This window comes from Mesoplodon bidens, assembly GCF_964165515.1.
Source record: "Mesoplodon bidens genome assembly, chromosome: 7".
Lineage (NCBI taxonomy): Eukaryota > Metazoa > Chordata > Mammalia > Artiodactyla > Ziphiidae > Mesoplodon > Mesoplodon bidens.
Window position 1 is genome coordinate 17,492,652 of NC_138164.1, and position 72,089 is coordinate 17,564,740.

Sequence of the window (72,089 nt, forward strand, 5' to 3'; positions counted from 1 at the left end):
CTTCTATGTCTTGGCTATTGTAATATCTGTGTCACTTCAGAGTGGAAACTTTCAGAGCCAGTGAAACGTTAATTATGTCCTCTTTCTTGTGTCAGCAATGGTAGAGGCACAGAGATGGGGCTTCCCTTTGGCTGGAGTTCTTAAGTGAGGACATCACAGAGCAGAATATCTCTGCTGACTGATGATAGAAATATAGTGGGAGCAAGAAATAATCCTTTCATTTTTATAAACTACTGAGAGTTGGGGGTGTTTATTATTGCAGCATGACATAACCTATCTTGCCTGATACACACCATAATCCTCTCCAATAGCACCTTATTTGTGGAAATGTCATCTCCTTGATAAGTTGAGCATTGATTTATCTGTTGACGCATTTACTCATTTTTCGACTCAACCCACACTTACTTATAGAGCTCCCCATGTGTTAGGCACTGGCCTAGTTGCCTGAGATAGTACAATAAGCAAAGCATGGTGTCTGCCCTCAACAGGCTTTTGGTCTGGGCAGGAGGGTAGAGGAAGAATCAGACAGTGTCAGGGAAGTCTGATGCATATCATGGGGGAAATTCAAAATGCCATGAGAGCACAGAACTAGAGCACTTAAACTCTTAGAAGTTTGGGAGGTTCAGGAAAGGATTGCTGGAGAAATTACCGTGTAGGCTGGGACCTGAGAAACAAGTAGGAGTTGTTCAGGTGAAGGGGTGAAGGGAAGAGGAAAGAAGAGTAATCCAGGCAAAGGGGACGACACGTGTGAGTGCAAGATGGAAAGGAAGGAACAGAGGTGGTTCAGAGAACTGAACTGTGGAGTCTTCAGTGGATGGGATGGAGGCTGAGAGATGAGGCCAGCCAGGTAACCTGGGGTCAGATCTAGAAGAGCCCTGGACACCAAGTTAATGACTTGAATTTGGACTTTACCATAAAGACAATAGGGAGCCTTTGAAGGGGTTAAAAGTAAGTAAGTGACACAAATGAACTTATTTACAAAACAGAAGTAGAGTCACAGCCGTAGAAAGCAAACTTATGGTTCCCAGGGGATGGGGGGGCGGATAAATTGGGAGATTGGGACTGACATATACACACTACTGTATATAAAATAGATACCTAATAAGGACCTACTGTGTAGCACAGGGAACTCTACTCAATACTCTGTAATAGCCTATATGGGAAAAGAATCTTAAAAAAAAAAAGAGTGGATAGATGTATAGGTATAAGTGATTCACTTTGCTGTACACCTGAAACTAACACAACAATGTAAATCAACTATGCTCCAATGAAAATTTTAAAAATATATTTATTATAAGAAGAGAAAAATAACCACTGAAAAAGAAAAAAAGTAAGTGAGTGACATCATCATTCTGTGTTTTAGATTTTAAGGTCATCACGGTTACTGCAAGGAGAAGGGACTGGAGTGGGACACCGCCTTGAGGCCCCTGAGAGCAGAGTCTGCCTGATTCACCTTCGGTGGCCCCTCCTCTCACACCAAGCCCCCAGTACTGCATACACACTCCAGAAACGCTAATTGGAGGAAGAGCTGACAAGAGGACACATGTCCTCAGCCCTGCTGAGTCTCTGTCACTCCCAGGCTCTGAGAGGTGGGTCACTCTCCAACGGCAGCCACTTAGAGTCTGGAGGGTTTTTGATGCCAGGGTTCTCTCCTGTGCAAACCCTAGCAAGCTCCCACCTCTCAGTACCAGCAAGCCTGTGCTGGGCAGTGCGGGCCTGCCCCCCTCCCTGGGAGACAGAAGCATCTGGGCACTTCCAGAGGGAAACCAGCCAAGTCACTGATGATTGCAGAGGGTGGGGCGTCCCAAGTGCCCCACGCTGGGCTTGGCCTCATCACACCCCAAGCTGGCTGCAGGCTCTACAGGATCTGTGCTCCTCTCGGACCTCCCAACCTTGGAGGCAGGTGGGCCACATGGAGGCTCCAAAGGGTCACCACAGAGAAGAAGGTGCTATAACCCTTTGTAAGCCAGGGGTGGGGCGGGGAGGTGCCGCAGCCCCGCTATTTCAGGCAGGAGAGCTGTGTTTTTCCCTGGGAGCCGGGCTGTGGGCCCAGCCAGGTGCTGCCGAGCAGCAGAGCTGCTCACCCTCCAAGAGCCAGGCCGGCAATTCCAGAAGGCACAACTTCAGTGTATTCCAATTTTCCAAAATAGAAAGAATAAAACAAATCAGAGCAGATGTTCCAACATGTAATTATCAACTAATCAGTTTGGACTTTTTTTAAAAAAGGGAAATTTCAAAATAGCTCCCAGATTTCATCAACTGCAGCCCTGGTGGAGGGCTGGCTGGGTTGGAAAGGAGTTACTGCGGAAGGGCTGCAGGTGCCCAGGTTGGGGAGGGGAGGGGGAGCCATACGGGGGCAGGTGCTGCTGCCGTGTTGCTTCTGACGCTGAGACTGCCACTGCTTCTGGGCGCAGCCAGGGGGGAGCAGCGCCAGGCTGCAGGTGCCAGGTTGCGGCAGCTGGGCCTCAAGACAAGCACTTTCCCTCATAGGAACGTCGCAAGCTGGGATGAGTCAGCTCCTTGCCTCATCTTGCCCTAGATCTCTCTCGTCTCGGGCAGACTCATGAAATGGCTGGCCTGGGAGAACATAAGTTGACCACTTTACCCTCCAGCTTAAGGCCTTGGCCACCCCCTAATGCCCAGTCTTCCCTTTTAAGCCAATAAGATGCAGGAAAGAAACAGCACATGTTCTTGAATGAACAGCAATCCTTAAGCTGTGGGAGCCCTGGGCCCCTGAGTTGGAGTTGGGTCTGAAATCTGCAAAGTTGAAGTTTCCCTTTAAATGCTGTCGGGACCTTTGAGTGATTTCCCCAGCAGCAGCTAATAAGTGGGAGGCATCAGAGGAAAGGAAGGAAGGGAGAAAGGCGAAGGAAGAAAAGATTGTAGAGAGGAGAGGGAGGACAGCGGGAGAGAAGGACTGGGACCCCATGGTGGAATCTGTAATTTTATTAGATATTTACAAGAGAGTCTAAGACGTTGTTAGACTTTGTTTAGAAATGGACATAGTCTTTTTGCTGATCAATGCATATATATATGTAACTAGAGCTCTACAGATTATCTGCACCTTAAGCGTGTTTGGTTTGCTGGAATGAGCACTCTGCCTCTCTAGAAACCTTTAGGAACTAAGTGCTATTAACACACACACACACTTCACAGCTTCCTGCAGTAGGTGCTGAATCCCAGGTTTCCTAACCCAGTGGGCAGCCCACAGCCCTCCCCCACCCCATTGCTATAATTTACCTTCAACCTGGTTCCCAGGTGACAACATGGGCTGAGTCTCCCTCCTGAGTATCTGCTATCTGGAAACCAGTTTCCTAAGACCACACAGGTGGCACGATGGCACCGCAGTCTCGAGAGCGGCCCGTCCGGCTGGCTACAGAGGCGAGTCCCAGTCTCACCCCTCGCTAGCTGTGTCTTGTTGCTAAGCTGCTTAACCCTCCTGGCTTCCATCCCCTCACCTATAAAGTGAAGATAATGATAGTGCCTATTGCACAGGGTGGCTGTGAAGTTTACAGGAGGGAAGGCATGTGAAGCGTTGGCACACACTCTGTTAAATGCTGGCCCCTCTGAGCAGGATGCCTCCCGGCTTCCTGTTCACACAGGCTCTGGACCTGAAAAGGCCATCTGACTGCGAAGAAATGGAAAATGTTCTGTGGGGCAGGCTACTCCCTTCCAGGGGAAGTTCCCCACCCCTGCAACTTCCTTGAGATTCTACTTCTTTGGATTCTGAGCCTTTGCACGAGCATTCCTTCTACTGGGAATGCCATTTGATCTCCTCCCACCCTCGCATAGTCAAATGGAGTTGACCCCATGAGGCCCAGCTCAATGCTCACCTCCTCCAGGAAGACTTCCCGGGTGCTGCATCCCGAAGCCATCTCTTGTTCCCCTAAATTTTCTTAGCCCTGTGTCAGTATATCTCGTGGTATTACCTATGGTTCTCTAGCTTGTGGTGCAGTTATTTGCATACACATTTTAGCTCTCCTAAGGACTAGGAGATCCTTGAGGAAAGAGTCTCGGCTGGGTCCATCTTGATGAGGACCCAGTCCCCCGTGGAGACCACAGTGCCTGCCACAGGGTGTGTGCTCAAGCCAAGCTTTTCAGCACGTTCATGATGAAAACTCATACTCTGCACACAGGTTGAGTTGTCCACAGTGCAGTGGAGAAAGCATCCAGGGAGCAGCCTTCCAGCTGAACACCAGTGAGGACCTACCCTCTAGGGAGAGGCAGATGAGCAAGGAAGTGGCGGGGGAGCCATGAGATGTCCCCTCTGCTGCCATACTCACGGGGCTTTAACGTGCTGGAAAGAGAATGGTCTCTCCTTGGCCTTTTGTTGAGAAGAATTGCATGAACTTTGTTTACCTCCCTCTTACTTTGAGTGGTGGCTTAGCAGAGTGGTTAAAAATAAGCCCTTGGATCAGATTGCAGGGGTTTGTATTCCAGCTCCACCACCTACCTGCTGTGCAACCTTGTACAAGTTACTTGACTCCCTTTGCTTGTCCTCAGCTCCACAATGTGGATAATAATGGTACCTGCCTTTTCTGGTTGTTGTCAAGATGAAAAGAGATACCCTATGTAAAGTACTTAGGCAGTACTTGGTGCATGGTAAACACTGAGTGATAGTTATTACAGACCCACCGATCAAACCACAGAAACTGTCGGGCTAGGCTCTGAGGGCATAGATAAGACAGTCAAGAGGTCTAAGTTCAAATCCTAACCAGCCTACAAGTAAGTTCTAGAGGTACTTACCTTCCTTGTGCATTGGTGACTCAGTTTCATCTGTCAAATGAGAGTCAAATTTGTTCATTTCTAAAAGCTTCTTTGAAACTATTTGAATGTGTATATGAACATTTAGGAAGAGACAAGGCACAGGAAACAAAGGTTATATATACTCAAGCGCTAACCTTTTCTCACGCTCTTTATCTTATTTCTTTTTTTTAACTGTTTAAAATTTTTTTATTTATTTATTTATTTTTTACATCTTTATTGGAGTATAATTGCTTTACAATGGTGTGTTAGTTTCTGCTCTATAACAAAGTGAATCGGTTATACATATACATATGTTCCCATATCTCTTCCCTCTTGCGTCTCCCTCCCTCCCACCCTCCCTATCCCACCCCTCCAGGCGGTCACAAACCACCTAGCTGATCTCCCTGTGTTATGCAGCTACTTCCCACTAGCTATCTACCTTACGTTTGGTAGTGTATATATGTCCATGCCACTCTCTCACTTTGTCCCAGCTAACCCTTCCCCCTCCCCATATCCTCAAGTCCATTCTCTAGTAGGTCTGTGTCTTTATTCCCATCTTACCCCTAGGTTCTTCATGACATTTTTTTTCTTAAATTCCATATATATGTGTTAGCATACGGTATTTGTCTTTCTCTTTCTGACTTACTTCACTCTGTATGACAGACTCTAGGTCCATCCACCTCATTACAAATAGCTCAATTTCGTTTCTTTTTATGGCTGAGTAATATTCCATTGTAAATATATGTGCCACATCTTCTTTATCCATTCATCCGATGATGGACACTTAGGTTGTTTCCATGTCCTGGCTATTGTAAACAGAGCTGCAATGAACATTGTGGTACATGACTCTTTTTGAATTATGGTCTTCTCAGGGTATATGCCCAGTAGTGGGATTGCTGGGTCATATGGTAGTTCTATTTATAGTTTTTTAAGGAACCTCCATACTGTTCTCCATAGTGGCTGTATCAATTCACATTCACACCAGCAGTGCAAGAGTGTTCCTTTTTCTCCACACCCACTCCAGCATTTATTGTTTCTAGATTTTTTGATGATGGCCATTCTGACCGGTGTGAGATGATATCTCATTGTAGTTTTGATTTGCATTTCTCTAATGATTAAAGATGTTGAGCATTCTTTCCTGTGTTTGTTGGCAATCTGTATATCTTCTTTGGAGAAATGTCTACTTAGGTCTTCTGCCCATTTTTGGATTGGGTTGTTTGTTTTTTTGTTATTGAGCTAAGCAGTGCTCTGAATCCCCTCTCCTTGCGCACCAGGAAACAAAGAGGGAAGAAGAAGTCTCTTGCCTCTTTGGCAGGTCCAGACTTTTTCCCAGACTCCCTCCCGGCTAGCTGTGGTGCACTCTGTCTCATTTCTTATCGCCTCCTTTTCCCCTGCTCTTTTCCACCATTCCTTACATAACCTCTAATCTGTAATAGCTCTGTCTCTGTCCCTGTCTGTGTCTCTCTCTCTCTCATGCACCTACACACACTCATGCATGTTGCTACCTTTTCTTATTACCGCATTTAATCTTGTTCCATTTGGAACAGGGTTAAAGGGCCTGGGCAGGGTAGAGGCAGGTGGGTCTGGGCCCTCTGCTACACGGGTTCCTTTCAAGCTGAGGAGCCTGCAGGGGGATTAGGCTTTATTAGATATCAATGCCCTGGCTTCCCATGGGCTGAGCTTTCCATGGTGCATCAAGAATTGTGGGCTTGACAAGTAGTCAGGGTACCTGAGAAAAATGAAAAAGGATTTTTAAAAAATTTTAATAAATGTTAAAGAAGGAAGAGAGATGAATAAACTCCAGGCTCCTCCCCTGGCTCTTGTCTTGACCTGGTGCGGAGGTGGGGTGGGTGTGCACCCACGCAAAGGGGCCGCCCCATCCTGAGTGGTGGTCTCTGGGCCCCTCACCCAGCTGGCAGCCTGCCCTGGTCACAGACGCTTGGGGACACTGATTGGGCCTGCCTGTGGGGTTTTCCTTCTGCAGCAGATCTCTTCCTGTCTCTTTTCCTCCCTTGGCTGGGTCTCTCTCCATCTCTTTCTCAGTTGCTGACTCTTTTCTCTCTCCTCTCCCTCTCTCCACTGCCCCCCTCTCCCTTCCCTCCCAAACCTTCACGGAGAGGCTCCAATTAAAGCAGAAACGGCAGTTTGGCTCCTGAGCTGACATCCTCGTTGCTGCAGAAGCTCTCACAATTGACAGAAATCCTTGGCTCCCTTACCTCCTTATGTGCTACGTGAAAAAGAACAAAAATTATGCAGCACCACCAAACCCATCCTGTCCTCCTGCCGCCCTCCCTCCCTCTCCTCCCCAGCCTAGGCGCTCCCCCCATCCCTTCCCCTCCAAGCTCTTCCCCAAACCCAAGCAGAATGGTTCGGACAGGAGGGCATTTATCAGCTGTTCTGAACTCTGCGCTCAGCAATCGCCTCATCCCGGCTCCTCCACGGGGTGGAAGTGCCTTCCATGTCGCACTTCAGCTAGGGTTTGAAGGAAGCGACAGAGGCGCCCAGCCTGACCTTGGGAACCCCCTCGCCTGCCTGCCTGCTGCTCAGAAATGCCAGGTTTTGTAGTTCGGTGTTTCACAACACTGTTCACTAACGATTCCATTTGGTGAACATCACCCTGAAAGGATGGGCTGAGAGCCTGCGGTGTGTAAAGCCCTGCATCCCCTTCTAGTCCAGCATCCTCCACTGCATCCCTAGCCAGGGATGTAAGCACCACGCTCGGGGGGCCATACATCACTGCTCTCTGCAGCTTCGCCAACCCCATACCTCCCTCCCTCCCTCCCGAGCCTGGTTTCCAGCTGCCTGTCGCATGGTATCCCCAAAGATGTTCATCCCCCTACAATGCGGCCAAGGGCGAGCTCATAACCTGAGCCCCAACAGCACATCCGAACTCCCTCCACCACCTCCTCGTCCTCCTGCTAAGTGACAATCTCACCATGCTCTCCATCCCCAAGCCATCTTCACACTTGCCATCCTCACTTGCCTTCCTGAGCCCAGCAGTCCTACAGCCCTGAGGCTACAGCCTCTGGAGCACCTTCAAGTTCATCGGTCCCCACCCCTGCTTTCACGTTGTCTGTCTGTTTCTGCTGTCATGGCCTCTGCCAGTCCGCCTGCCCCAAATCCCATGCCACTTCAAGCCACTCTTCTCTCTGCTTCTAGGGTTTCTATTCCTAAACCCAGGCTGTTTCTTGTCTAGCCCATGCTCAAGAACTTGCAGTGGCTCCCTATTGCTTATGGATTGGAGTCCAAATCCCTTTTCAATCTCGCATTTCATTCCATCCACCCTAACTACCTTCCCACCATCCCCCGAACTCTTCATGCTCTTGTTTAGCTCCCCATCTGTCTCCAGGCTGTTTTCTCAGCCTGAAATTTCCTTCCCCCACAGCCTGTCATTGTGTCTTGTCTGGCAATTCATGCTAATAGGATATCTTGCCTGGAAAAGGCACATCACAAATATCTGTAGATTGATAGATTCAAATTTTAAAATTGAAAAGTCATTTATTTATTTAATAAATACTCCTTGAGTGGCTACTGTGGGTCTGCCTGGGCTAGACGCTGAGGGTACAAAAGTAAGGAAGAAATAGCCCCAGTTCCTACCTTTGATGTGCTCACAAAGGGTGGGCAGAAATGGAAGTGAAGGAATTACAGTGCAACATTAATTTGATAAATACATCATCATTTACTAAATGTCTATTCTGTCAGGAACTGCGATAGATACTGAAAATAGGCAAATGAACAAGGCACAAACTTTACTGTTGAGGAGTATTAATTCTAGTAGAAGAGATTGACAAGGAAGAGGGGAAATGGGGATAAGTGGTGGTTTATCCGTACCTGCTCTGGAATGTGTAGCGGGAAGCTTGATGCTGCCTCGGGCATTCAGGAGGTGATATCTCAGCTCAGGTACAGAGATGAGCAGGGATGGCCAGATGCAGGAATAGGAGAGGGATGAGGGAGCGGGGAGTGGGAGCCATACGTGAGCGAAGACCCAAGAGGAAGAAAGCAGTTCTGAGAAGAATGACCAGAGGGGGCAAGGCCGGAGGTGGGGAGCTGGGGCATGAGGACAGAGAGATTAGTAGTGAGAGGAGCAGCTTAAGACCTGAGCAGAGGAAGGATCAAGAAGGCCTCCGTTAAGGAGTGTGGGTTTTATCCCGAGCATCGAGGGGCTTAAGTAGCACAGAGTGAGGTAGTCAAATTTGTGCTTTAGAGCCATCACTCTACTGTGCTCCTTCATTCATCATGCATTCAGTCACTGCCTCGTTCAACACATATGGAGCGCCTACTGCATGCCCAGAGGGATGATGGGCCTTGTGGGCAGGATAAGATTAGAGCCTGGGGTTCAGTTCAGAAGCTGCCGCAGAAGTCAGGAGAGAGGAGACAGTGGCCTGAAATAAAATGATGGGAGCGGGCATGGAGCAGTTTCAGAGGTAGGAACTTTGGGGCTTGATGATAGCTTAAATGGACTATGTGGGGTGGCAACAAGAATTACAAACATTTATTGAGCTTTTCCTATGTGATAGGCACGATTCTAAGTACTTTATATGAATTAATTTTTTTGCTTCTCAACAACCATATGAGGTAGGTTCTATTATTATCCTCATTTTCTGAATTAGGCAACTGTGGCACAGAGAGGTTGAGTGATCTTTCCAAAGTCAAACAGCTAGTAAACTGCAGAGGTAGGACTTAAATATGGACAGAAGAAAACAAGAGGCACATTCCTAAGATGGAAACAGCCTGAGTAGCAGGGCAGGTGTAGAGGTGGACATGTCAGGTGGAAAAGACCAGAAGCATGCATGTATTTCATCAATCTTGACAACTTGAGAGAAATTAAATGCAAAGTGAGGTATTGAAGAACCTTTGAGATTTGTAATGAAGCCATGGAGGCTGCTTCCCCAAGGCAAGATTTCCAACAGTTTCAGGAGGATAAACTTGACCTGTGAAAATAGAGAGGCCCAGCCTGCTCAGAGGGCCAAATATTACCCTTGATCCAGGACCACCTAAAGCAGAAAGGCCCTTTTCTTTGTTAGGTTGGAACAGTCATCAGTCATAAGAAATGTTGTTTTGGATAATCTTTTTTTTTTTTCTGGATTGATTATTTTTGAATCCTTTCATTCCTTACCTCCTGTTCTACTCAACAACTCTGGGAAAACTCTTTAAGCATTGTATTCCATTGCATTTCAGTGTGTCCCTGGGTCACGCCGACAAGGCAACTGCATGTATGTTCTTGAAGTGTGTTTGTTATGTATCCATATATCCAGGACGAGCTACATAAGTTATGGGTCTCAGTCAAGATTAAAATGAAGGGCCCCTTGCTCAGAAGTTATTAAGAATTTCAAGACAGCAACAGCAGAGCCTGAAACCACACACGGGGCCCTTCTGAACACAAGGCCCTGTGCGACTACCCAAGCTGCTAAACCATGAAGCTGGCCCTGCATGGCTCACTCACCAAATTGCATTATAAATTTTTTTTTCGGGAAAGGACTATGATTTCTGTCCAAAAAACACTTTGGAGTGCAAAAAAGATTCATCGAATGTAGGGAAAACAGAATAGGAGAAGGAATCCTCATGTTACTATGCCCTGTAGTGGGTGGCTTTTTTAGGTGAGTAAACAAAGGTTCAGTGATTTGCCTAAGGTTAACTGCTGTTGATGGTGGACAATGTCTAGATGGGTGTGCACATTTTTCTGCTCCAAAGCCCATACATTTCACAGTATACCCCCCAGGAGCGGAATGATTCGTATGAAGGGGATTGAAGCCAGATCCCTTGAAACTTCTGTCTCCCTCATCAAACCATTAAGACCATTGAAATGCTCAGAAGGAGAGGAAGCTCGAGACAAGATTTGATTCTTGCTGAAGCCCCACTTGGATCTTACCTGGGTGACTTTCAGTGTTTACCAGAATCAGAAAATCTCAAGTTAGAGATGGCCCGGGGACCTGGGAGGGGCTGAGTCAGCAAGCATTGACTGGATACCTACTATGTGCCCGGTCCTGAGTTGTGGGGTAGGGACGGAGAACACATACAGGATAGAGCAAGATGCAGGAACGAGGTGAAGATCTCTCTGCACATTTTGCTTGTTAATTTTGCAAGCTGCAAGTTTCATTTTTCGATTAAGTTTCTAAAAGGTTCACAGCATAAAAATAGCCCCAATTATAAGGGCTTTGTGTGGACTTTTGTTTAGTAAAGCAGTGGTTCCTAGTGGCTCCTTTGAAATCTCATTGAAGCAGTTTTTCTTTGAGTTATCTGCTCATCAAGAAACTGTGATGACAAAAAGCCATCCTTGAAAATGCGTTTTATTCGTCACAACATTGGTAACATTTGACAAATAACTGCACATCTTGTATGCGGGAGCTACATTGTGAGTGAAGCCCAGGAACTGAGCTAGGTGCACGTAAGGATTCACTCACCCAAACATACCCTGACCCACACACGTGCAGGTGCCTACACGCACATGTACAGGAGAGAAACCCATGGTGCCAATGGAAAGAGGTCCAGAGCTTGGAGCCTTGGCTTGAGCTGCAGCTCGCAGATGTCAGCACATGATGAATCTGTTCCAAGGGGTGTGTGTTTGGAAATTCTTGAGTGTCTGTTTGCAAACCCAGTCTGGCCTGGTCCCTCCTCGGGCCTCCTGGGGGGATGGCAGAGAGATGAGCTGAGTTGCTGGGAGGAAGATGGGAACAACTACCTGGAGAGCGACCCAGGCAAACAGCTGGAGAAGGAGGAGATGCCAGAGGGCAGGTGTCCCGGCAGGTCCTGGGCGGAACCTGTGATTACACCTTTTTGATTCTAACCACTGGGTAGATACTGCAGCTTTGTCTAGTGTGTTTTTTCTTCCTGCAGCAGGCTTTCCTGTGATGTGTGCAGCAATTAGAGTTGCGGGGAGGATGGGTATAAATAGCTATCCAGATGCTCTGTAGTCCCGAGAGCTGGCATTAATAGGATGAGTTGAGGGAGCGTGGCCCCAGCCTCCAGGCCCCCAGCAGGAGACCTCCCTGCTGGCCCCTCTCCCCAGGGTACAGCCATAAGGCCAGGAGCTTGGCTATTTATAGTCAGACTCTGGTATCTCAGATGATTACCTTTCAGATCTCAAGTGTGAGGTCTACTTTATGGAAATAGCATGGTGCAAACTAATTGCGGGTTTCATGGTGCATCGATTTTTTCCTTTTTTTCCCTTCTCTTGCCACCTCTCCCCTCCCCCAAATTCCCAGCACCACCACTACCCCATTTTTTTGCAAAGGTCAGAAGCAGCTTACTGTTATTGGGAAGACAACAGCCCTGCAGAAGTGCCACCATTTCCAGGAACCCCTGGAAAGGGCGATTCTCTCAAGTGTGCCAAAATCTACCAGACTAGATTTAATTCCTGAAACTTTTCTGGCAATATCTTAGCTTCTTGTTCAAAAGCCAGCATAGGGCTTCCCTGGTGGCGCAGTTGTTGAGAGTCTGCCTGCCACTGCAGGGGACGCAGGTTTGGGCCCTGGTCCGGGAGGATCCCACGTGCTGTGGAGCGGCTGGGCCCGTGCACCACAACTACTGAGCCCGCATGCCACAACTACTGAAGCCCACATGCCTAGACCCCGTGCTCAGCAACAGGAGAAGCCACCACAGTGAGAAGCCTGTGCACCACGGCAAGGAGTGGCCCCCACTCGCCATGACTAGAGAAAAGCCCACGCGCAGCAACGAAGACCCAATGCAGCCAAAAAAAAAAAAAAAAAAAGCCAGCATAATTCCAACAGAGCATGGTCCCTTAGCAACTTCACCTTGGACAATACCTTGGAGGTCAGCTAATTCAACCTTCTAACCTGGGTTTCTCCTGTTAGAACATCTCTCTGTCCATCTGTTGTTTGATGAAAAGATGAGCTCATGCCTTTCCAATGCTGCCTCCCCGTATTTAAAATAATTCTAATTGTTAGAAAGTTCTTATTTTGAACTATAGTTTGTCTCTTTAGATATGCTCTTGGAGAAAAAGTGAGAATACACTTTCTCCCTTTTGCACGTGATATCCTGTTACCTACTCAAAGACAGCTAAGCTACCATCAGATTTGGCCTGGCTCCCAGCCTCTGCCATCCTCCTTCATCCACAGCTGGGGCCACTTGATCCTCACCTGTGGACTCAGATCTACTCTGGGGTGCTAGGACTAATCTTGGCCTTGGACAAGAGGGATTTAGGGGCTCAAACCAAACTGTGTGGGATTAAAAATCAATTTTCTTTCAATGTTAATCTGGATAATGTGGTCCTTGTATTGTGTTCTTTCTCCAATTAAACTGGCTTCTACTTATTTTTGTGATAATAATGCCTATCATTTTTTGAGTGTTTCCTATGTGCCCAGTACTGTGCTAAGCATGCTATACTTTATTTAATACTACCAGCAATTCTCTAAGGTTGTTATTGTTACCAAACTCAGGTTTGGCTGCTTGACACTTGAAAGCCAATACACGAGAAGCAAGTGCTTCTTTCTGTAGGAACGGAAAGCTTGCTTTACTCAGAAGGCCAGCAACCTGGGGAGAAGGTGGACTCATGTCCAAAAACTAACTCCGAAGATTCTGCTCAACCATAAAAGTTTTTGTTTTTTTTTTAACATCTTTATCTTTATTGGAGTATAATTGCTTTACAATGGTGTGTTAGTTTCTGCTTTATAGCAAAGTGAATCAGCTATACATATACATTTATCCCCATATCTCCTCCCTCTTGCATCTCCCTCCCACCCTCCCTATCCCACCCCTCTAGGTGGTCACAAAGCACTGAGCTGATCTCCCTTTGCTATGCAGCTTCTTCCCACTAGCTATCTATTTTACATTTGGTAGTATATATAAGTCCATGCCACTCTCTCACTTTGTCCCAGCTTACCCTTCCCCCTCCCCGTGTCCTCAAGTCCATTCTCTATGTCTGCGCCTTTATTCCTGTCCTGCCCCTAGGTTCTTCAGAACCATTATTTTTTTCAGATTCCATATATATGTGTTAGCATATGGTATTTATTTTTCTCTTTCTGACTTACTTCACTCTGTATGACAGTCTCTAGGTCTATCCACCTCACAACAAATAACTCAATTTTGTTTCATTTTATGGCTGAGTAAAATTCCATTGTATATATGTGCCACATCTTCTTTATCCATTCATATGTTAATGGACACTTAGGTTGCTTCCATGTCCTGGCTATTGTAAATAGTGCTGCAGTGAACATTGTGGTACATGTTTCTTTTTGAATTATGGTTTTCTCAGGGTATATGCCCAGTAGTGGGATTGCTGGGTCATATGGTAGTTCTATTTTTAGTTTTTTAAGGAACCTCCATACTCTTCCCCATAGTGGCTGTATCAATTTACATTCCCACCAACAGTGCAAGAGGGTTCCCTTTTCTCCATACCCTCTCCGGCATTTATTGTTTGTAGATTTTTTGATGATGGCCATTCTGACTGGTGTGAGGTGATACCTCATTGTAGTTTTGATTTGCATTTCTCTAATGATTAGTGATGTTGAGCATCCTTAACCATGAAGGTTGTTAAAGGGAGAATCATTTGGAGGGGGTCAGAGTCTTCCACTGTGTGCAGACTTTCTTCTGATTGGTTGGTGGTGAGGTAATGGGGCAGTGTTCCAGGATCTTGTGCTCAGTCTGAAGTTACCATCTTCTACCTGGGTGGGGCTTTAGTTCCTACAGAACAACTCAAAGAAATTGTTATGTATGTTCCTTGAGGAGGAACCAGGATGCTGTCCCGCAGCTGCGCTATTGTTTCTTGACTGCTCCTTCTTTGTTTCTGCATCTTCTCCCTTACCTGATAAGCACTTGTTTGAAGCTGCCTTGTGGAACTCAGGGGAGGTCAAGAAGGCTGAATGAGGCCTATTTCTTACAGACAAGAAATGGGGGACATGGAAAGAATTTGTACCTAAGAGGTCCCCACAGGGTCTTAATTACATTTCAATATTATTACCCTCAGTGTACAGATGAGGAAACTGAAGGCTAGGGAAGTATAGTGGTTTTCCCAAGGTCACAGAAGTGATGAGTGAAAGAGCTAAGGATACAACCGAGGCAGGCAGCCTTGTGGTTAAGCCACTCTAATGCAATGCCTTCTAGCCTGGCCTTTCTTGGTGCCTGTTGATCGCCTGTGTCCCTCTTGGCACCTCTAGGCAGAAGGTATATGCTTCTGAGTCCCCAGTGCCCAGACTGAAGTTCTATCTGAATCCTGGCCAGGGTAGGACCCAGCTATTTGTTAGAAACTTCCCTGCCACTGCCTGTTTGCTCCCTTAATCCCATCCACCTTGCATGCTTGGAACGTTTCTCACCATTCTCTCTCCCCATCCTTGTTGCACTATTTGGTGTCTACATATTTTCTCCTCTTCATGACCATAATAGTAAGGCTTTTGGAGAACAGGTCTCTCCTCCTCTTTTTTTTAAACTTCTGGTGGTCCCAAAAAGTAACCCAAGGATTCTTATTTGGCCCATGGGAGAGACCCCTGGGGATCACATTGAGAGGGGCTCATCTCATCTCATACCTAAGGAGAAGGCTTTGATTATACCTAATCCCACTACTTCTTCAGTAGCCAGGAGAGACATGTGTTACTTGGCCCCTCATTCCAAAGGGGAAGGAGGTAGAGATTTATTCTAGAGAGAAAACACCCCTTGAGAGTTTCTTAAGAGAAGTCATATTTTCAAATTCCTTTGGCATCCATGGTTCTAATCCATCAGGTCTGGAGACTGTGCTCTAAAGGATGAGGCATTGTCAAGGTCTGTGCTTCTCTCCAGGTGAAGTCTTTGTTCCGGAAGCCACGTCCCAGGGTCCAGAGCATTGTCCTACAAGGACACAACAATAACAAGCTCTTTGTTATGGAAGGAGGAAGAACCACATAGGAACTCACTCAGTAATTGCCTTGCTGACCCCAATCTGAGTTGCTTCCTATTCTTCATCTTGATTTTACTGTGTAGACAAAAATGAAGACTTCTTTCCCAGAGCACATGTTTTAAGAGGTAAATTGAAAGTGACAACCTAAATATTCTAACTAAAAACAAAAGAAAAGAAAGAACACCAAAAACCAAAACAAACAATAAAACCAAAAAATAGCCTCCAGGCTCATCCTAAACATGATTATGTTATGATGAACAGCCAGCCACAGGGAATGGCAAGTTAATTGGCCCTATTATTGTTGTTCTCTTCAGCCTCTTATGATGGAAAGGCTTTGTCTTGTGTTAAGACAGGGCTCCGAAACCTAGGATCTTGCTGGAGCTGATAACATGGCTGAATGAAGGTTATAAAGGGTCAAAACCACAGACCTTGGCAAATCCCAGAGCAAATCTCTTAACCTTGAAGCCAGACTCTCCAGACTAGATCATGTGGTGATGACATATAGGAAATGAAAGTAGTAAGAAATCTTCCCTGAAACTTAATGTTTCCTTTGGTTAGATACAAGAGGTCACTTAGGAGGTCCCTCTTAACAAGTTGACTGAGGACTCTTAGAGGTCGGAGACTGCAATGAGGTGCATTTCATGGATAACCTTTCGGATGTCCCTGAAATTGCCCTCTCTTATAGTAGCTATAAAGAGGGACTGAAATGTGCATCTTAAACAAGCCAATGAAGTGATGGTTATAGGATGTGCTATTCACATCATCTTTATTTGGTTAGCAAATTTGGGTTGTCACTTTTTCTTTGTTCCCTGAAGTGTGTGGGCTTAGAAATAAATTCTTCCACTTTTTTCCTGCACAGTGACTCAAAACAAAATTGGGAACAGGCCCAGACTAGAGTCAGAAAAATAATTACTGAGTGTGTTGCAAGGTAGCCAATCCAGAATAATTGGCATGGGCCAGCTGGCCCTTGCCTCTGGCTACAGCTCAGCCTATTACAGGAGGGAAAACCCTGAGTAGGCAGGGTGGCATAGAAGTGGTCATCTGATCTACCATGTGAGATGCTGGTCTACCATGTGAGATGCCTCTTCTGGACCAGAAGGCTCAGCTTCACCAGGACCTCTCTGTGAATACACCATACTTTGAATCAGACAGTTCAGTGTCTGGGGAAGTTTCCTGATCCTCTGGTTTTCTTTCCCTTTCTTTTTTTTCATGACCCACTTTACTTTCCAGTACAAATCTTGAGTACATCAATCTCAACTTTAGATAAGAGCAAATTTATTTATTTAAACTTGATTAGAGATATCAAACAAGAAGAAGAATTAAAACCCAGGCCATCATGTCATACTATATTTGGAGATATAGACAGACGCATCAAGTTTATAATTAGGAAACAGATCCAAATTGAAAAGTCTGCCTAACTCAGTGATTTCATTAGTAACCACAAATGTGCTACTCTTTTCTAAGAAAAAAGTCCATACATTTTTTTGAGGACTCCCGGAAGCACAGAACCAGGCTGGACCTGGTTGAGTTGAGTTACCCTGCTCTCCTGGCCTGGGATTGGTGCAACAGGTGGGCTTGTGACCCATGCCAGGCCAATCAGTGACCTTCCTTAGGATATTTTAAATGAGGTTGGGAGGAAGATTTCTCTTTTTCTCTTGCATTGTGAAGATGGAATTCAGATCTGTCTGTGGCTAGGTTTCCTTCATATAGAAAAAGTCTGTAATGAGGATTACATATGGAGTTGAAAGATTGAGGGAGGGAGCAAGAGAGGGAGAGAGAACCCAGAGTGGTGAAGACAGACAGAACCCTAATGGCATTAGGCCAGTCCCATTCTTTGCAAACTTGCTTGATTATCAAGCTAATAAATTCCTGGATCTCCCTCTTCTAATTGACTTGTAAATCTTGGCATCCCCAAGGTTCGGACTCAAACCATCTTCTCATCTTCAACTACATTCACTCCCTTGGTGATCTCATCTGGCTCCACGGCTTTGAGTACCATTTATGCTGACATTGTCATTTGTAACTCTAGCCCTGATCTCTACATTCATAGATAAGCTGCCTATTCAACACCATACTTCATTCATACTTCAACACCATACTTCATACATATTCAACGATGTCTATCGGTTTTCTGGTAGTCCTTTTGATCAGACACATCCAAAACAACACCCACCCCCTCCTCCAGCCATCCCATTAACAGCACCACCAATTGCATTTTTCAATCATTCAGATCAGAAACCTTAGCATCACCCTTGACTCCTCCCTATCTTGCACTTCCAACATCAAATCCATCACCAAATCCTGCTGGTTTTACATCTAAAATAAATTTTCTATCTGTCTACTTCTTTCTGTCTCCTTTTACCCAGCCTGATCCACCACAAAAGCCTCCTAAGTGGTTTCCTTGTTTTTACTCTTGATCACCTATAATATATTCTCCATCTCCACACAGCACACTGAGTACTCTTTTTAGAATTTGAATGATAAATCACTCCTGTGCTTAATTTCCTTGAGTTACTTCCACAATAACTAATAAAAACCAAACTTTTTATCATGGTCCACAAAACTCTATGATCTGGCCCCTTTCCATGTCTCCAACTCATCTTCTTAATTAAGTCTTCTTTCCTTGAAACTGTCAAATTTGTTCTCTGCCTCAGGGTCCTTGCATTTGCTCCTCTCTACAGAGAATGTCTGCATAACTGGTTTCTTTCCATCATTTGAATGCCTCAGAGAAGGCTTCTCTGTCCCCCAGATCTAAGTTATCTCTCCTCAGTAACACTTCATATGCTGTTATTTAAGTATTTTATCACACACTGGTATTCATTCTTTCTATTTTCTCTCTCTACTAGAATGTAAGCGTCATAAAGCCTGGGACTTTGCCTTTTCACTACTACAACCTGAGTATCTAAAACAGTTCCTGGCAAAGAGAAGTGCTCAATAAGTGTTTGTTGAATATACGAATAAAGGTTATTTAGCTGGGTTTCTCTCAATTGCAAGTAAGGGAGATTTCGAGAGCTACAAAGGATTTCCCCATAATTCCATCCAAAAATCAATGATAATAAGTTTGATAGTTATGGAACTTGATATGTTATAAAGCTCTATTGAACGTGAAAACCACAACTGCAGCAATAATGACACTTACTATTTATTGAGCATTTACTATATCCCAGACATAGAATTTTACATTAGTCTAAATTAATCCTCGCAGAAACCCTGTAAGATAGGTATCTTGATACTCTTTTCACAGTGTTAGAACTGAGACCCAGAGAGATTATATGACTTGTCCAAGATTACATAGGAAGTAAAACTTGTGGGTCTTGAACCTGAACTTGGAATTTCTGATTCCAAAGTCAGTATTTACCCACGACATCACATTGACTCTCTAAAGCAAATATAATAAAAGAGTACAAAAGATAAATATTTAACAATGTCAACTCCTCACTTCTTACTAGGTATGAGCTTTTTAGATACCTTGCTAAATTTCACTGCTGAAATGATAGAATAAAATATGAGACCAAGGCACTTCATGGGGGAACCTAAGAAAATTAGTTTAATAAACACATTGAACAATCAAAGAATGTCAAAAATCTAAAGTTCATTATCTGTCTCCCATCTTAACATAGTGTAGCTTTAGAATAGATAAAATAATATCTACACAAGCATCTCATAGTGATGTTGAGATAGTGTGAAAGTTATTGTGAAAGTATTTTGAGTGAGAATTGTGACAAGCATATGTGAAGTTTAACTACTTTTAAACTGACTAACACCTTAATCCCAGGGACAAATGTTTGCCCATCTGAGGAGCTTGTGGTTTAGGGGGTAAAGATGCTACTTACCAAGGGAATCTGTCGTTTTTCTTTAGAAACACTATGAGAGAGATGGAGATACAGAGAGAGAGGGAGACAGACAGACAGCTAGAAGAAAAGTGAAGGAAATAAGGAAAAAGAAGGAAGGAAGGAATGGGGAGGAGAAGAAAGAGAGAAAGAAAGAAGAAAAAAAGAAAGAAAAAAGGAAGGATGGAAGAATGGAATGGAGGGAGGGAGAGAGGGAGGAAGAAGGAAAGAAAGGGAGAGAGAGAGGGAGGAGGGAGAAAGGAGGGAAAAAAAGAGCTATTGACCTTGTCTGCCATGAGATAAACTTTCTGGGCTTATCAGTGCAGATCCCTCTGTCCTCTCAGTGTTTAGAGATGCTCCCTCTGGTTGCTGATGCCTTTGCTCCAGCTCTGGGACTCGCAGGCTTGCCTCACATCATCTTGTTGTTGTTCATTTGGGTGCAGCCTCTCTGATCCCTCTTCTGCCTCAGAGGTCTGGAGAATGATTGTAAACAGTGTACAGAATACACCGGCTAATTTCCTTCCCACCCAGGGAGAGCCATCATTGGACTGCTGTTCCGTCCTGATTTGGAATCTCACCGTTTTCTCCTTGGCTGTCTCTCCCCTCAAGGTGTCCATTAGTTTATAATGGTCACACTTCATCACCGTCTCATTTATTCATGGCCTGCCTCCTCAGGACCTCTCTGTCCTCTGATATATTTGATGAAACTCTTATTTTCCTTAACTCTTCTCCAAACTATTAACTCAGCCAGGATTTTTGCCAACCTTATCTTCTCCCAGCAGTCTTAACTGATGCAGCCAATTTTTTGCCCTCTTCCCTCTCATCTTCTCCATTTCTAGGACAGATGTTTCCTTCTCTTCTTATTAATTATCACAAATTCCCAAATAAAACCTAAATATAAACTAACTTATTTTCTCTTCTCTACCAAGAGGAATTAGTGTACTGCTCTCCGTTTCTTCCTGTTACTAAGAAAATCCCTGGGTAGAAAAATAAAAATAAAAACACTGAAATTACCCATTTATTTAATTACAAGGCGCTTGCTTTCACAAGCCACATTTTCACTGCTGAGAAGATTCTGATTTGGCAACAAAAGGCAAAAGCTATTTCTAGTGAGAGCGGCAAGGAGTCGGCGTTAGCAATGCGACAGTATGAAGCAAGCATGGGGAGCTGCTTTAATGGCTTTCTACCTTTGAGGGAGGGGCAGCCAGGATGTGAGGACAGGCATGGGAAGGCACAGACATGGAGAGGTGGATAAAGTAATGGCAGAAGATCAAGGGACGGAACAAAGTGTCAGAAAGGGATAGAGCAACACAAAGAAACTTAGAGACAAAATGGAGAGGCAAAGAAGAGATGTAGGAAGTAAACAATGCAAAGTAGTAAAGTGCAGAAAAAGTAAGAGACCTAGAAAGAGAAAGAGATGAAGGTTCCAAGGCAAGTTCATTAAAAATTGGTAACGTTTAACAAGGACCTACTGTATAGCACAAGGAACTCTGTTCAATATTATGTAACAACCTAAATGGGAAAAGAATTTGAAAAAGAATAGATACATGTATATGTATAACTGAATCACTTTGCTGTACATCTGAAACTAACACATTGTTTATCACTTATACTCCAATATAAAATAAAAAGTTTTTAAAAAGTGGTGACATTTTCCTGAGGACAGTGGATGCAATCCAGGTCATTGTCACCTGATGGTAAAGGCAATTTTAGGGTTTATCTGTTGCCATCTATCATTAAGAATCTCAGAGATAAGTACACAAAATTCAAGTACTTGTTTGATATTTTTCTAATGCGATAGCTTTTTGTTAAAATAGGAATGTGTATGAGACCAGTATTCTCTTTTAGAGATAAATGAATAAGAATAATATAAACAGAAGCAAGACTTAAAGAAATTGAATAACCTAGGCACAATTGAGAGGTTATAGCCAATTTAACTTTAGATTGATTCGTCTTCAGTTTTATTATAGTTTCTGAATAGATAGTTAGACCCCAAACTGACTTTTTCAGACAGCAAAGAGCAGATTTAGAACTTAGCCTGGAAGCAGTTACTTACTTACTTACTTACTTAATTCATTTATTTATTTATTTTACCTTGACATAATCTCTTTTTTAATTAATTTTTATTGGAATATATTTGCTTTACAATGTTGTCTTAGTTTCTGCTGTATAGCAAAGTGAATCAGCCACATGTATACATATGTCCCCTATTTTTTGGATTTCCTTCCCATTTAGGTCACCACAGAGCATTGAGTAGAGTTCCCTGTGCTATACAGTAGGTTCTTATTAGTTAACTATTTTATACATAGTAGTGTATATATGTCAATCCCAATCTTCCAGTTCATCCCACCCCCCCATCCCCCCAGCATCCATACATCTGTTCTCTATGTCTGTGTCTCTATTTCTGCTTTGCAAATATAAGTTCATCTGTATCATTATTCTAGATTCCACATATAAGCAATATTGTATGATATTTAAAAAGTTACTTTAAATGAACTGTCTACCTCTGAGGGTCTAAGAACTTCACATGAAACTTGATTATTTTTGTATTAAAATCTTTCATCACAGTGCTATAATATGAACATTATCTAGACCAAAAGTTCATGGATGTTATCTAATAAAGTGGCTGGAATAAATATCTTCTCTGTCTATGGCTCACTTGAAAGGTTCATAGAATTCATTTATCTCTGGAATGGTAAATAGATTTCACCTCAAGAGTAAACTCTGATGAAGGTGCCAAGGAAGCTTTGCTGAGAAGGGATGTGTTGTGAATGCATGTATGCTCGGATGGAAACGGTGTTGAGCCTGACTAGCTGTGTGTGCCATCCACATGGGAGGGGGTGATGGTGAGATGCTTGCTGTGAACTAACTGAGGGTCTTGTGGCTTGACAGGAGCTTCCTTACTAACCCTTGTTTAAGTATCAACTTGAGAGGTCTGAGGCTGTACTCACCCTCTGTAAGCCTAGGAGGAGAGAAAATAGAAGAATGTGCGGAACTAGCCAGAAGTAACAGTGTAAGCCACCTCCTCGTTTCCACTGCACTCTTATTTCATCTTTCTAATTTCATACCAGTTTATTTCTAGTAGCAGTTACAGAAGGAAAAGAGGAAGGAACAATAAGTTTCATTCATTTCTATTATCATTAATGTAGTGACTACTGTATGCCAAGCACTTGGGATGCAGTGATCCATATGACATTATCTAATTTCCATAGAGCTCACAGCTTAGTTGTGGGGGGCAGGGAGATCCGTCAAATTAAGAATTATTTTAATACACTATGAGTCACGCAATAGTGAATGCCAGTCTCCTACAGAAAACCTTTCTGTGACCTCTTTCTTCCTGCCTAAAGGGGAAATTTCTTACTCTGGCACACAGATTCCTGTTCACACGGATTCCATTGACCTCTCCACCTTTCTCTCCCCGAACTCTGTGCTTCATCTGCACTGAACTACTTTCAATTTCTCAAACAAATCATATTTCAATCACCTCCAGACTCTCGCCACACCATCCACTCCATCTTGAAAACTCTTATCTGCTTTCCTAGCCCATGCTCTGCCTGCTCTGTCCACAAACTCTTAGGCAGCCTCCCTCCAGCAAATCTTCTTAGACTTCACTTTTCTGAGTGATGCACTCTGTTATACGTCCGCATATCACAGTCAGCACTTAACCACATTGTGACGTAACTGGCTTGTTACCTGTCTGTTTCCGCCTACAGACTGTTTGCTCTGTGAGGGCAAGGACCAGGAATATTTGTCCATCCTTGCCTTCCCAGCAAGTAGCACAAAGCCTGGCATAAATTAGGCTCTTAGGGGATATTTGTTAGATAAATAAATAGACAGGAATTTTATACAAGTCAGTGGTTCATTATGTCTTCAGGTTACTAGTGTTGGATACTGGACACAGAAAAGGGACACAGAGATTTATTTGAATCTCAGAGGAAAGGATTGACCACTTCTTCATTCCACTAGCTTCTAAGTTTTTCTAAGAATTTCCCTCTAAGTCATTCCCTGATACTTATTTTCAGTTTCTAAGCTGTAAGGTAATAACTAATATACATAAAATGTTACCCCTCCCCTGGATATTTGAAATTAAAACGTGGTTCTGAAAGGTAAAAAGTCTTCCAAGGTTGAATTAATGAAGAACAATAATAATTAATATGTGCACAGAGCTTTAGGATTTTCAAAAAGAGTCCAAATTATTTTTATTTGCTTCATACAATAAAATGAGACCCATAAAGCTTAATGAGCTATCCGAGGTCACAAAGACAGAAAGAACAGAGCCAGGGATCAAAGATGGGTGGATCTTTTCAATCTAAATTCTACACCCTTTCTTCCACAATCACAACTTCCTCTAGACACTGAACAGAAGTGTGAGAGAGCTATTTGGAGATAGGGTAGGTCTGCATGGTACCATCCAAATCACACCATGTAAGTGACTTCCTCCTCTGCCTACTGTGAAACTGTCCCTGGGGAGAAGATACAGCAATGACCCCTCTTTCTTGAAAACTCACTAGTGAATTCCAACCTAGGTTCAATGCTAAGCTGGTTGAGTGGGTGCAGGACATTACACTGAAGTTTTATGCCCTAAGATGAGTACAAGACACGCACAGGTACATGGTTGCCAGACAGAGATAGAACAGTTTACATGCCAGGGCATCAACCTAACTAGAAAAGAGTGGTCTCACTCAAGGGCTGCCTTGGATGCCAATTGATGGCAGATGTGAACTTATGACCTGGCAGGATGAGGTCCCTTCAGGATATTTATGCTGTCATGGGAGTGCCAAAGCTAAGTTGGGCACTGGGGCCTGAAGAGATGGGGAGAGATGGATCAAGAGTTAATCCAAAGTCGGAAACCAGGTATGTTTAAATGTAAGAGACATACTATATCTAAGAGACTGGGACCAGTGAATGAAGGGGAATTACGAAGTAGGCAGGCAAGGGCCAAATGAAGGGGTATAGGCAGGATTCTGTTGTGCTGGGATTCTCTGGGAAAGTTTAAACCTTATAAACCTGAAAGGCATCTGTTCTGATCAGAGCCTCAGACAGCTGACTGGGAAACCAGATGAGGGATTAGGAAGCTGAATACAGAAGGAAGGTAGCCTTCTCCACTACTAATGACTCCAAACTCTAAAAAATTTCCTGGAGTCTTTTCCTGGGGCCCCTGAACAGACTGGACCCAGCCTTCCTCCACTCCCCGTTTCATACATTCGCAACCTGGAAGGCTCTCTCCCCCTTCCTTCAGCTCCTGGGATTGGCAACACAAGGCGACTTCTGTCTGTCACTCACCCTTCCCCTACCTCGAGGAGAAAACTGCCATTGATTACAACCTTCCAAATTAAAGCTTCAGGAGACTTAAGTGAGCAATTATTATCAGCTACAAAATGCTGGGAATTTGTTATTAGGTAGCATCTCGTTGTTTACTCTGACAGCTTCTCAACTACTCTGTGAACCAGGAGGACGGTGCCAAAACAGTCTGATGGGTTTCCTGAATTTACAGAGTTCACAGCTGAGATGGATTTACCCCTTAGAATTCAGGAGAGTCAATTCTTTCATCCTCCTGCCTCAAAGCAGGCTCTAAATTAAGAAAGTAGGAGTCTGGAAAATAAAAGAATATAGGAATCCCCTAATTTAAAGTTGCTATGCAGAATAGAAAGGCAGATGTAAAGAATGGATGTGTGGACACAGTGGGGGAAGGGGAGGGTGGGATGAATTGGGAGATTAGGTTTGACATAAATACACTACCATTTGTAAAACAGATGGCTAGTAGGAACGTGCTGTATAGCATAGGGAGCTCAACTTGGTGTTCTGTGATGACCTAGATGGGTGGGATGGGGGGAGGAGAGAGGGGGTCCAAGAGGGAGGGGATATATGTATACATATAGCTGATTCATTTCACTGTACAGCAGAAACTAACACAGCATTGTAAAGCAATTATACTCCAATAAAAACTAAAAGAAAAGAACAATCATAAGAAAAATAAATAAAGTTTCCCATGAGTAGGAATTCCTAAATATCCTTGTGTCATGGTGTGAACATTTGGAGGTCAAGTCCATCCCTGTGGCTGCACACAAGGCAGATTGTGTCTGTAGCATGACCTTTCCTGTGGTCCTGCAGTCAAACTCCTGAATTTTACTGGATTCCTGCTTATTTTTCCAGCCTTGTTCCCCAGGTTGATGCAGTGAGTCTCTGTCAGCTTTTCAATAAAGATGAGACAACCTAACTGGCTTCCATCGCCTCTTGCCCAGTGTGGTCAGGGCACATTCACGCCCAGTGTCCTGAGTGCTCATGAAATGCCCAAGATGCTCATTCAGCTCGAGTGGGCCAAGGAGATGTCTCCAGAGGTCACACAAAGCTGGATCTTGAAGGATATTATTGCAAGGAGACTAAGGGGGGAAGGGTGTCCTATGGAGAATGAGCAACGAGTGCGAAGCCAGGAAAATGAGAGAGAATTCGGTATGATGAAGCAATTAAAATGTTTGAGGCACTCCTGAGCATAGGGTTAATAGGCGGAGTAGTTGGAAATGAGACTGGAAAAGTGGGCAGGAGGCGTGAATCCATTGAGAGCCAATAGGAGGGACTAAACAGGAAGTGCTACGTTAGGGGCTCAGAAGTAGAGGCAGGAGGTGGGCAGGTATCTCAGAGTAGTCATCCTGGCAGGAGGACAGGAGGAGTCTGACTGCAGGCAGACAGCAGTTTTCAGGTGAAGTGGCAAAGGTAAAGAAAAAGGAACAGGCTCTAACTGAAATCGACAGGGACAGAGAAGCCAGCTGGGGGTAGATTGGAATGGTGATAGAAATTAGAATAGGTGCCCTGCAGAGAAATCCTGAGCCTGAAGAAGTGAGATATATGAAAGGCTGGACTGAATGAAATGCCCTTACAATAACCTCCTTCTCTCGTCCTGATTCCACATTCACATATGTATAAATCCTGGAGGCTTAATAGTCAAGATTTCTCCATCTTCCTCCTCATTTCCATCTAAACTTTCCATCTTCCCCATCCTCATTTCCCAGATTCTCTCTGAAGAGCCATTCTTCTTCTTTCCTCCAACACACAACCTGCAATTTCTCCATGCCATTTACCACCTGGAATCCCCTCTGTTCTGCTGTTCCTTTAGCTCCCACTGATGCCCAGGTGAAGTCACAAATGTTCCAGAAAGACTCCCCCGATGGCTCCTGCCTTCTCCTGTCCCTCTTACTGGATGTTTCATGTGTCTATAGTCAGATGCACACAATAAACAGTTTACTAAATATACTGCCTTATTATTTCTCATCCAAGAAAACAATAACATTTTAGCTTGAGGGCAAGGACTTTGTCTTCTATATCTTTTGCTGAGCCTGTAAATTTAGCACAGGAGAGAAAAAAATAGTGGTAACCCAGAAAATACAATAGAATCTATCATTAGTATCTACAATACAGTTATTAGGGCCCTACCCTGGGTACCACAGCTGAAGGCAAATTGGACGTCATCAAAAAGTCATATGAGAAAAAGTTGAACCTGGAAATGTTTTGCATATTTCAAGAGAAACATGCGGGATGTGGTATTTGGAGAGCTGTCATGTGGTGGAGGCATTTAGACTTGTTCTCTCTTACTAAGGTGTAAAACTAGGGCATGGTTGAAAATGAGAGGAAGAGGGGTTTTAGCTCAACATAAGGAGGTGCTTTCTCAAGGTCAGAGCTGTCAAAAGGGAGCTAGACACCCCAAGAAGTTGTGGGTTCCTCTCTACTGGAGGCATCTAAACAGAAGCTTCAGGACCAATAGGAAGGGGTGTCAATGTGGGATACTGGTTCAGAGCATGGGCTTTGTTTCCTGAACTATACAATGAGGATGACAGTTTTTTTCCTCACAGAATTGATGTCAGGATTAAGTGAGATAATATATATAATGTGTTTAGCAGAGTCCATTAATGGTAGCTCTTATTATTTTGAAACAATTAATATAATAAGGAAATTTGCACAACAAATAGGGAGACATCAGATTAGATACCTTTGGAGTCTCTCCCAAACCTAAATGTCTATGACTGTAACATAAGGAGTACTTACTGGTGAATTTGGATTCACAGAGATGACACATCTTCAGTGCGGGCTGGTATCACACAGCTTCCACTTCCCCAGTGACTTACAATGATCATTTTGGGCTGCAAGAACTACCAGAAATACACTGGATCTAGAAGGGCTGATCTGTAGCTTGGAGCAGGGTTATTATAATATACATACAGTTAAGAAACCAGAAATCAAAGTTACCAAGTCAAAAGCCCCACGTCAGGAACAGATTTGGGGTCAGAATACAGACTCGTAAGACACAGATTTAAGAGCATCTAGAAATAAGAGTTTCTAGGAGACCAAATGTAAAAACCAGGCAGATAGGGCTGGTGGAGTCAGCAATAATCATTATGATAAAAATAAAAACTGCATTATGAGCAAGAGTTGCTCCACCAAGGACCCAGTGACATATTCCCGGATGGAACAGAGTTCTGGGTACCCCTGTTTAATTTGCTGATGTGCGTACTCTCCCTAGAGTGACCTTGACTCAGCCCCTGATTTTTGTTTCTCCACTCCAATAGAAGCACTGACATCTTGAAAGGGCATGACACCTGCCACTCTGCCTGAGCTACACTTACCAATCTGGGGGAACAGAAAGCTCTTACGACAGTAGTGCTTGGGTGGCCCAGTCACCCAAGGCAGCTCCCCAGAGTGGTCTCTTTTCAGCCAGAAGAGTGGCTTGGATACATGTACATCCTGGACCTTTCCGTCCCACAGCTGCAAAGAGCAGAGGATTTGGAAGAGTTCATGAGAAGACATGGGAATCTGTATCAGCTCAGTGACATGGGAACCCTGTTAATAGCCCAAGGTTTCTTCCCACCTTCTCTCACTTATTGTTTTGAAGTGAAGTCATCCTGTTATCAACGTTGGTGAGGGTTAGCCTATTTGACTGAAGTGGTAATTTGACAAGACGTGTCTTCACTGTCATTCAGATTGTGGAACAGAGCTCTTAGCATATGCTGGGTTCATTCTCTCTGCCACCTCCATCTCCTCTTTGTGAAACTTTGCCTACCCCGTGGATATACGCCTCCTTAAAGATTAAGAAGAAGAAGAAGAAAACCACATAATCCTGAGAGTCAAGAGGGCACGTGCTTAAATCTACAATGAATTGGTGAGTTCCTAGGAGTCAAGACAATCTTCAGTGTCAGCAGGAGCTCTCTGGGGACAGGAAGGGGCAAGAAATCAAGACAGAGTAGCACAGATTCTGCTGGCAGAGGCCCCTGCCTATTTCTATAAATCAATTCCAAAGAGTTAATTCCTCATCGAGAATGATGACTGAAAAGTTCATAGACCTGGCACGAGGCTGGCTGATGAGGGACCAAGTCTGCTAAAATGTTTATATGCTTTGTCCCAAAGGTTGAAAGCAGGGGATCAAAAACAGGGAAGACTCCTTTGTGCAATTCTGGCCGTGGGTGCTGCCCTGGCCACCCAAGACCCCAGACAAGCATGTTGAACTCCAGACATTCTGGGAAATTGGGGCCAGCCAAAATCTGCATTTTGTACTAATAAAACTTAGTGATTAAGAGTATGAATTTTAAGATGATGTGGTATATATGTATATACACACACACACACACACACACACACAATAGAATATTGCTCAGCCATTAAAAAGAATGAAATAATGCCATTTGCAACAACATGGATGGACCTGGAAGTTATCATACAAAGTGAAGTAAGCCAGACAAAGACAAATATCATATGATATGACTTATAGGTGGAATCTAAAAAAATGATACAAATGAACTTATTTGCAAAACAGATATATACTCACAGACATAAGAAACAAACTAATGGATCATGAGGGGTCGAGCCTTGAGTGCTCCAGGATCGTGATGAGTTGTGGCAGCGATAGGTGAGGATGGGGGTGTTGGCTGCTTCTTCTAGATGCTAGGGAATGCAGCTGGACCTGGATCCAAAGCATTCTCTCCATATCGACAAGGCCCAGAGAACAACACCTGGCTGGAGGACCAAACAGAGTGCAGAAGGCCAGCCACCTGTGCCTTTGGATTGGGGAATTTAACCCATTTACATGTAAGCCATGTGGCTGACAGGGTCTTGGTGCTCCTGTCAGGTGTCAGGTCTAAGCCTCTGAGGTGGGAGAGCCGAGTTCAAGATATGGGACCACCAGAGACCTCCAGGTCCCACGTAATATCAATCAGCGAAAGCTCTCCCAGAGATCTCTGTCTCAGTGTTAAGACCCAGCTCCACTCAATGACCAGCAAGCTCCAGTGCTGGACACCCCATGCCAAACAAATAATAAGACAGGAACACAACCCCACCCATTAGCAGAGAGTCTGCCTAAAAACATAATAAGTTCACAGACACACCAAAACACACCACCGGACACGGTCCTGCCCACTAGAAAGACAAGATCCAGCCTCATCCACTAGAACACAGGCACCAGTCCTCTCCACCAGGAAGCTTACACAACCCACTGAAACAACCTTACCCACTGGGGGCAGACACCAAAAACAATGGGAACTACAAACCTGCAGCCTGTGAACAGGAGACCCCAAACACAGTAAATTAAACAAAATGAGAAGACAGAGATATATGCAGCAGATTAAGGAGCAAAGTAAAAACCCACCAGACCAAACAAAGGACGAGGAAATAGGCAGTCTACCTGCAAAAGAATTCAGAGTAAAGATGGTAAAGATGATCCAAAATCTTGGAAATAGAATGGAGAAAATACAAGAAATGTTTAACAAGGACCTAGAAGAACTAAAGAGCAAACAAACAATGATGAACAACACAATAAATGAAATTTAAAATTATCTGGAAGGAATCAATAGCAGAATAAAGGAGGCAGAAGAATGGATAAGTGACCCAGAAGATAAAATAGTGGAAATAACTACTGCAGAGCAGAATAAAGAAAAAAGAATGAAAAGAATTGAGGACAATCTCAGAGAACTCTGGGACAACATTAAATGCACCAATATTCGAATTATAGGGGTGCCAGAAGAAGAAGAGAAAAAGAAAGGAATTGAGAAAATATTTGAAGAGATTTTAGTTGAAAACTTCCATAATATGGGAAAGGAAATAGTTAATCAACTCCAGGAAGCACAGAGAGTCCCATACAGGGTAAATCCAAGGAGAAACACACCAAGACAAATATTAATCAAACTATAAAAAATTAAATACAAAGAAAAAATATTAAAAGCAGCAAGGGAAAAGCAACAAAAAACATACAAGGGATTCCCTATAAGGTTAGCAGCTGATCTTTCAGCAGAAATCCACAAGCCAGAAGGGAGTGGCAGGACATATTTAAAGTGATGAAAGGGAAAACCTACAACCGAGAACTCTACCCAGCAAGGACCTCTTTCAGATTCAATGGAGAAATTAAAACCTTTACAGACAAGCAAAAACTAAGAGAATTCAGCACCACCAAACCAGCTTTACAACAAATGTTAAAGGAACTTCTCTAGACAGGAAACACAAGAGAAGGAACAGACCTACAATAACAAACCTAAAACAGTTAAGAAAATGGTAATAGGAACATACATATCCATAGTTACCTTAAATGTAAATGGATTAAATGATCCAACCAAAAGACATAGACTGGCTGAATGGATACAAAAACAAGACCAATATATATGCTGTATACAAGAGACCCACTTCAGACCTAATGACACACACAGACTGTAAGTGAGGGAATAGAAAAGGATATTCCATGCAAAGGGAAATCAAAAGAAAGCTGGCATAGCAATATTCATATTGGATAAAATAGACTTTAAAATAAAGACTATTACAAGAGAAAAAAAGGACACTACATAATGATCAAGGGATCAATCCAAGAAGAAGATATAACAATTGTAAATATTTATGCACCCAACATGGAGCACCTCAGTACATAAGGCAAATGCTAGCAACCATAAAAGGGGAAATCGACAATAACACAATAATAGTAGGCGACTTAACACCACACTTTCACCAGTGGGCAGATCATCCAAAGTGAAAATAAACAAGGAAACACAAGCTTTAAATAACACATTAAACAAGATAGACTTAATTGATATGTATAGGACATTCCATCCAAAAACAACAGAATACACTTTCTTCTCAAGTGCTCATGGAACAGTCTCCAGGATAGATCATATCTTGGGTCACAAATCAAGCCTTGGTAAATTTAAGAAAATTGAAATCGTTCAAGTATCTTTCCCGACTACAACGCTATGAGACTGGCGGTCAATTACAGGAAAAAAACTGTAAAAAATACAAACACATGGAGGCTAAACAATGTACTACTAAATAACCAAGAGATCAATGAAGAAATCAATGAGGAAATAAAAAAATACACAGAAACAAATGACAATGAATACACGACAACCAAAAACCTATGGAATGCAGCAAAAGCAGTTCAAAGAGGGAAGTTATAGCATTACAACTCTACCTCAGAAAACAAGAAAAATCTCAAGTAAACAACCTAACCTTACACCTAAAACAATTAGAGAAAGAAGAAGAAAAATACCCCCCAAAGTTAGCAGAAGGAAAAAAAACATAAAAATCCGATCAGAAATAAATGAAAAAGAAATGAAGGAAACAGTAGCAAAGATCAATAAAACTAAAAGCTGGTTCTTTGAGAAGATAAACAAAACTGATAAACCATTACCCGGACTCATCAAGAAAAAAAGGGAGAAGACTCAAAGAAACAGAATTAGGAATGAAAAAGGAGAACTAACAACTGACACTGCAGAAATACAAAGGATCATGAGAGATTACTACCAGCAACTATGTGCCAATAAAATGGACAACCTGGAAGAAATGGACAAATTCTTAGAAAAGCACAACCTTCCGAGACTGAACCAGGAAGAAATAGAAAATACAAACAGACCAATCACAAGCACTGAAATTGAGACTGTGATTAAAAATCTTCCAACAAACAAAAGCTCAGGACCAGATGGCTTCACAGGCAAATTCTATCAAACATTTAGAGAAGAGCTAACACCTATCCTTCTCAAACTCTTCCAAAATATAACAGAGGGAGGAACACTCCCAAACTCATTCTACAAGGCCACCATCACCCTGATACCAAAACCAGACAAAGATGTCACAAAAAAAGAAAACTACAGGCCAATATGACTGATGAACACAGTTGCAAAAATCCTCAAGAAAATACTAGCAAACAGAATCCAACAGCACAATAAAAGGATCATAGGCCATGATCAAATGGGGTTTATCCTAGGAATGAAAGGATTATTCAATATAAGCAAATCAATCAATGTGATACACCATATTAACAAACTGAAGGATAAAAACCATGTGATCATCTCAGTAGATGCAGAAAAAGCTTTCGACAATATTCAACACACATTTATAAAAAAAACCCTCCAGAAAGTCGGCATAGTGGGAACTTACCTCAACATAATAAAGGCCGTGTATGTCAAACCCACAGCCAACATCATTCTCAGTGGTGAAAAACTGAATCCATTTCCTCTAAGATCAGGAACAAGACAAGGTTGTCCACTCTCACCACTATTACTCAACATAGTTTTGGAAGTTTTAGCCACAGCAATCAGAGAAGAAAAAGAAATAAAAGAATCCAAATCAGAAAAGAAGAAGTAAAACTGTCACTGTTTACATATGACATGACACTATACATAGAGAAATCTAAAGATGCTACAGAAAACTAATAGAGCTAATGAATGAATTTGGTAAAGTAGCAGGATATAAAATTAATACACAGAAATCTCTTGTATTCCTATACACTAATGATGAAAAATCTGAAAGAGAAATTAAGGAAACACTCCCTTTTACCATTGCAACAAAAAGAATAAAATACCTAGGAATAAACCTACCTAAGGAGGTAAAAGAACTGTCCTCAGAAAACCATAAGACACTGATGAGAGAAATTAAAGATGATATAAAGAGATGGAGTGATATAGCATGTTCTTGGATTAGAAGAATCAACATTGTGCAAATGACTAAACTACCCAAATAAATCTACAGATCCAATGCAATCCCTATCAAACTACCAATGGCATTTTTCACAGAACTAGGAAAAAAAATTTCACAATTTATATGGAAACCCAAAAGACCCCGAACAGCCAAAGAAATCTTGAGAAAGAAAAACGGAGCTGGAGGAATCAGGTGTCCCTGACTTCAGACTATACTACAAAGCTACAGTAATCAAGACAGTATGGTACTGGCACAAAAACAGAAATATAGATCAATGGAAAACAATAGAAAGCTCAGAGGTAAACCCACGTAAATATGGTCACATTATCTTTGATAAAGAAGGCAAGAATATACAATGGAGAAAAGACAGCCTCTTTAGTAAGTGGTGCTTGGAAAACTGGAACGAAATTAGGACACTCCCTAACACCATACACAAAAATAAACTCAAAATGGATTAAAGACCAAAATGTAAGGCCAGACACTATAAAACTCTTAGAGAAAAACATAGGCAGAACACTCTATGACATAAATCACAGAAAGATCTTTTTTGACCCACCTCCTAGATCAATGGGAATAAAAACAGAAATAAACACATGGGACCTAATGAAACTTAAAAGCTTTTGCACTGGGCTTCCCCGGTGGCGCAGTGGTTGAGAGTCCGCCTGCCGATGCAGGGGACATGGGTTCGTGCCCTGGTCCGGGAAGATCCCACATGCTGTGGAGAAGCTGGGCCCATGAGCCATGGCCGCTGAGCCTGCACGTCCAGAGCCTGTGCTCCACAATGGGAGATGCCACAACAGTGAGAGACACATGTACTGCAAAAAAAAAAAAAAAAAAAAAAAGCTTTTGCACAGCAAAGGAAACAATAAACAAGATGAAAAGTCAACCCTCAGAATGGGAGAAAATATATGCAAATGAAGCAACTGACAAAGGATTAATCTCCAAAATACACAAGCAGCTCATGCAGCTCAATATCAAAGAAACAAACAACCCAATCCAAAAATGGGCAGAAGACCTAAATAGACATTTCTCCAAAGAAGATATACAGATGGGCAACAAACACATGAAAGGATGCTCAACATCACTAATCATTAGAGAAATGCAAATCAAAACTACAGTGAGGTATCACCTCACACCGGTAAGAATAGCCATCATCAAAAATCTATGAACGATAACGCTGGAGAGGATGTGGATAAAAGGGAACCCTCTTGCACTGTTGGTGGGAATGTGAATTGATACAGCCACTATGGAGAACAGTATGGAGGTTCCTTAAAAATTTAAAAATAGAACTACCATACGACCCAGCAATCTCACTACTGAGCATATACCCTGAGAAAACCATAATTCAAAAAGAGTCATGTACCACAATGTTCATTGCAGCACTATTTACAATAGCCAGGACATGGAAGCAACCTAAGTGTCCATCGACAGATGAATGGATAAAGAAGATGTGGCACATACATACAATGGAATATTACTCAGCCTTAAAAAGAAATGAAACTGAGTTATTTGTAGTGAGGTGGATGGACCTAGAGACTGTCATACAGAGTGAAGTAAGTCAGGAAGAGAAAAACAAATACCGTATGCTAACACATATATATGGGATCAAAAAAACGCCCAAAAAGAACAAAGGGGCAGGACAGAAATAAGGGTGCAGACATAGAGAATGGACTTGAGGACAGGGGGAGGGGAAAGGGTGAGCTGGGATGAAGTGAGAGGGTGGCATGGACATATATACACTACCATATGTAAAATAGATAGCTAGTGGGAAGCAGCCGCATAGCACAGGGAGATCAGCTCCGTGCTTTGTGACCACCTAGAGGGGTGGGATAGAGAGGGCAGGTGGGAGTCACAAGAGGGAGGGGATATGGGGATATATGTATATGTATAGCTGATTCACTTTGTTATACAGCAGCAACTAACACAACAATGTAAAGCAATTATACTCCAATAAAGATGTTAAAAAAAACTTATGGTTACTAAAGAGGAATGGGGGAGGGATAAATTAGGAGTTTGGGATTAACATATACACATTAGTACATATAAAATAGATAACCAACAAGGTCCTACTGTATAGCCCTGGGAACTATACTCAATATCTTGTAATAACCTATAAGTGAAAAGAATCTGAAAAAGAATATATATATATATATATATATATATATATATATATATATATACACACACACACACACACACACACACATATATAAAACTGAAATACTTTGCCGTACACCTGAAACTAATACAACATTGTAAATCAACTCTATTTCATTTTAAAAAAAAAGAAAATTATGGGTTTTAAAACCCGAACCACCAGAAATTTTAGCTTGCAAACTTGGGCAAGGTATATGTCTTCTCCATCTATAAAATGGGGATGATAATACCAATCTTGGAGTGCTCAGTGAATGGTAGCTGTTATTATGAGTATATCAGCCAACTTCCCAGTCCCTATGGGAGACAATTGTATGATCTGGAATTGAGGGTTTATGTAAGAATCGTGTTGACCAACCGGGGAAACAGGAAACGAAAAAAAGGATTCATCTATTAATGCTTATTTGAAACTGTGATCCTCTCCTGGGACTTGTCCTCCTTAATGCTTGGCTCAGCCCTGTTGGACCCTGTCCTCTAGAGCCCTTGTAAGCACACAGGTCCCCTGGTGGGGAGGCTGGAGAGCAGGTGCATATCTGCCTCTGAGAAATCTTTGAATTTGTTGTTAGAATTCACTGCATGGTCTTCTCTGTATACATTCCCAACAGACATTTGAGTAAGCAGTGTGCCAGGCATCACTCTGCACAGAAGGATACAAAGATGAAGGCGAGGTGACCCCTGCCCTGAGGACCTGCCCAGGGTGTAGGATGGATACAGACAGGGAAATGAATAGCAGGGAAGCCAGGTGAGGAGTGCTGTGATGGAGGTAAGCAGAGTGTGTGCTCCATGGGACAAAGGAGGGTGCACCTCATGTGACGTAGGCTGACTCCAGAAGCCTGCCCTTCAGGGCTGGCTGAAGCCCACCTTCATTATGAAGCCTTCACCAGCCAGATAAGACTTTTTTCCCATCCCAGTGTCCCCACAGTACCACCCACCTTAGCATTTAAATATTTTGTTTCTTTTATGTTTATTTTTTTCTTCTGAACCAGAATCAAATGAGGAGTAAACTAAATGAGAGGATACTCATAAAGTACCTGACACCCAGTTGATGTGCAACAAAAGCTAGTTTCCTTTTATTCCTTCCCTCCTTGAGGGTGGTGTCTATGTCATAGATTTGGTTGAACCATATGAAATTACCATTTTTGTAGGTCTAAGGTAGTTGAACGTTGGTAGTTTCATATGGTTCAAGTTCATATTTTATTCATTGACCCAAAGCTGCTTGATGGATTCATGGATTTAGCTTAGAAGAAAAAGTTTCTTCCTGGCAATGACTGAGGGAAGATGAGCAGCCTTGTTCTGTATATCCAGCATGATATGAACATCAAATACATGTGAGGTATACTCCAATAAAGATGTTGAAAAAAAAAAACACAACTACTTATATAACTTACATAAAAAAAAAAAATACATGTGAGGCACCATACAAGGAGAGAGAAGGTCCCTGCTCTGCAGAAGCTGACCATCCACAGAAGAGGTAGACAAGGAAGGTTGCAGTTCAACATGGTGACTAATGTATCAAAGCTCCAAATAACGTGCTACGGAAATGCAAGAAGGGGAGCTTGATCTTGGGAAAATCTTACAGTAGGGCAGGCAGGGGGGCGTGGGAACTGAGCCTAAGAGCTGCAGAGGCAGCCTTCTTAACAAGGCTGGGCATCCGGGCACAGGGAGTAACCAAGATGGGAGAGCCACAGACAGCAGTGTTAAGGAACAAGTGGACCAATGTCTCCAAAACAAATATGAAATCACAAATCCAAGTATGCTTTTATATATCTTTAAAAAGAAACCAGGGCTTCTAACTGGAGAAACTCAGGATCCGGCTTGCTAGAAAGATGAACAAGGTCCCTCTCCCAGTTGCAAAGAAGTTGATGTGCCCTCTCCCCAGGCAGAGAGTCTTCGAGGAGGTCCAGGCTGTCAGTGACTGGAATTTCCACAGGGCCACCCTTCCCCTCCACCCTCCCCTTAACTGCAAGCAATAAGCTCTGCTCCTACAGGAAAGAGGCAGTTTCTTTGTCTTCCTTCTCATGGCCACACTGCAAGCCCAGGCTTGGGATAGCAACTCTATGTCTTATTGATGTTTCCCTGGGTGGGTGAGGCAGGGGACTGGTGGCGTTCTGTCGGACACAGGCTGGCTAAACCATAAATTGCTCTGGGTCATTTGTACTGGCTTCTGCGCTCCCTGCATCTCACCTCCCATCTCCAAGGACTTCGTTAACGCAGGCAGGCTACCCCTCATCCTGACTGTCCTGGGGCCAGGCCTCCAACCGGGCTGAGGTTGCAGAACCTCCAAGGCAGTGACTGGAAATGCACAGATATGGGGAGAAATGTAGAAACTGGGAGGGAGCCAAGTCCCAGGGAAGAGGGGTCCCAGGCAACCCCTGGAGCATAGGCATTTCCTGAGTGCGGGAGAGAGTTGGGGAAGAGGCCTGAGAAAGGAGGCAGGTCTCTTTATAAGTTCCTCCTGTGTGGCTGACTCTTGGAATTTTTGTATAGAATAACTACATACATACAAAATAGCATCTGTAGTTTCCTAATGAAACATTTTGTCAAAGGACTTTTAGCCCGAGCTGAGCGGTCCGATGCTTCTCAGCCCCTCCTCTTCCCCACCACCCTCATCCCAGATGAATGTTTCAGCAGGGTGCCCGTACTCTCAGTAAATATACCAGGATCCATTGTTTGCTATAGCCCCTGCTCAAATCCACCTTACATGGTAATATTTTAAAGTTGATTGGATCTTAAAATTGTAAGAGGTCCCTGGTGTCATGACTTTGCTGGCATTATCAGCTCAGCCATTGTCTTACCAAGCAATCTCTTACTGAAACACAGGGCTCCCAGACTCCACCCCAAGCAAAGGCTGCCCAGAGGGAGCTGCACCAGGCACCCACGGGGCAAGGCTCACTTAAGAATCAAGAAATGGTAAAGAATGAGGCTGCCTCTCCTAGCCCACACGCATGACCTTGGGAGTGCAGAACTCTCCTCGCAGCATCAAGGGATGCTCCAGGCGTTTTTCTTCCTCTCCCTTCTTTTTCCTTTTTTTTTTTTTTTTTGGATATGCCTGTTGACAGTGTCATCTCTCAACCTGATAAACTTGTCAGAAGGAGCTCCGGGAAAGTGTAACACGGAGGTTGGAGTGATTGCTGAGTATGCAGGGAGAAGGGGCTGGGGAGATGTGGGAGGTGCCGGGACATTAGCCCGGGACAGGCAGCTGTTCTGGGGTGTTCCTGGGCTGGAGGGCAATGCACATCACCCCCATGGTGCACTCTTTGCAGGCCAGGATGAGGGAGGAGGGAAAGAGAGCTTCAGGGACCAAAATGTGATGGGAACGAAGGGAGGTGTGGGTGGACAGTGCCCGCCAAAAACCATGTGAGCCTGCATGTGCAGGCTCCGGTGTTGTGACACTGTGTGTTGCGTGTGTGCGGCATGCAGAAGACAGGCCATGTGAGGCTGTTGGGAGGTAGCTGGGCATAAAGGCAGGATGGAAGGTGAAAGGCAAAGGGCAGTAGAAATCTCTTGATAAAGCAAACTGGAAACTATGACTTGGGTGTCTTTTTGGAACACTTCTACTAATTTCTCCCTGAAAGATCTTTTCAGATACCTACCTGGAATCCATAATCATCCATAATCGTGGAAGTTTACACTAAAAATTCTCCTTTGAGTATAGAGTGTAAGGAAGCTAGTGATCGCTGTACTTCTGAGCCTTACACGTTGTTTTATGTCATGGCATTTTGTTGACATTAATCGAAGAACAAAGGTTGATTCAATGAATGAAACTAAGAACCTCACTTTTGCCTGACCTAATGTGCCAGGACGTGGGGAAAATATGCACTAAATGAGTAATACGGGGGAGGGGGTAGAAAGATCTGAATTTGAATACCACCTTTGTCCAAATTACCTCTCCTCTTCAGTCCTCAGTTTTTTCATCTGTACAATGGGAGATCTGAAAATTCATCACAGAGGACATTATCCAATATTCTAACTAGTAGATAAAAATCCCAAATGCTGTCCTGGGGATCAGTGCAACAATGCAAATGAAAGACACTTGTAAATTGCAAGCACCGTACAAATTCAGGAAGACAGTCCGATCTCCTCCACTGGGATGGATTCCCCTTATTATGGGCTCCTACAGCACCCTGTACTAACCCCCTCATTGCACTGACACCCCACTTTCACTTTTTTCTCTCTGGAGGGAAGGACCTGGAGATCTGTCAAAAGAACAGGTGCCCTCTTTTTTCCTGTACAATTTAGTAGTATTAAACTTCTGCCCCAGTGACTCCGAGTGATTAGAACACATCTCAGAGGCTGCCTTGAAGAGTCGAGGTCAAGTAATTCACCTCACCTGGGAAGTGCAATAATTGTTCTATGGTGCCCTGCCTAGAGTGTGATATTTATATTATAAGATAGGATTTAGGTCTAAAAATAAGGGAAGTTGTCAGAGTTCAGGATTATTGATACAAGTGTGAGTGACAACACTGACAGCTAGTGTGAAGAGTTTTAGTTGTGTCCAGGTTTCTAAACTGGGAGGGAGGTAAAATTAATAAATTAGGTCACTGACAAAACCCCGGGAGGGAAGGAATCCTCATCCCAGCTCACTGACTCACATTTTTGGCCTTCACATAAAGAGAACTGCATTTTGGAAACACCATGGAACTAAATACACACACCTACCACACAGGGATAAAGTGGCTACTGTCATTAATATATTAAAAGTCATTGATGAGTTCTACTTAATCCATATGGTTCAATCAATAATATGGTTTAAAAAAAGTGACCCCATTATTCTCTGGAGATAACCCCTGTGCAAATTATTATAACACCACAGAGTTTGGGTTGTCAGTGTGCTGTAACAGGAAACAGCAGTCAGAAGGCGGAGATTTGGGACCGTGTTCCCACTTTTGATCAACCAGTCTCGTAACCTCTGTGCCTCAGTTTCCTCAACTGCAAAATGAGGAGGTTGGACCAGAGGACCTCTAAGGTCCCATTCAGTTTTGAGATTCTGAGGTTCAATTCTGAGTATGATTTCATTGGCCTTTTTGATGCAGACGGCATTTCAGGATCCTGCGGTGCATGTGGTCGCCATTTTGAACATCAGTGGCCTTTGCCTGGGAGACTGTCAGCTGATGGAGAGGCCTGATTAATAGGATGAGAGGTCACAGGGCTGACTGTTGTCACTTTCTTCTTTTCTGCAGCACTTCTATCCTTGGGGAGCTAAATAAGACTGGTCAGTTTTGCTTTCTTTCTTTTTTTTTTTTTTTCTTATTTTCTAGTTTTTATCAACACCTCCAGCAGAGATTTTGGTTTTTCATTTCCTTTCACTGCAGGTTTCAATCTTCCCCACTCCCAAGACAATATTTCCTATCCTATTGCATTAAAAAAAAAAAAAGAAAGAAAAAGCTTCAAATTGGCTCTACCTCCTTAAGCTTTTGGAAACTTTGACTGTGCATGTCTACAAAACCTAAATTTGGAGACTGCACTATTTGGTGGTATCTCTTTGCCTCAGAGAAATCTTCTAGCTTTTTTCCATTTCAAAGCCCTTGGGTCCATACAAATTCTCTTGGAGAGAGAGTTTTTTTCCCCCCTTAGCAAAAATTCAGGTTTGTCACCGGGAGGGAAGAGGGTTTTCTGTGGAAAATCTTCCTCATGCTGGTTATAAAGTCACTCACATCTCAGTGTGAACTCTGCTAACTTGCCCCCGTTGTCTTTGTGAGTGAGAAGTGAAATCCACACAAAGGTATAAAGAGCTGATCCATATAAAGATTGTTCTCTGGATTTCCATTGGGTAGCAGCTTTCTGATGACTGCATCTTTGCTGCAGACAGCTGTGTAATTTAGACAACAGCAGGGCTCCAGATGTGCTGGGACTTGCTAGGCAACAGACTTAGAAGTTTGGCCAAATCAGCCCCAGATCATCACCAGAGAAGGGGAAAATAATGCAGGGCTGGTTCAGAGTTTTTGTGGCATTCAGGGGCTGGAGGATTAACCCAGTGGACAGAAAGGCAACGAATTGGGATAGAAAGTCTATTTCTCACCTAATGTGTGAAGTCTTTTCTTTGCCTGTAAGAAACTCTCATTGGAGAATAGAGTTGAAAGGGCCCACCTAGAGAGGTAGAATAGCACAGTGGTTAGAAATCTGGGCTCATGAGTCCAGCAGACCTCAGTTTGAATCTTGGCCCTGCCTCTGACTAGTTGTGTGACCTTGGGCTACTTTATAGAGTTGATGCTTACAAGGCAATTAGATCATGCTTAACACATTTAATCATAGTAGCCCCTTCTTTTACAAGGAGGAATTGAACAACCAGCAAGACATTGTGTCTAGATGAAGATGAGCTAGTAGGAAGTAAAGATTGGTCTAAAATCCAGTTCTCCTAACTCCCCATTCAGTGTTCTTCCACTAGACCAGTCTCCAAAATGGTTGAGTAACTGTCCTGAGGCATCTGGAATTGGTCCCATGTGAGTCTTAAGATGGAAAAAACAAATTCGAGAAAGACCCTCACTGCACTACAGTACCCAAGATGGAATTTCTCCGAGTAAGGCTCTTGTTCCTTCTGTATCTCTTCTATCCATACAGAGGATGGGAATAAATGAACCACTAATCTTGAGAGGTAACAGGATCCCAGAAAGAGTCATCTAAACAGTTCTCAGTGGTGTTTTTGCATAAACAAAATAACTATTCACAGAAGTTCAGGAGAGAAAATCTGTGTGCCCTTCTTAAACGCTTCAGGGTGACCTGGCTTTTCCTTGGACTTTGCTAGAAATCAGGGAGCTATTTGGGGCTTGTACAATTCTGGCATTCAAAGGGGAACACAGGAAAAGAGCCCCTCAGGTGGGAACAGTAGAGGAGCAGATGGTAAAAAGTGTTCTTGGTGTCTCTTGAACATTAACGCCCTGGAAACTTTGTTTCAACTTGGGTTTTTATGGTTACTTTGGGCAACCACAAAGGATAACAGAACGGTGGCAGCAGCAATGCTCGGAGAGAAGAAGCACGTGTCCTAAAGCACTTTACATACAAAGGCAGGTGGCTTCAGATCGACTGCAGGTTATGAAATGGAAAAGCCCATTGTCGTTTTGGACTTTGCGGGGAGCCAGGAGTAAATAATACTTCTCGTATAGCTTTAGCCCCATGCTATCTTAATTGCAATCTCTGGTGAGATTTGGAGTTATGCGTTTTTAACAAGCAAACCATAAAATAAGGTTTAATCTCCCCAGAGCCCTGGAGTTAATTTATCTGCCCACAGGCCAAGATCTTTTTAAAGGTTAAGAATGCTTGGATTTTCTTTCTAGGTCTCTGGGTTGGCTGGAACGCCTGCAGGTTTCTCCTACGGCTGGCAGCTGGAATCTGGCTTTCATCAGCGCTGAAGACCCAGCCCTTAGGAAGCCCTGCAATAAGAATCAGATGTTGGATCCTAAGTATCCACAAACTGGCCTGCCTCCGGATGAGGAGGAATTGGTATTCATCAGAAATATGTCTGTGGCAGAAAATATATTTGATTTAGCCTCAGAAGGCCAGGGATTATTTTTGCTCTGCAATTAGGAGCTGTGGGATTTAGGGGAAATTAGTTAACCTCTCTGAGCTTTAGTTTCCTCATCTGTAAAATGGGTATAATCACATCTACCCTAAAATCTTCACGGAATTCTGTGAACGTTAAATGGAATGTGAGTGGCTTTTTCTTTAATAGTAAAGCACAAAATAGTTGTTAAGCTAACTTTCCTAGGTAGCTATTCAAGCAAGTGGAATTTGCTGCTTTCATCAAAGGAAGTATTTTCCATGGAGCCATGCTGCAGAAAGAAGTTCCAGAGTATTCAGAGGATGTCTAAAACACAATCCTGACTCCCAGCTGGTCAGCATACGTTCACTGCCAAAATATAAAGAGCACAGGTTATCACACAGCTCTAGGGTCTAACTGCAGAATTAATATACATATATCATCTCCATCACTCAGCTCGGCAGGGCCACCTGCCCTGGTCAGAACACCTTTCCTGCCCTTGCCAACCTCAGGGGGATGCAATGACTAATCTGGATCCATCAGTTGGGGGTGTACTCTCATCCCTCTGCAAGGCTGTGTCTCAAGGGAGGCTGCCTGCACTCTGGGTGGAGGCAGAGGTGGAGGAGCTCTGGAGAATGGGTTGATGTGGCCCATTATTGACAAACCACTCTGGGGTACCCCATCACCCAGAATTCATACCCTGTGGAATATGGCATGTCCACCTTCAAGTCCTGTTACAAACTACCCACCTCTCCTTCCTCTCAACACATCAAGTTCTCCCCCCCGCCCCGCCCCCGTCACACCTGCTGTCCTCAGCTCTGATGAGTCTTCTTTCTGGACTGCCTCTCTCTTTTGCTTCCTGCCAAATCATTCACTTATGATATCTCGATCACAAGGCCACAGTTTCGGGAAGCCTTCCCAATTAACCACATCCCTCTCTTGTCCTCACCACCCTTTACGTGCAGGCTCCCTTGGCATTTGTATATTGAGTTGGGTTATTATGATACCCACGTACTGAAAGTCAGCATGGCCGGGGATGGGAATGGGATGGTGCTTGATCAAGGGTCCTCAGGAAAAGCCACTCTGTAGTCCATGCCATGCTTGTTGGAGCTTTGCTGAAATTGTCCACAGGGCCAGCCAGGTGCGGGAGGTAAAGAAGTTCATGCCATGGCTCTGGGTTTCTCCTTAGTCTCTCACTGTAGTTTGTTTAAGTGTTCCTAGCTTTTCTGATGGCAAGCCGTGTGGTGAGGATAAAGGATTAGGGAGCATGTGCCAAAAGGAAGCAGAGCCGTTCCTCTAAAATTCCAGTCTAATCCCATCACCCCACATCTCGTAAGTCTTCCATGATGCCCCATGACACAGAAAAGACACAAAAAAGAAAGGCCGGCTCTTCAGCCTGGTAGACCAGGTCTTGCTCTGCTGCGGCAGCCTCTCTGCAGGGCCTCTCCGTCCCTCCCCTCAGCTCCCCTTGGGCCTCAACAATACCTTCAGGGTTAAAGTACCCCAAACCTGCTGCTACACGAGACATAGCCCCCATCAGCAACTTCCACCTGTTGCCTCTCTGTCTGGAACATTCTTCTTGCCATCTTTCCAGCCTCCCAAATGTCATGCAGAAATGGCACATCCCCGAGGCTTTTATCAGACCTCCCCAAGCTGGAATCAAATCTGCCTTCCTGATGCTCTTGGAGCGTGTGGTTTTTTCTAGTACATTTGGGCCCCACCACCGGCGAGTCTGGGAACCCCTGGCATTCAGGGACTCCTTCCCACCTCCCAGCCTGATGCCCAGCACCCAGGAGTCGTCACCACATCCCATGTATGGAGTTGAGTTGAAGTTACTGAATTAAGCTGCAGGACCTCAGGATAAACCCCGCTACCTGCCCAGCTCTGCTACACCACCCTGCCCTTCCCATCCCTGTTTCAGTGCCTATTTCTTCAAGGATTTGCAGGCCAGGTGGGAAGCTAAGGCCTCCTGTTGGAGACCTGCTCCTGCCTCCTTGGCCTGAGACAGGAGGGGGCAGCTGCTGACGGAGGGACCAGGAGAAGGGAACCTGCATCCTTCTCTACCTCCTTCTATGCCTCTTCCATTTGCCTTTGTCTGTGGCTTCGGAGCTATTTGAGAGACACCTTGAGACAGCTGGAGAAACAGCAATAATCCAATTAGAGCGACTGACACTCTGGGCTGGTGGCAGTTTGGTGGGGAGGAGGTGGACATACCAGGGCTCTTTCTGGTTTGGTCTGTGATATGTTTTCCTGGCTGTCGATACCTACAGGGAAAACACCAGCAGTCAGATTCGCAGATAAAAACCAGTGGCCTCTGCTTCCTCCCCGGGGTGTTCTCATGAGAAATTGGTTTCTGGGCAAGGAGGGGACAAGATGCCTTCCTTTTCTTTCCCCACCTCCATGGCATTCAGAGGGGTTTGAAAGAGAAACTCTTGGAGGGAGGGAAAGAGTAAATCAGAGGAACCAGCAGGTTTGAAAGTCAAAACTGTCTCCCCGGCTGAGGGAGTTTTTTCAGGGTGAGGGACTGATTCCTCCCGCCCTTCCCGATTATCCCTCTCCACTGCTGCTACCCGTGCTGCACTTTCCCACTTTCTTCTCTTCCTTTCTCCTTACATCTGTGGTCACTGTTCCCTCTCTGAGAATTTCAGGGGGTCCTCTGGGCCCAAACGAAGCACAGGAACTGTCCCCTGGAAATTAGAACAGAAGAACCCACGATCCAACCGCTACACTTTTCATTAAGGATATCAAAGCTCATGGCGAAAAGTCCTTGATGGATTTGTTATCTCCCAGGAGCAGGGTGTTGCCACTCTCCCAACCATCCCTAGAGAAGTGGCTCCCAGCACCCCTCCCATTCCAACTTATGTCCCCCTCACCCAGCTTTCAGCCCTGTCACCCCATCAACCCCTTCCCAGATGCACCTGAGCTGTGGCCTCCCGCCCCCTACCCTGCCTGCGGCCACGGCTCCGCCACATCCCACGCCAGGCGGGCTTGACTGTGTGGTAGCTGGGAAAAGGGAAATGCTCTTCCCTTCATTATCAGAAAGAGTTTTATTCTGACTGAAGTGAACAATATGAAGAGACACTACAGAGCCCTGGCGGAGGATGAAAAGTTTCTTATATCCACAGAGCCGCACTTCAAAGTGTCCTGTGAGAAGGTTCCACTTTAATTAGGGGGAGGAAACTGCCATGTAACTTAATTAATATCAAAAACATTTTTTTCCCTTAAATACAAGAAAGAAAGATGGCTCCATAGAGAGGGAGAAAGGGACTGACAGCAAATCTGGACAGGCCTGTGCATGAACAGCATAACAATAAACTTTGTTTTGAATGACTCCACATACATCTTAGGTTGATTAAGAACTTGAAAACCACAGTGGGTTCTTTGTGGAATGGAGGTTTTCATTTTCTATGCCAGGACTGGCCTTTGTACAAGATAAAGTGAAGACCTGAGATAGTTATATGGACATCTCAGAAGAGAAACACAGAGATCCTGTTTTATTTCAATGATCTAAGAAGTACTTGCAGAGAGTGGTTTGGAGAGCTGTGTCATCTGGCTCCTTCATACCCTCCCAGGAGTCTTTTATGGGCACTGTCCCTCCTGCAGGGCTCCGCAGCCCTGTCATCACATCCCACCTTCCTTCCTCCCAACCCTTCTGGGAAGACTTCTGGGCATTTGCCTGGTTTTTCCTCTCTTTCCACAATCAACCCATCATATCCATTCAGGCCCCTAATTAGCTCTCAAATCTGTCCTCTGCTCTGTTGCCACCATAGGCAGGGCCACCTCCTATCTCTCCCAAAGGATCTCCAAGTAGGCTCCTAGCTGGTCTTTCTGTTTTCCCTCTTGTCCACTGGAGTCTATTCTCCACCCAGCAGCCAGAGTGATCTTTTATAAGACAAAGTCATGCCATTCCTCTGCTCAAATCACTTCAATGGCTTCCCATCACTCTTAAGATTTCTTATCAAGGACCACAAGGCATCATATGGTTTGGCTTCTGCCTAAGCCTTTCACCCTTGTTTTCACTGTAGCACGAGTCTTAGTGTCTTGGTCACAGTGTTCCTTCTGTTTGGAACATTCTCCATACTTCCTCCACCCACTGGACCTTGGCCTAACTTCTTCTATACATCTTTTGAGTCACAACTTAAGTGTCATTTACTCTGGGAGGAATTCGAGATACTCACCACCCCCCCCAACACACACACACACACACACACACACACCAAAGTGAAATCCCCATGTGGCAAGGCTCACGTGGGCTACTACATTTCTTCTTAACACACATCGGAACTGTAATCAACTAATTGTTTGTGCCAACAGGGTTTGATATTTATCTTTTGCCCTGGACTGTAAGCCAGGGAGAAGCAGAGATAAAGTCTATCTTATCACATGTGTTTGGTGAGCTGCCTGCATGTCATCATAGCTGACACTGATCTAATCTCTCTCAGGGCATTTCAATCTCATAACAAACTGATAAAGTATGTCATTCTGCTAAACCCATTTTACAGAAGTAGAATATTAAGCACAGAGGTTAGATGTTAGCCAAAGTCACACATGGTAACAGATGGTGGGTAGTCTGGTTCCTGGGTCCTGCTTTTTACCACTGGGGTATGCTCACATGGAGGAGAATATTCATTTGTGGAAAGCAAGGAAGGAGGGAGGGAGGGAGGGTGTTAGAGGGGTAGGGTAGAAGCAAGGAAGGAATAACTGGCCTAGCAATAGTTGCAGAAGTAACCAGTGGTACCAGGCATAACCCTATGGACCCAGTCCTCAACTCATGGAGGTACCCATTCCTACTTAGCACAATATGTCTTTAACATTCCCAGGAAAATCCCAGCCTCATGAGTTTTCCTAGATATGCCTCTTTATAGAATGAGCATAATCTGAGGATATGTCTTGAGAAAGTTAAGACAATTTTTCTCAGCAATTTTTCTCTCCCCATTCTTTGCCTTCATCCCAACTTCTAGCCCACAGATTTCCTCCAACATGAGGAGAGGCAATAAATTTATACAGTTGGACCAACAGTTTCCAAACTGTGCACCAAGGTGTCCTGGGTCACAGAGTGAACAGTGAACTCACACAGGATGTCTTAATTTTTGGAGGGTAACACAGAGATACTCAGCACCTGCCAGATGCTGAGCAAATTGCTAATGCAAGGAAGTTTATAGTTTTGGCATTAGATCTCACTATTTCCTTTCCACTGGGTCATATCTTTAGGAGGGCAGGTTTTCTGTGGTTGCTGTGATAAAAAGCAAGTACTGCACAAAAATCAATGTAGAACAACAAGTAAAGGCAGCAGTGTCCAAGGTTCAAAAAGTTGTGCAGTTCTCAACAAGTACACACATCCCATTAGTAAATAATTATAATTATTTAAGAACAAAATAACCAACAAACAAAAGTCCAGGACCAGATGGCTTCACAGGTGAATTCTATCAAACATTTAGAGAAGAGCTAACACCCATCCTTCTCAAACTATTCCAAAAAATTGCAGAGGAAGGAACACTCCCAAACTCATTTGACGAGGCCACAATCACCCTGATATCAAAATCAGACAAAGATACTACAAAAAAAAGAGGAAATTACAGACCAATATCACTGATGAATACAGATGCAAAAATCCTTAACAAAATACTAGCAAACAAAATCCAATAAAACATTAAAAAGATCATACACCATGATCAAGTGGGATTTATCCCAGGGATGCAAGCATTCTTCAATATATGCAAATCAATCAATGTGATACACCGTATTAATAAACTGAAGGATAAAAACCATATGATCATCTCAATAGACACAGAAAAAGCTCTTGACAAAATTCAACACCCATTTATGGTAAAAACTCTCCAGAAAGTGGGCATAGAGGGAACCTACCTCAACATAATAAAGGCCATATATGACAAAACCACAGCCAACATCATTCTCAATGGTGAAAAACTGAAAGCATTTCCTCTAAGATCAGGAACAAGAAAGGGATGTCCACACTTTCCACTATTAATCAACATAGTTTTGGAAGTCCCGGCCATGGCAATCAGAGAAGAAAAAGAAATAAAAGGAATCCAAATTGGAAAAGAAGAAGTAAAACTGTTACCGTTTGCAGATGACATGATACTAATGAAAGATCAGAAAGAAATATTAAGGAAATAATCTCAGTCACCATTGCAACAAAAAGAATAAAACACCTAGGAATAAACCTACCTAAGGAGGTAAAACACCTGTACTCAGAAAACTATAAGACACTGATGAAAGAAATCAAAGATGACACAAACAGATGGAGGGATACAGCATGTTCTTGAATTAGAAGAATCAACATTGTGAAGATGACTATACTACACAAAGCTATCTACAGGTTCAATGCAATCCCTATGAAATTACCAATGGGATTTTTTACAGAACTAGAACAAAAAATCTTAAAATTTGTATGGAGACACGAAAGACCCTGAATAGCCAAAGCAGTCTTGAGGGAGAAAAACACGCAGCTGAAGGACTCAGACTCCCTGACTTCAGACTATACTACAAAGCTACAGTAATCAAGACAGTACGGTACTGGCACAAAAACAGAAATATAGATGAATGGAACAGGAGAGAAAGCCCAGAGATAAATACATGCACATATGGTCACCTTATCTTTGATAAAGGAGACAAGAATATACAATGGAGTAAAGACAGCCTCTTCAATAAGTGGTGCTGGGAAAACTGGACAGCTACATGTAAAAGAATGAATTTAGAACACTCCCTAACACCATACACAAAAATAAACTCAAAATGGATTAAAGACAGAAATGTAAGGTCAGACACTATAAAACTCTTAGAGGAAAACATAGGCAGAACACTCTATGACATAAATCACAGCAAGATCCTCTTGATCCACCTCCTAGAGAAATGGAAATAAAAACAGAAATAAGCGGGGCTTCCCTGGTGGCGCAGTGGTTGAGAGTCCGCCTGCCGATGCAGGGGACATGGGTTCGTGCCCTGGTCTGGGAAGATCCCACGTGCCATGGAGCTGCTGGGCCCGTGAGCCATGGCTGCTGAGCCTGCGCGTCTGGAGCCTGTGCTCCGCAATGGGAGAGGCCACAACAGTGAGAGGCCCACATACTGCAAAAAAAAAAAACAAAAAAAAACCCGAAATAAGCAAATGGGACCTAATGAAACTTAAAAGCTTTTGCACAGGGCTTTCCTGGTGGCGCAGTGGTTGAGAGTCCACCTGCCAATGCAAGGAACATGGTTTGTGGCCCAGTCTGGGAAGATCCCACACGCTGTGGAGTGGCTGGGACTGTGAGCCATGGCCGCTGAGCCTACGCTCCACAAAGGAGAGGCCACAACAGTGAGAGGCCCGCGTACTGCAAAAAAAAAAAAAAAAAAGACAACCCTCAGAATAGGAGAAAATATTTGCAAATGAAGCAACTGACAAAGGATTAATCTCCAAAATATACAGGCAGCTCATGCAGCTCAATATCAAAGAAACAAACAACCCAATCCAATAATGGATAGAAAACCTAAATAGACATTTCTCCAAAGAAGATATACAGATTGCCAACAAACACATGAAAGGATGCTCAACTTCACTAATCATTAGAGAAATGCAAATCAAAACTACAATGCAGTATAACCTCACACCGGTCAGAATGGCTGTCATCAAAAATATCTACAAACAATAAATACTGGAGAGGGTGTGGAGAAAAGGGAACCCTCCTGCACTGTTGGTGGGAATGTAAATTGATACAGTCACTATGGAGAACAGTATGGAGGTTCCTTAAACACCTAAAAATTGAATTACCATATGACCCAGCAATCCCACTACTGAGCATATACCCAAAGAAAGCCATAATTCAAAAAGATACATGCACCCCAATATTCATTGCAGCAGTACTTACAATAGCCAGGTCATGGAAGCAACCTAAATGCCCATCGACAGACAAATGGATAAAGAAGTTGTGGTACATATATACAACTACAATTACTCAACTATAAAAAGGAACGATTGGGGTCTTTTGGAGAGATGTGGATGGACCTAGAGACTGTCATACAGAGTGAAGTAAGTAAGAAAGAGAAAAAAATATATCATATATTAATGCATATATGTAGAATCTAGAAAAATGGTACAGATGAACAGGGTTGCAAGGCAAAAATAGAGACACAGATGTACAGAACAAAGGTATGGACCCCAAGGGGGGAAAGTGGGGTAGGGGGGATGAATTGTGAGATTGGGATTGACATATATACACTAATATGCATAAAATAGATAACTAATAAGAACCTGCTGTAGAGGAGACCTTCAATATGGTGTAGGAGTAAGACATGGAGATCACCTTCCTCCCCACAAATATATCAAAACTACATCTACATGTGGAACAACTCCTACAGAACACCTACTGAACACTGTCAGAAGAACTCAGACTTCCCAAAAGGCAAGAAACTCCCCCGTACCTGGTAGGGCAAAAGAAAAAATAAAAAACTGAGACAAAAAAATAAGGACAAGACCTGCACCAATGGGAGGGAGCTGTGAAGGAGGAAAGGTTTCCACACACTAGGAAGCCACTTCGCAGGCAGAGACTGCGGGTGGTGGAGGGGGGAAGCTTCGGAGCCACGGAGGAGAGAACAGCAACAGGGGTGCGGAGGGCAAAGTGGAGAGATTCCCGCACAGAGGATCAGTGCTGACCAGCACTCACCAGCCTGAGAGGCTTGTCTGCTCACCCCCCGGGGCGGGTGTGGGCTTGGAGCGGAGGCTCGGGCTTCGGAGGTCAGACCCTAGGAAGAGGACTGGGGTTGGCTGTGAGAACACAGCCTGAAGGGTCCTACTGCGCCACAGCTAGCTGGGAGGGAGTCCAGGAAAGTCTGGACCTGCCTAAGAGGCAAGAGACCATTGTTTCAGGGTGCACGAGGAGAGGAGATTCAGAGCACTACCTAAACGAGCTCCAGAAATGGGTGCGAGCCACGGCAATCAGCGCGAACAACAGAAATGGGCATGAGATGCTAAGGCTGCTGCTGCAGCCACCAAAAAGCTGTGTGACTTGTGCAAGCACAAGTCACTATCCACACCTCCCCTCCCAGGAGCCTGGGCAGCCCGCCACTGCCAGGGTCCGGTGATCCAGGGACAACTTCCCCGGGAGAACACATGGCATGCCTCAGGCTAGTGCAAAGTCACGTCAGCCTGACGTCGCAGGCTCACCCAGCATCCATACTCCTCCCCTCCCCCCCGCCTGAGGGAGCCAGAGCCCCCTAATCAGCTGCTCCTTTAACCCCGTTGTGTCCAAGCAAAGAACAGACGCCCTCAAGGGACCTACACACAGAGTCAAGTCCAAATCCAAAGCTGAACCCCAGGAGCTGAGCGAACAAAGAAGAGAAAGGGAAAATTCTCCCAGCAGCCTCAGGAGCAGTGGATTAAATCTCCACAATCAACTTGCTGTATGCTACATCTGTGGAATACCTGAATAGACAACGAATCATCCCAAAATTGAGGCGGTGGACTTGGAAAGAAACGATATATATATATATTTTTTTTCCTTTTTCTCTTTTTGTGAGTGTGTATGTGTGTGCTTCTTTGTGTGATTTTGTCTGTATAGCTTTGCTTTTACCATTTGTCCTAGGGTTCTGTCTGTCTTTTTTTCTTTTTTTTTTAGTACAGCTTTTTGCACTTGTTATCGTTGGTGGATTTGTTTTATGGTTTGGTTGCTCTCTTCTTTCTTTCTTTCTTTTCTTCCTTTTATATTGCTTTTTAATTTTTAATAATTATCTTTTATTTTAATAACTTTATTTTATTTTTTCTTTCTTTCTTTCTTTTTTTCCCACTTTTCTTCTGAGATGTGTGGCTGACAGGATATTGGTGCACTGGCTGGGTGTCAGGCCTGTGCCTCTGAGGTGGGTGAGCCAAATTCAGGACATTGGTCCACCAGAGACCTCCTGGCTCCACATAATATCAAATGGCGAAAGCTCTCCCAGAGATCTCCATCTCAACAATAAGACCCAGCTCCACTCAATGACCAGCAAGCTACAGTGCTGGACACCCTAGCCAAACAACTAGCAAGACAGGAACACAGCCCAACCCATTAGCAGAGAGACTGCCTAAAATCATAATAATTTATGTTTGGGGTCACAGACACCCCAAAACACATCACTGGACGTGGTCCTGCCCACCAGAAAGACAAGATCCAGCCTCATCCACCAGAACACAGGCACTAGCCCCCTCCACCAGGAAGCCTACACAACCCACTAAACCAACCTTAGCCACTGGGTGCAGACACCAAACACAACAGGAACTATGAGCATGCAGCCTGTGAGAAAGAAACCCCAAGTGCAGTAACTTAAGCAAAATGAGAAGACAGACAAACAAACAGCAGATGAAGGAGCAAGATAAAAACCCACCAGACCAAACAAATGAAGAGGAAATAGCAGTCTACCTGAAAAAGAATTCAGAGTAATGATAGTAAAGATGATCCAAAATCTTGGAACTAGAATGGAGAAAATACAAGAAACTTTTAACAAGGACCTAGAAGAACTAAAGAGCAACAAACAATGATGAACAACACAATAAATGAAATTAAAAATTCTCTAGAAGGAATCAATAGCAGAATAACTGAGGCAGAAGAACGGATAAGTGACCTGGAAGATAAAATAGTGGAAATAACTACCACAGAGCAGAATAAAGAATAAAGAATGAAAAGAATTGAGGACAGTCTCAGAGACCTCTGGAACCACATTAAAAGCACCAACATTGGAATTATAGGGGTCCCAGAAGAAGAAGAGAAAAAGAAAGACTGAGAAAATATTTGAAGAGAATATAGTTGGAAACTTCCCTATATAGGAAAGGAAATAGTTAATCAAGTCCAGGAAGCACAGAGAGTCCCATACAGGATAAATCCAAGGAGAAACACTCCAAGACACATATTAATCAAACTATCAAAAATTAAATACAAAGAAAAATTAAAATCAGCAAGGGAAAAGCAGCAAATAACATACAAGGGAATCCCTATAAGGTTATCAGCTGATCATTCAGCAGAAACTCTGAAAGCCAGAAGAGAGTGGCAGGACATATTTAAAGTGATGAAAGGTAAAAACCTACAACTGAGATTATTCTACCTAGCAAGGATCTCATTCAGATTTGAGGGAGAAATTAAAACCTTGCAGACAAGCAAAAGCTAAGAGAATTCAACACCACAAAACCAGCTTTACAACAAATCCTAAAGGAACTTCTCTAGGCAGAAAACACAAGAGAAGGAAAAGACCTACAATAACAAACCAAAAATAATTAAGAAAATGGTAATAGGAACATGCATATCGATAACTATCTTAAATGTAAATGGATTACGGTCTTCCCTGGTGGCACAGTGGTTGAGATTCAGCCTGCCGATGCAGGGGACACGGGTTCATGCCCTGGTCCGGGAAGATCCCATGTGCCATGGAGTGGCTGGGCCCTTGAGCCATGGCCACTGAGCCTGCACGTCTGGAGCCTGTGCTCTGCAACTGGAGAGGCCACAACAGTGAGAGGCCCAGGTACAGCAAAAAAAAAATAAATAAATAAAGTAAATGGATTAAATGTTCCAACCAAAAGAAATAGACTGGCTGAATGGATAACAAAAACAAGACCCATATATATGTTGTTTACAGGAGACCCACTTCAGACCTAGGGACACATGCAGACTGAAAGTGAGGAATCAAAAAAGATATTCCATGCAAATGGAAATCAAAAAAAGCTGGAGTAGCAATTCTCATATCAGAAAAAATAGACTTTAAAATAAAGACTATTAAAAGAGACAAAGAAGGGCACTATAATGATCAAGGGATCTATCCAAGAAGAAGATATAACAATTGTAAATATTTATGCACCTGATATAGGAGCACCTTAATACATAAGGCAAACGCTAACAGCCATAAAAGGGGAAGTTGAGATAACACAACCATATTAGGAGAGTTTAATACCACACTTTCACCAATGGACAGATCATTCAAAATGAAAATAAATAAGGAACACAAGCTTTAAATGATACATTAAACAAAATGGTCTTAATTGATATTTATAGGACATTCCATCCAAAAACAACAGAAAACACTTTATTCTCAAGTGCTCATGGAACATTCTCCAGGATAGATCATATCTTGGGTGACAAATCAAGCCTTGGTAAATTTAAGAAAATTGAAATCGTATCAAGTGTCTTTTCTGACCACGACGTTATGAGACTAGATATCAATTACAGGAAAGAGTCTGTAAAAAATACAAACACATGAAGGCTAAACAATACACTACTTAATAAGCAGGAGATCACTGAAGAAATCAATCAAAAAATACCTAGAAAAAAATGACAATGAAAACACGATGACCGAAAACCCATGGGATGCAGCAAAAGCAGTTTGAAGAAGGAGGTTTACAGCAGTATAATCCTACCTCAGGAAACAAGAAACATCTCAAATAAACAACCTAACCTCACACATAACGCAATCAGAGAAAGAAGAGCAAAAAACCACAAAGTTAGCAGAAGAAAAGAAATCATAAAGATCAGATCATAAATAAATGAAAAAGAAATGAGGGGAAACAAGAGCAAAGAAAAATAAAACTAAAAGCTGATTTTTTAAGAAGATAAAGAAAATTGATAAACCATTAGCCAGACTCACCAAGAAAAAAAAGGGAGAAGACTCATATCAACAGAATTAGAAATGAAAAAGTAGAAGTAAAAACTGACATGGCAGAAATAAAAAGAATCATGAGAGATTACTACAAGCAACTATATGCCAATAAAATGGACACCCTGGAAGAAATGGACAAATTCTTAGGAAAACAAAACCTTCCAAGACTGAACCAGGAAGATATAGAAAATATAAGCAGACCAATCACAAGCACTGAAATTGAGACTGTGATTAAAAATCTTCCAACAGGGCTTCCCTTGTGGTGCAGTGGTTGAGAGCCCGCCTGCCAATGCAGGGGACATGGGTTCGTGCCCCAGACCAGGAAGATCCTGCATGCCACGGAGCAGTTAGGCCCGTGAGCCATGGCCACTGAGCCTGTGCGTCCGGAGCCTGTGCCCTGCAACGGGAGAGGCCACAACAGTGAGAGGACCGTGTACCACAAAAAAAAAAAAAAAAAAAAAAAAAAATCTTCCAAGAAACAAAAGCCCAGGACCAGATGGCTTCACAGGAGAATTCCATCAAACATTTAGAGAAGAGCTATCACCTATCCTTCTCAAAGTCCTCCAAAATATAGCAGAGGAAGGAACACTCCCAAAATCATTCTATGAAGCCACCATCACCCTGATACCAAAAACAGACAAAGCTGTCACAAAGAAAGAAAACTACAGGCCGATATCACTGATCAACATAGATTCAAAAATCCTACTAGCAAGCATAATCCAACAGCACAATAAAAGGATCATAGACCATGATCAAGTGGGGAATGCAAGGATTCTTGTGCACCTGACATAGGAGCACCTTAATACATAAGGCCAATGCTAACAGCCATAAAAGGGGAAACTGACAGTAATACAACCATAGTAAGGGAGTTTATTACCACACTTTCATCAATGGACAGATCATCCAAAATGAAAATAAATAAGGAACACAAGCTTTAAATGAAGGAATGCAAGGATTCTTCAATATATGCAAATCAATCAATGTGATACACCACACTGAAGGATAAAACTGAAGGATAAAAACCATATGATCATCTCAATAGATGCAGAAAAAGCTTTCGAACAAAATTCAACACTGATTTATCATAAAAACCCTCCAGAAAGTAGGCATACAGGGAACTTACTTCAACATAATAAAGGCCATATATGACAAATCCAGAGCCAACATCGTTCCCAATGGTGAAAAACTGAAACCATTTCCACTAAGATCCAGAACAAGACAAGGTTCCCCACTCTCTCCACTATTATTCAAAATAGTTTTGGAATTGTTAACCACAGCAATCAGAGAAGAAAAAGAAAGAAAAAGAATCCAAATCGGAAAAGAAGAAGTGAAACTGTCACTGTTTGCAGATGACATGATACTATACATAGAGAATCCTAAAGATGCTACCAGAGAACTACAAGAGCTAATCAGTGAACTTGGTAAAGTAGCAGGATACACAATTAATACACAGAAATCCCTTGCATTCCTATACACTAATGATGAAAAATCTGAAAGAGAAATTAAGGAAACACTCCCATTTACCATTGCAACAAAAAGAATAATATACCTAGGAATAAACCTACCTAAGGAGACAAAAAACCTGTTTGCAGAAAACTATAAGACACTGATGAAAGAAATTAAAGATGATACAAACAGATGGAGAGATATACCACGTTCTTGGATTGGAAGAATCAACATTGTGAAAATGACTATATTACCCAAAGCAATCTACAGTTCAGTGCAATCCTTATCAAACTACCAATGGCATTTTTCACAGAACTAGGACAAAAAATTTCACAATTTATATGGAAACCCAAAAGACCCCGAATAGCCAAAACAATCTTGAAAGAAAAACAGAGCTGGAGGAATCAGGTTCCCTGACTTCGGACTATACTACAAAGCTACAGTAATCAAGACAGTATGGTACTGGCACAAAAACAGAAATATAGATCTATGGAACAGGATAGAAAGCCCAGAGATAAACCCATGCACATATGGTCACCTTATTTTTGATAAAGAAGGTAAGAATATATAGTGGAGAAAAGACAGCCTCTTCAGTAAGTTGTACTAGGAAAACTGGACAGCTACATGTAAAAGAATGAAATTAGAACACTCCCTAACACCATACACAAAAATAAACTCAAAATGGATTAAAGACAGAAATGTAAGGCCAGACACTATAAAACTCTTAGAGGAAAACATAGGCAGGACACTCTATGACATAAATAACAGCAAAATCATTTTTGACCCACTTCCTAGAGAAATGGAAATAAAAACAAAAATAAAGAAATGGGACCTAATGAAACTTAAAAGCTTTTGCACAGCAAAGGAAACCATAAACAAGATGAGAAGATGACCCTCAGAATGGGAGAAAATATTTGCAAATGAAGCAACTGAAAAAGGATTAATCTCCAAATTTGCATGCAGCTCAATATAAAAAAAACAAAAAACTCAATCCAAAACTTGACAGAAGACCTAAGCAGACATTTCTCCAAAGAAGATATACAGATTGCCAACAAACACATGAAAGAATGCTCAACATCACTAATCATTAGAGAAATGCAAATCAAAAGCACAATGAGGTTTTACCTCACACCAGTCAGAATGGCCATCATCAAAAATCTACAAACAATAAAGCTGGAGATGGTGTGGAGAAAAGAGAACACTCTTGCACTGTTGGTGGGAATGTAAATTGATACAGCCACTATGGAGAACAGTATGAAGCTTTCTTAAAAAGCTAAAAATAGAACTACCATACGACCTAGCAATCCTACTACTGGGCATGTACCCTGAGAAAACCATAATTCAAAAATAGTCATGTAGGGCTTCCCTGGTGGCGCAGTGGTTGAGAGTCCGCCTGCTGATGCAGGGGACACGGGTTCGTGCCCCGGTCTGGGAAGATCCCACATGCCGCAGAGCGGCTAGGCCCGTGAGCCATGGCCGCTGAGCCTGTGCGTCCGGAGCCTGTGCTCCGCAAGGGGAGAGGCCACAACAGTGAGAGGCCCGCCTACCGCAAAAAAAAAAAAAAAAAAAATAGTCATGTACCACAATGTTCATTGCAACACTATTTACAATAGACAGGACATGGAAGCAACCTAAGTGTCCATCGATAGATGAATGGATAAAGAAGATGTGGCACATATATACAATGGAGTATTACTCAGCATAAAAAGAAATGAAATTGAGTTATTTGTAGTGAGGTGGATTTACCTAGATTCTGTCATACAGAGTGAAGTAAGTCAGAAAGAGAAAAACAAATACCATATGCTAACACATATATGTGGAATCTAAAAAAAAAAAAAAAAGGTCATGAAGAACCTAGGAGCAGGATGGGAATAAAGAAGCAGACCTACTATACTAGAGAATGGACTTGAGGACACAGGGAGGGGGAAGGGTAAGCTGGGACGAAGTGAGAGAGAGGCATGGACATATATACACTACTAAATGTAAAATAGATAGCTAGTGGGAAGCAGCCGCATAGCACAGGGAGATCAGCTTGGTGCTTTGTGACCACCTAGAGGGGTGGGATAGGAAGGGTGGGAGGGAGGGAGATGCAAGAGGGAAGAGATATGGGGATATATGTATATGTATAACTGATTCACTTTGTTATAAATCAGAAACTAACACACCATTGTAAAGCAATTGTAGTCCAATAAAGATGTTAAAAATCGATCAATCAATCAATCTAAGGACATGAATTTGAAAAGAAAAAAAAAGACAAACAACGAACTTGCTGTATAAAAAATAAAATAAAATAAAATTTTCAAAATTTTTTCAAAAAAACAAAAAGAACAAAATAAAAATGTTTTTCCCTTTCTTTTGTATTTTTTCAAATTGTTATTAAGTTCTTAGGACATTAATACTTATTACATTGTTTGACCCTAGCTACTTAAAAAATGGAACTGTTAGTTCTTTTGGCCTCCAGGTACCATAAAAACTACTGAGACCAAAGATGCTGTGAACCAAGAAAGGATTGGGATCTATGCGGTAGAGGGCCCAATGATTGGTGTTGAGATTGACATACTAATATGGCAGAGGGGGGAAAGACCACTCCCCTTATATAGGACCACCTGGAAGAGGACACAAGTGTCCTCGAGGGTGACGTCATCTTGACAGATTACAGTACTTTACAGTGAGTTAAGGGGGAAGGGAAGAAGCAGGCCGACTGGGGGCCTCGCCCACCTGCTCTGTGCACCAGGCTCCTCTCTGGACACGTGCACACCCATCCGCAGGCAGACCTCACGGCCACCCAGCTCGAGGCTTGAAGGACCGTTCTGTAATTGACACTATCTCCAGTGCCCTCGGAGAGCACTGCCTCGAGCCAGAGGTCTCTCCACAACAGCAAAGAAAAGCCTCTTAACCTCCTGCGCTTCATGCAAGGCCGTCTGTTATCGGCTCCGATGGGAGGTCGGCCACCTCCCACTCCAGAGAGCTCATTGGTAACAGGCTTAGCAGATGGACAAAACCGACAAGATGACAAGTGCTGTTAAACTGCAGCACGCAGGTTGTTGTAACACATGCTTAGGACCTTCCTTCTCCTGGGTTCCCCGAGCCGCTAGCGTGGCCGCCAGAGGAGCAACCTTGCACCTCCCGATTCCAGAAGCTGCTGTGCGGTCCCCGGTGCTCCGAGGCCTCGGCCAGAACGGAAGACAAGGACTGGCGAGTACTTCCGGGTCCTCCAAGGCTCTCTCCGAGTGGGGCTTCTCCTTCAAAGCCTGGGTGCTCCCAGACAGGGAGACAAAGACCCACAAGAGGGAAAGCTTTGGGTTGATTTCAGATGCCTATCCACTCAGGCATTCCCACGTGCCAGGCACTATTCACCTTTCTCAGCTCCTCTTCCCCAGGAGCTCAGTGACGCCCTACCCCAGATGCTTGGTTTAAAGCAGCTGTAGTCTCTCAGTTGTTTCTCATGGTGCCCTGCACACCTGAAAGGTAATAAATGGAGAGAAGTGAGTGGTCGGAGCCCGTGGAGGTGTCCGCTTAGCCTCCTATAACAGCTTTCTCCCTTCTCCAGTCCAGGAGGGCTTAGAATGAGCTGTTCAGATCCTCATTCTCTCTTCCCCCACCTTGAAGGACCTGGGTCAAGCCGAGGGAGGCAAGCCCAGGCCAGCCTCTCACCCTGCACTGCCCCAAAGCTGAAAGTCTGGTTCTGTTTCCTGCCTGGGAGGCACAGACCTAGAGGGAAGTGGAGAGGAAGGGCGAGACAGACGGGGCAACAGCTGCCAGTGCCCCAGAGGCCTGCATTCAGGAGACCCATAGTTCGGCATCCCACCAGAGTGTACCTACTACCAGGAGAATCTACCTCATTTCATCAGAGCCAGAGATGTCTGTCTCCAGCTGCCATATCGTCATCCTCCCAGCTGTAGGACTTACTATAATTTCATACAGTTCTGTAGACAGATATTGAAAAGGCATCTGGAAAAATTGATAGCATATCAAGGCAAAGATTTCATAAAAGTCATTTTTTAAATATCCAGCCATAGGTACCAGCATGCAGTCCTCACAGACACATGTGCAAGGTCCCCAAAGGCCTTTTTCCTGATCTCAGAGCGCCCCCTTTGGAAATGAGGCTCCTACTACAACTGGCCTGACAACCTTCTCTGCACAAGTTTGAGCTTGGGGAAGGCAAGGAGAAAGGCCAGGGAGGGGGCAGGGAGAAGTGGGGTAGGGGCAAAGGGAAAGGGACCTGACCTCCAGGGGGCCCCGCAGGTACACATTCTGCTGTGCTGAGAACACTCCACATACGTAGTCTCATTAAAAGCTCACACACAAAATAAGCCTCTAGCCCCAGTTTAGTAACGAAGACTAAGGGACACAGGAGAATCCAAAGGACACAGGACGAGTGACTGTCAGGGCCAATGGTCCTGGGAAAACCAAATCCATGCTCTTTGGTTCAAGAAAACTGTGACTAGCTCTATTCTCATCTCCACAGATACTTTTCAAATTCTCCGCTAAAATCTCAATGAGAAGAAACAACTGCGTTCAAGGGACTCACACAAGAAGTTTCAGGGGCTTTGGCTGGAAGTGGAGAGTGCACTTGAAATAAAAATAGTCAAGGCCAGGTTTCACAAGTGTCCCCTCTCCCCTGTAGTTTCATCTTGTTTTGCTTCCTCCTGGGCTCAGTGATCGAGAACAGGTGGCAGCCGCTGGGGCATGAAAAGGGCCCCGGACTTGGTATCAGAAATCTTCACTGGCACATCGGGCTTGGCCTCAGCAGGGTTTGGTTAGTAAGGAGAGAAACAGCTAGACTTTAGGTTTGGATGTGCAGCCAGGAGACAGTTTCAAGGGCTGTAGAGCAGTATCTGGTGATCACACAAAGAGGAACAGGGAGCTAGTCCAAAGTGCAGGGAGAAATCCAGGATCCTAGGGTAAGAGGCCAAGTCAGGAGCCAGGGGGTGACCAATATTGGAGCTAGAAACAGGAGAAGAGAAAAAAGGGCAGTTCTCCAGAAGGGAGTCCTTTGTTGAGTCAAGGGCAAAGGGGGAGCTCTTATCTGGAAACATCTTAAACATATGTTCCTTTGAGTAGGTCTGGGGATGCAGAGAGCCAGAGGAAGATCTGTGAGTGCTCAGGATGCAGTGGGGTACACAGGGTGTGAGCTTGACCTTGAACCCAAAGCTCTCTTTTGGAGTCTCTTTTGAACGAGTCTGGGATGAGAACAGAGGAAGTTGTGCGCTCAGGTATCTCTTTGGCAGAAATGTGCTTCCCCGTGGACCTGTGCTTGAGTGGAAGCCCAGCTCCCCTATATTTTCATGGCAGGGAGTGAATCTCAGGGTTAGTGAGCCTGAGATCACTTTATTCATTCCTCTGCCTCCATGCCCCACTGCCTTCCAATCCTTTCAACCACACCAAAGTCAACTCTACTTTGAATACGAGAGAGGGCTCGAAAGAGATGTATGTCCTCCCCAAATAGCACTCTGAAAAGTCAGGAGAAGAAGGAGAGAAGCCCGCTCTGGCTCAGTAATGCCGTGGTGAAGGGAGACAGAAGATCACACTGGTCTACAAGGGGTGAGACCCCTCAACCTCTGCTCTTCAAAGTGCTGAACCCCTGTTTCTGTCTGATGACTATCTTAATGAGCAAACATGTCAGTGGGGTTGGGCAGAGAAGGCAGGTCTGTTTTATAGGGGCAAAGAGTTGGGGTACTTTTTCAGAACGACCTTGTTGGGGAGTCAGACATGATAGGAATCAGTGGCCTTCCCTCCCACCCCTGCTTAAACCTGTGAGTTGACATGATCTCTTCTAATAGAATACTGTACTAAATAATAAAGCTAAAGTCACTATTGGAGCCCTATGTGGGCAACTCAACCCTTCAAAGAAGAAAACACTATTCTGAAGCCCTGGACGCTCAGAACCTTGCCTGTCAAATGTGAGACAGTGTTCAAAACATTGTCTATCATTCAATGTCTCCTAAAATAAGCCCCACATTCTTTCAGAACTTAGAACCAGGACATTTTTTAAATGCCCTAAGAATAGGGGATAATGGGGAAGTGCACTTCCCTGTTTTAAATGATGAGAGCTATGGTAATTTGGCATGTTTCCTTTTTTGCCTTAGCTACCAGGAAGCTCCAATTAGATTTTCTGTTAATTGCAATAATATGCAATTTATCCTTTGGATTAATATGTTTGATAATGCCCTTCTTCAATCTTGGTTTCCTCTTTGATTTCTATTATTGTAGGTGTCCTTTGTTTAAGCTGTTCAAACCATCTTTGGAAAGAGGTAGATATTTCTATAAGGAGAACAGACTCCTTAATGCACATTCATGGCCACAAAGCTGGGTAAGCCATGCAAAGAGTACATTTTTTTTGGCAGGAACCCACATTATATCAGCACCATCTTCAGAGATAAAGGACAGCCTTCTGTGTTCCTTCCCTGCCTCTTCCCCTGGAACCACCCTCACAAGGACAAAGTGTCCAGGGAATTCTTTAATCTCTTCTCTTTTAATTGGTGAGAGAAAGTAGTGCCACTCATCAGTGCTCTAAGTTAGAGGGATTTAATTAGATCTAATGACCAGATAAGTGGAGAATTCTGAGTAAGGATCTTTGGGGACTGAATGGTATGAAGAGGATTATGTTGTTATATTTCCCTGTACTTGTTGCCATGGCTGAGGCCACAATGGAAAGAGACGCAGGGCACTAACAAGTGTCAGATGTGGATGCTGTTGGTGGGGAAGGAGTTCATCTTTGCGCCATGGTGGAGAAGGCACTCAAAGCAAAGTGTAAGGTGGGAGTGAGCCCTCAAGAGGATGAAATATTTGATTATACTGCCTGAATCATTCTTACTTTCAGGCAGTCCTGCCTTCTATTTGATCTGTTTCCCAGACTTTCTATCTCCCTGTGACCCTGGCATCTTTCTCACCCTTGAGAAGAGCCACCGCTTGGCCCTAGAATGGGTGGAAGTGTTCCCTTGTCAGACTTCCCATGAGCTGCTGCTAAAGCGACCTGTCCCCTTTTGACAAGTTGCCTTTATCTCGTCTGAGCAGGATCATTTTGAATATCCGTGTGCCGTCACTTAGGGCCTGGAGTGTCAGATTTCTCTCCCCTCCAAGATCATCTGTCACAGTGAGTGGGGTATTCTAGTCCCAAGACCCCCAAGGGGAAGTTCTGGGGGCAGAAGGGAAACGTGGGGGACACAGGGATTAAAGTCAGTCTGCAAATACTCCAGGTCTGACTCATTCTCAAATGGGGGGAAGGGGATGAATTCTTCCCTAGAGAAAGGTCAGTTGAAGCCATGAGGCTTGAGAGGAGGAGAAAGAACTTTTATTGAGTTTTCACCATAAGTTCAGCATTTGGTCAGAAACTCACACCTGTAATACCATTTCATTCTTCTAATATCAGAGACTGGCGCACAATATGTCTTTAATAAGCATAAGTAAAGTGGATGAATAATTGAATTATCCTGAGAGGTATCACTGTCCTTATCAAATAGAACAGAAAACCAAGGTTTAGGAAAAATGAACAATTTGCTGAAGTTTACTCACCAGTGGAGCTAGGATTTGAACCTAGGTCTTTCTTTCTGATGCCAAAGATCACTCTCTTTCCAGTTCAACATGAGTGCAAGACATTGCCACAGCCCTCTCTGGGCCCTCTCCAAACCAGAGCCCATTCAAACGAGGTTTGTGTGTGGTTTGATCTCATTCGACCTCAGTTTGCTCATCGATAAAATGCACTGGCTAGAGCAGTGCTTTTTGATGAAGGAAATGGCCACCATTTTTCTTCTTCCCAGAGATACAGTAAAGCTGAGATAATTTGTATGGAGGCCACCTTTCCTCTAAATCCAAACCCCCATATTTGGTGATAAACAGCATTAATGTGATAACTCTATGTATATGGATCTCTGTGCCAGGAGATGGATTTACATATGTGCTAAATATATTTCACCAGTACCTAAAAGTGATGCTTTATATCAATGCCTCTGGACACCTGGTAGCAGCAGCTCATGTCATTAAGGAAACAAAACAGACACACACACACACAAACACACACACAATGCAAGCACTCTGGGAACACAGTAATGATAGGAGATAGATGCGGAGGACTCTGGCAGGAAGGTCCCACTTACAAATATAAATAGCAAATAACCTCTTGTTCCAACTCTCTGTAAGGTTCTTAGAGATGCTGAAAAGGACCTGTCAGGGCTATCTTATCCCTTTACTTCTCAGAATTATTCAAATGAAAGTAGAGTTTAGGGCCAAATTATTTGAGTTGGCTACATCTTCTGGTTTCATTTGGCCAAGGAAAGACCTTTATGGTTTTGAAGCTGAAAAATGCCAGTTAGTGAGCCCTATGTTAAAGCCTAGGGGGTTCCTGAAATACACTGATCACCCTTCCCCAGAATAATTGTTAACTTTCATCAAGCAAGTTATTATGTTCCAGGACTTATACCGAGGGCTTCAAATAAATGATCCCACTGACTTCTCACACCAACTCTATGAATTTTATTATGCCCATTTTACAGATGAGAACATTGAAACTTAAGAGATTAATAACTTGTCCACAGATGCTCAACTAGCTAATAATCAAGAGAAGAAAGGTGTGAACCGAAGACTTCTGAGTTTTAAATACGCAAGACCACAGACTTCAGTGAGATTCATGTTTTTGAGGATACTGGTCTGCTGGGATGAAAGGGATAGGTAAGGAGATTTAAGAGAAAGAAATTTCACAAATTTTTTTACAATCATGTACAATGTACCACGGAGAGTACACAGTCATGTGGCATCTTGGACTAAGTTCTCTAAAAAGCAGACAGACACAGAACAAGCCATAATTCTCTTCGTTCATGCATTCATTCATTCATGCCTTAATTCAGACATCGAACCAACATGTCCTGTGCTATTCACTGGAAATAAGAAATTAAATAACACCTGGTCTCTACAGTCAGGAAGCTCACAGTCTAATCTGGGGAGAAAGAACAACTAGTAAATTAATGATGACACTGCCATTACATGCTTTGGTGGATGGAAACTATGCAAGCCCAGAGGAGGGACATCCGGACTAGAAAGAAATTAAAGTGATGGAAGGAGAAAAAGCCTTTGAATTTAAGGGAAAAAAACTGGATTTGAGTTCTGTTAGTGTGATTCTGAGCCAGTTCAAACTCTTTTTTTTTTTTTGCTGGATTACAAAAATACCAGTCTAATGATATTACCAATCATAAAAGAGCTAGGTAGAGGATACAATGAGTTAATGTGAATGAAAGCACTATTACTCATCACCATAATCGCAAAGATAGAAAATACGGGAAAGGTAAGTATGAAAAGGTATAAAAACAATGTAAATGTTTCTATAATACAGGATTAAGTAGCAGTATAATAAAACAGGTATGGATGCTCCAAGGAAATGAGAAATCCCTGGAACTTTGAAATCAACAGCCACCTTTTTAGGGGCCAGATTTGTCCACTTGGGATTGAGGAGAAAAAGTATTTTCAGAAATTGGCAGGTGTAATTCTCCCTAGAGTAGGAGGATGAAAAAACATAATTATATCTCAGAGAAATCAATCAATCAAATCCTAAGTATCTACTGACCACAGCCATGTGCCCAGCACTGTGGTGATTTCTATGTAGAATTTCAAAGAGCTAATGAGTTAGTTGGAAGGAGAAGAATAACAAATATTAAATAATTAACTATTATACCAAACTGCAACTAACTCTGGTCACTGTGGGAGTAGGAAAAATCTAGTGTAAACTCAAGCAGTGAGAGACGCTTTCATGGAAGAGATGAGAACTGAATTACATCTTAAAGAAAAGCTAGGGACTTCCCTGGTGGTGCAGTGGTTAAGAATCCGCCTGCTAATGCAAGGGACACGGGTTCAATCACTGGTCCAGGAAGATCCCACATGCCGTGGAGCAATTAAGCCCATGCGCCACAACTACTGAGCCTGCACTCTAGAGCAGGGAAGATCCCACATGCCGTAGAGCAATTAAGCCCGTGTACCACAACTACTGAGCCTGTGTTCTAGAACCCACGAGCCACAACTACTGAGCCCATATGCCACAAGTACTGAAGCCCGCACGCCTAGAGCCAGTGCTCCGCAACAAGGGGAGCCACTGCAGTGAGAAGCCTGTGCACCGCAACAAAGAGTAGCCCCCACTCTCCGCAACTAGAGAAAGCCTGCCCACAGCAATGAAGACCCAATGCAGCCAAAAATAAATACATTTATTTTTAAAAAATAAAAGCTAAGATTTGGAAAAGCAGACAGGAAAGTAAAAGAGGATGAGGAAAAGAATGAAGGGGAAAGAAGGAGGGGGGAAAGGGTAGAAAAATTGGAGAAAAATCATGAAAAGTGGAAACAAAGGGAAGAGAGGAGTGAAGAGAGGAAAGAGCTCAAATAAAAGATTTAGAGCATTTGCAGAAGGAGAGGCTGGAATGGATCTGGGAGGGCTTGGCTAGAAAATTATTGAAGCAGAGTCAGTGACAGCAGAATAGGTTGGATGAAACCAAATTATATTCTGAGCTGAGGCATCAGGATTTGATGCTTCTGGTCAGTTCATACCAGGGACTGTCGTGATAGAAGAAGTTTTGCTTGGTAACAGAATGAGGGGTAGCCTGGGGGTAAGCAGGAATGAGAAATAGAAAGCCCGAATCAGAGACTCAGTGATCTCTGCTCCATTAATGAGGGTGCATCTGCAAGAACAAAGAGGAAAGGGCAGATCTGAGGGGAAATGATAGGCCTGGGAGTATTAGAAATAAAAATGAGAAATGGAGAAGAAGAAAAAGTCAAAGAATCCTGCCAAGAGTCTACGAGGCTGGGAAACCGGAAGAAAAATGGTACTTCTGGGGGGAAAATTAAGCCTTTGGAAAGAAGAAATATGGTGACTTTAAGTTAGAATGTGTCAGTTTGAGGTGATGGGAAAGTCACTCCAATGGAAAAAATCATATCATATAAGCAGTTGGGATAATGAGATTGAAATGGCAGTGGTGAGATCAGGGCTGGACATGTACACAAGAGAGATGTACTGAAGATGATAGTCAAGAAGCTCTTGGAGAAAGGGGTTAGAGGGACAAAGGAGAAGAGCTAAAAAGGTCCCCAGAGACTCCTCACATTTAGGAAGGCACGATAAAAAGGAAACATTAAAGGAGACAGATAAGGAGCAATTCCAGAGGATGGCAGCACAACCCCCAAAATTTGATATACAGAGATCAAAGTAGGGGAGAATATCACAAATGAGGGAAGTATCCATAGTGCCACACAGCTCTCTGATGATGGAGCAGAGGGCTAAAAAGCCTATTTGTTCTGCACGAAGGCATTTCAGTCTAATTTGAGAGCAAACACCATCTTGTATGGAAACCAAGATTAGGATGTCAGGAAGTGACAACATCTGCAAAGAACAAAAGCTTGAAAAGTTTACCAGGAAAAAGGAAGAGGGGAAATTAGAAGGTATGGTAGGATCAAACACAGGACTTTCTGAGATATGGAGACTATAGCACATGGAGAGAAAGAGACTGAAGCTGTCGGAGATGGAGGAACCAGTGAGATCTCATGGAAGCAAAATTCCACAGGAGGCATGGGTCCAGAGTTCACAGGAAGCAGTTATCTTTAAATAAGAGGAAAGAAGCCTTTTCCTTTGAGGATAAAGGGAAAAAGTCCACTTCAGAAACAGAGCTTTTATATTGTGAGAATGAGTACATGAGATGTTCCCAAAGAATGCTTTAATCTCCCACTGATCTGAAATGGCCATGTAGCACAAGTGAGGGGAAAGCTTTGATGGGTTAAGTTACCGAGATCTTCAGATTGTTATTGCAGCATAACCCAGCCCATCCTGGCTGAATACAAGGATAAAGTTGCCTCCTGAGAATAGAACAGCAGGAGTAATTGGGTTTTTAAGGTGGAAAAGGGTATGAAATTACAACTTCAGTAGTATCCAAGTGATTCCAAAAGATTCTTTTTCCCAACATGTGTTTCCAAAATTTCAAACCTATAGACAAGTTAGGAAACTGGTATAATGACCACCCATAGACCCTTCACCCAGATTCACCAACTGCTAACGTTTTGCCACATTTTCTTTCTCTCTCTGTGTATAATGTATGTAGACACAAACACACACACATGCACACGCACGTTTTTTCCCTTTCTTTCCTTCCTTTTTCTTTTTTTCTTTAAAAAGAACATTTGAAAGTAAGTAGCAGACATCACACCAGTTCACTCTGAGTATTTCAGCACATGTTTTTTAAGAATAAGGTTGTTCTCCTATAGAACTACCATACCATTATTATACCAAGAAAATTTAATACTACTACAATAATTTTATCTAGTATACATCCATATTCAAACTTTCCAACTGTTCTTAAATTTACTTTATAGCTGTCCCCCCACCCCATTTATGATCCCATGAAGGATCATACATTATATTTGGGACATATATATGTATCCAAAAGCAGTAAGGTTGCCTAGGCAGAATTTGGATAGTCTGACCCTTTAATGAGCCAGATTTGCCCTGTGGGGAAATAGGAGCTATAGTGTGTACAGAGATCTGCTTGGTTGGATAACACAGGCCTTTGCCTGAAGTTATCTGTAAATGTATCGTTGTAGTGGTGGTAGTGATGAGAAGATGCTGATAAGGATGAAAAGGAAGATGAACGGGGCATAGCATCAAAGGAAAATGATAATTTTTAGATATTAAAGGGCCAAAAAAGAAAAAATTAGAAATATGATTTGGCAATATAAAATTAATATTAATTAGACTCTTTATATGCTACCAAAAACGTTTAATTACTATGCATTAAATAAGAAATCATTAAATGTATGTGAAATTAATTTGTTCTAAGTTCTCTCCACATGTATGCTCAATTTGCAAGTAGCAACACCTCTCAACTTTAAATAGAGTTGACATTGGTGATGGAGTATTTATTTATGGACCAGGTGCCATTAAAGAAGAATGGGCTATGTTCACTGTAGGGAATGCTAAGGGGGATTTAAGATATAAGAGATTGAGAAACCTAGAATCTCAGAGCTAGTGTGACCTTTGTGGTTATTTCTTTCAATAGATCCCTTTATATCACAGGGATTTTCAATGGCTATAATACAAGGCTGTGTGCTACTCTCAGTATTTCAAGAAGACTAACAGGAATGCTATATATACTCATGTTAAGGGTGCACAGTCTAGATAAAATATCAGCGTTTTTTAATTTTTTTGTTTTATCTTTGCGTGGAATTAGATTAGCTCATTACAGTAACATCGGTGATCTTCTGCTTGCCAAATGTCCAATAGCAGCTAAATATGTCTTTGATGGATGGAAAAAAGATGGACAACAAATAAACTTTTCTTTAATCCAAGAGTTTATTTTGGTAGAAGAGATTTTTCAAAACAAGGGAAAAGGGCAGAGTGCTGAGGGAACTAATAGTATAAGTCCTCAGAGTGAAAAGATAGAAAAGCCCTCTTCTTGTTCCCACACCCTCATTTTATAAGATGACGAGATTGCCCAAGTGACATACCTAAGTTCAGGCAGTTATTTACCAGAAGCAATTAATAGCAATCCTTCTAGCATATCAAAGGTTAGTTGAGGAATAAATTTAGTGAGCTAAAATGGGATGTCCCTGGTGACAGAAAGTCTCGAGCAGGGAAGCCAGACAGGAAATCATTGCTTACAAACCAAGCAGGGTGACGGTGTCCTGATTTCAAGCAGCAGATGGATTGTAGCATTTACGTAGGTGGTACGATCGGTAGGTCTCAGTGACTGAGTAGCTCTTGGCTTGGGGACTTGAGAATGGTGGGGAAGAAAGGAAGCATCAAAAATGACATTCAGATTCTAAATGGCAGCTTTTGTGGAGGGAACACAAGAGGAGAAATAGAATTGAAGACAAATATTAGAAAATTACCTCTGAAGACCTAGGAAGGCTGAGATTCTAAGATTCACTTCTGGTCCTAAAGGATTCTTGGGTCTTTCTGAAACCAGGGACAGGAAGATTAAGCAGCCTAATATCCAGTTCTGGGCAGTTAGAGGCCTCTGCTCAAGGTAGACACCAGGGGTCAGTGCAACCCCAGATTCTCTATAAGGAGACATTAGTCCCTTTCCTTGAGTGTCTGTTCATTACCAAGAGAATTTAAGAGAACACCAAAAGGCAAATTCGTTTATGATAACAGCATTTACAAGCAGTTGTAATTATAGTATATAGAAAACAATTATTCCCTCCTAAAATTGCTCTTTTAATTTTCTCTTATTTTTCCCATAGCGAATGTTAAATAAGCTTCATTGCCTCACATACTGCCTTGCATAGGTGCACTGAGGCTCCTAAACATTAGATTAGGAAATACACATCATACTCACGCCCACATTACACAGACTGGCTCTGGGACAGCATGATAGGTGCCCCTGATGGAACCCCCAACCCAGCCCCATCCCAGGCACAGCTCCCAGAGATGCATAACTTAAGCCCTGCCCAGCCACGTGGAGAACACCACTCCTCTCCCAAAATCTACCTCAAGAGCCACCTCTGCTATGAAACCTTTCCTTCCCGAACCCGCAAATAGACCTGGCCACCCCATTCTTTATGCCGCCTTGTTCCCAGAGCAGACATTTTTCCACTGCGAAACTTTCATCAACTTCTTTGTTTACACATCAGTCTTTACCTACAAGATCTTACGTATAATACCTTGAAGGCGAAGGCCTTACCTTCTGTGTTACCAGTCCCCAGTGACTGGCACCCAGAAAAGCTTAATAAATCAGTTTGGGGTTAATAAATGAATGATTAATTCTGAAGAGGACTGGACAGTGTATATGGAGAGACAAGGAAGAAGGCAAGGATATAGCACCAATGAAGACCTTTGGTGCAAAGGAAAAATCACGAGGTGCCATTCTTGGTCTGAGGTCCTTCTAGAGACGTAATAGACACGATGCACGAGACTGCATCGTGGGGTGCTCTGGATGTCAGGCAGAGAAATTTAGACTTGATGAGACAAATGATAGAAGATCATGGTGGATTTGGGTTCTGGTAATTGTGAAAAATAGCTGACTTTTGATTTCTCTCTCAGGCCATAACCGACACAATACTCTCCTAACTCATCCAGTTTGGGCCACAAAACTGGATGCTTTCCCAAAAT